We start from the raw sequence: 70,405 nt of genomic DNA on the forward strand, positions 1-70,405 counted from the left end.
CAGTGTCTGCTGCACATTTTGATGTTGGGTTATGTTTGTTGAAGTGTAGAACTGTCTCAGCTGGATGGCTGTTTATATGGAAATTGCTCCACATTTTGGTACTCCAGACTTGCTTAAAAGTCCTTTTTTTTTTGAAGTCTTTTTATTATTAAACCTCTCATGTTACTGTATGGGAAAAAATCTCAAAACTCTTAGTATTTAACTGCTTTAGATGAGACTCACATGCTATTCATGTGAAGGCTGCATTGAGTGTAAATGCTTATGTTAATTATCAGTACATGCACATGTCTTGGCTGTGCCTAATTTGTGTGAATGAGCATGTGTGCACAGACCCACTAAAGGGTGCTTGTATTTTATGTTTCCCTTCCTACAACTCTGGTCACATATCAAGCAAGGTGAAGTTTGCAGAGAGACAGTATTTTTTTTTTTTTTTAAGTAAACAATTGCAAAACAGTCTACTGGATATAAAACTTGCATGGGAAAGAGTTCTTGTACCCAACAACTGACTTAGTGAAAAGGTATTAACTATTCTACTGAGCTGTTTGCCCCACGTCCGTTCTGAGACCCTTGTGACCATGGCATCTTATTTCCCTGCTATCAGAGTTACTGCTGTAGCTGAAGATTATCACGTGATAACCCTGCCCTGTTACGACCCCACCAGCAGCCATGTGACCCAGTCCAAAGCAAGACCCTGATCTCCTTGAACCTGAATGATAGTTAAAGCAAAGCTACCCTCTCTTTGACAGGCTGTGGGATAAGGAGGCAGATGACCTCCTTTTCGGGAGTGGAGCGAATAGCTGGTGGGCAGCTTGCGCGGGATGGGGAATGGCCCTGGCAGGCCAGTATTCAGCTTGACGGGATTCATCGCTGTGGTGCGTCGGTGATCAGTAATACATGGCTTCTGACTGCAGCCCACTGCTTCAGAGGGTAAGTCGCTGGCACCTTTCTGGCCCTGCAGACTTTGGGACTGCTGAAGTGTAAGGCAGCTTGACTCTGCTTTTTTCCTTAGACAACATGTAGCATTTTGATGCTTGATAGGAAAGCTGAGCTCTTTTGGGAATCTTGTTTTGTATGCCTGTGTCTTAACCTCCAATCTCTTTCAGAGGAAAAGACCCTCGGAGGTGGACTGCCAGCTTTGGGACTCTGCTGAGACCTCCAAAACAGAAGAAATTTGTCCGAAACATTATCATTCATGAAGAATACAATGACCGTCTCCATAACCATGAATATGATGTGGCTGTTGTGGAGCTTGCCACCCCTATCAGGTTCACGAGTGATGTGCACAGCGTCTGTCTTCCAGAAGCATCTCATGTCTTCCCAGACAATACCACCTGTTTTGTCACAGGTTGGGGAGCTCTGAGGAATGACGGTGAGTGTCTCTCCTCTTCCTGTGCCTTCCACACATGTACTGGAGAAACCTCCTGTTAGTTTTTTCTTATTTGTTTATTTTGAGTTGATTACACCTTCTTTTTTGATAGGCGTATTTGATAATTTGATAATAATTCATTGACTTAGTTCACTGCTCTTTTGGGGACTTTTTGCTGGCAGCTGGAAAAAACTACAGGCTGGCTCTGCAGGAATAAGCACCTTTTTTGTTGCTGTTTATATCATAGTGCCAGACTGCATTCATTCATTCATTCTTCCTGGCCCTCATCCTCTAGCTTTGACTCTCATATAAGTTCTTTGCCCTCCAGCTTTGGTCATAGATATATCATAACTTCTTTTGGTCAGTTATTCTGTCTTCAGTGCTCATTCAGACATTCATCAAATGACTTGAGAATGATCTTCATTTCAAAATAGTTGGTATTAAAGATTTGAGACCAAGCTCAGAGCTAAAAGCATGCTTATGAGAGCAGCTTTACAATAACCTGTGTTTTGTTTTAGGCTCTTGCTGTGCCTAGTAATTGTCCAAAGCCACATTCCAGTTAACTCAGTGGCTTTTTTCACTGGCATCAAGGGTGTATCTTGAGGCATACAGTTGAGAATTGAGCACTGAAACATGTACAGAAAATCCCTTCACAGATATGCCCATTATGCATTTGGAGAGGATGGAAGATGGAGGAAGAGTTGTGTTTGGGACAAGTGAAGAACTTCAGGAGAAAATAAATTTCTTCTGAGACATTGTGTATCTCCCTTTATTGCCTGCATGGCAGAAAAGCTGTTAGGAAAATCTTGTTACTTGTCATTCCCATGCACTTTAGGTGGTAAACCCTGTGTGCAAGTCCTAAAGCTGCTTTTCCTTGTAGGCTATAGTGTTAATCAACTTCGACAAGCAGAAGTGAAAATTATAAGCACCAGAATTTGTAATTTGAGACAAGTGTACCACGGAATGATAACACCTGGAATGCTGTGTGCAGGATACTTAGAGGGGCAGGTGGATGCCTGCCAGGTAAGTCTCACTTTGCCAAATAGTAGAAATAAAATGGTAGACTGGGTGAGAGATGATGTTTCCTAATAAAGAAATCACAGAATCACAGAATGGCTGTGAATCACAGAGGTTGGAAGGCACCTCTGGAGATCATTTAGTCTGACCCCCTGCTCCAGCAGGGCCACATAGAGTAGGTTGCCCAGGCTCCTGTCCAGACACAAACATGTTTGGAAAACCTTGATTAAGTTATGGGGTTCAAGATCTTGACAGATGTAAATTAATGACTTAATTGCTTTTGGGCTGAGGTATGTGCTTCTGTGCATGATTTTTGCATATAATACATGTGAGAGAATGCAGATGTGAGGATGTGGAATGGGAGAGACTGAATTAGGCACAAGCTGTCACCCTGCCTTCTCCATAAACAATGTGGAGGTTGCATTATAGCTATAGTCTAGAGCCAGAAATATCTATCCCTTGTAACAGAGCATAATGGTTTGATGCTTGCTGCACCGTTTGCTCTGTTTGCCTGCTGATATTTCTCTCCTTAGGGTGACTCTGGTGGACCACTGGTGAACGCAAACTCCAGAGGAATTTGGTATCTTGTGGGAATAGTGAGCTGGGGAGATGAATGTGGCAAGGTGAATAAACCAGGAGTATACACACGAGTGACTTACTATCGAGACTGGATCGCCTCCAAAACGAACATCTGAAACCTGCAGTGGGCTAAGCTCTGTGGCCCATGTGTAAGGTTATTCCTCTGACACATTCTGCTCTGTGGTTACCCTCTACTTGGCTGCTGACTTGGTTTGTGGTGATGTATCAAGTGCCAGCAAGCTCAGGGTGGTCTAGGATTTGAAATTGCTTTGGCCTACAGCCGGAGAGGAGTGGACTTCATCTATATTATTAGGAGCTACTTGTTCAGGAAGTACTCTGCTGAAGAGGCAGCAACCTTGGCCTCTCTGCCCTGTGCTTCCCCCTTTCACTGTGACAACTGCCTTTGTACCTAGAGAACACCCTTCAGTGCAATGGTTGCTCACCAATGTCCTAGTTCCTATGGATTGCTCACCAATGTTCCTATAACTGAAGCATGGGGCATCTGTTTGCTGTGTGCTCTCAAGGCTCCATCTAGCTATGGGTGAGCTAGAATCAAGCCTCAGACTCAACTACTGGACTTGAGAAAAAAATGTACTTTCCTTTCACACCAGTCTATTGTCATGTGATAATATTTGAATTTCCATTTTAAAACTTTGTGTTGTATGGTTCTGAATAAAAGTCCTGTTGGCTTTTTGTGCAGTGTGGAGGATTGTAACAATCTCAGCTGTTGCAAAACAAACAAACAACCCAACCTGCTTAGCCTTTTGAATGGTGTTCCCAGGTTTTTATGAATTAATGTGTATCTTCAACTGCATCTTAAAAAGCTGGCCTTTGTGCTGTGGTGTAAATTCAGTAATGAGGGAACCTTCTCCCTTGAGACAGGGCAAAACTTCAGTCTGACCCAGGAATCAGTGTAAACAACTCTTCTTGCAGGAAGTAACTGCCTTTGTCCCATCGCCAGAGCATAGCTAGTTGGTCTGATCACAACCACACAAACATTCTCCTCTTTCTAACTCAGTGTTTTCAGGAGCCTGTGTTTCCACCAGCCATGGTGGAACTACCAGCATATCTTTACCCCCGCCTACACCGCAACAGCAGAATGCACTCATGCATGGTGAGGATGCTTTCCTTGGTGTGTACGCAGATCCTTTCCAATGCTTCATATGGACGCTGATCTTAACAACAGCAAGGATTGTGGTCTTTGAATCACTACCTACTAAAGCACATACTTTCTTTCCTTTGTGGTCAGAAGAGAAAGAAAACAGCAAAGGAGATGCCAGCCACACTGCCAAGGCCTGCAGCTGGTCCAGTGTGGTAAGCAGGCAGGTAACTTATGTTGGGCTAAATGAGGCCAAGAGCAGGTTCTCGGCATCCTTGTCAGAAAATCTGGAGGCAACAACCCTTCAGTGATCAGTCATGATGAAAGCAGATTAAATTGAGTAAGAGTCAACTAATATTGCAGGGTCAGTTCTAGCATGAAGGATAAGGATCTGAAGCCATTGTGTGTTCTACATTTGTGTGTATCAGGAAGACCTAGCACTTAAAATTTTCTGTCAGGCAGGTTCTATTGTGCAATGTTGTGAGCCCCAGTAACAAAGCCTTGGGGACTTGATTTTTATGTAGGGCATAAAGTACACTGGTTCTGTGGGTCTGTTCAGCCCAACAAATCTCACTTTTGTCTCTGAAACATTGTCTGTAGGGGATGTTTAGAAATGATGCATGACAGGCACATTTGAGGTTTTTGCCAGAAGCAATTGTCCTAGTGGGACAGAAAGTGGAGTCATGGGTCTTCATGACAAAAAGCCTCCTTGCAAGAGATCATGAATTTTCAGTTCCCAAAGTACTTCAAGCTTGATTTTTTCAAAGGGCATAATGGTTCCTGCTGAATTTGGTTGTAATTTGGGAACCCAATATTTTTAGACTTGTAAATCCTAGCTATATCATCAGTTCCCAGAAACAGGTAAGTAGATGTCTCAAGAATTTCTTTTGCATTTGTGAACTTTCCAGTTGTGCTTATCTTGGGTACAAAACCAGTAAGTCTTAAGCGTTTGCCTTGTGTAAAGGACTGTGTCCCCAGAGTAGCAGACGTAAGGCTGAAAAGGCGAACCCTGCCATTTGCTTAAGGAGTGACTATCTCCGAGTCCCAGGGAGACTGAGAACCTAATTTGCCTTCCTGCTGAGTGCCAGTGTGGTGCAGCCATGAGCTGTGGGGCTGTAGAGGACCTGGTATCTCGACTGTCTGTGTTTTATGGGTCTGTATTTTTGACTGTCTATAGTTTGGCCCTGTGGGCTTTGAGTTTGCCTGGTAGCAGCTGGAAAAGTCTGGTTCAGCTCCTTGTGGAAGGAATCTAGTTTATATGCTCAGAGGCCTCTTGGTGATGCCAAGCACAGGGCAAAGGGGGACTGGCAGGAGCAGTACTTTAAAGAGCATACCTTGTTCACAGTGAATCATGCTGGTCTCAGTACATCTGAGTTAATCTCCTTCTCGTGGCAAAAATTCCATTGAGGTCCTATCTGGCTTTTCTTGAGGGAGATTGTGACAACCTGAAGCAATGCAAGTGTCAAGACTTCTATTTGGTTAGGTGGCCTTGCAGACTAGTGTTGCATTTAAGCTGAAATCTTGCTTATTTATGAAGCCACAGGCTTTGTCTGCCCGGAAACATGTTTTCATAGGAATTAATGTCAGCACTCAAGGCAGAACAGGACAAATCTAATGATACAGTTGTGTGAGACATGGGAATGTATTCCATTTGTTAAGCTAATAAAATCACTTAAAATAATCTCTATTGTTCTGTATACTTATTTCCTGTTTCACAGTAAGCAACTGATGGGACCCCCATATTTTAGAACATGTTACATTCATCCTATATTATATATTTACTAGGTTTTATGTCATTTTCGTCTCTGGCCTCTGTTTTCATTTACTCCCAAAGGTGCATTTTTGAAGTGTCTGGTGCTGTTCAGGCATTACACTGTGCCATTGGCTCTTGATTTGGGTGCAGATGACTTGAGAAATGAGCTCTGATTTATTGACATTCCCAGGAGGGCAAAAACCTGCTGTAGTGTAAATGGGAGTCAGCAAGGTATCTCATCCTGCCTTATCATCATCCAAATCCAAATGTCCTTCACTTGCCTAGGCCAGGCTGCAGTAGTCCTAGTTTTACTGACTTGTCATTGGAGGAGTGTAGCTGGAGACCCTCATATGCAGCACCCAAACTTGGTCAAAGCTGCCTGAAGCTTATGCAGGTGTGCATGCAAGTGGGAGCTCTGGATGTACAGCAAGAACCAGCCACTAGAGGGTGAATGGCATTGTACAAGAGCTTTAAACCATTTCTCTGTTTCAGCTTGGTGGGAATGACCTAGAGAACAAGGTACAGTGTCTGTGTTGCCTTGAAGATAGAGATGTTGCTTGGTTATCTCACCAAGCTTGAGAAGACCATGGTTGTTGTGCTCCTAGTGTACTTCTCCAGAGCACTGAGTTAAGTTATGGTCTCTTTCCCCTTCAAAAAGTCTGAATCCACACATTGCCTTTGACATACGTCAGCTCAGTATGCCCTGGCTATGAGCAGATTTTGCTTGCTTCTTTCTCAGCCAAGGCCATAATGTTGTGGAAAAGTAGATTTGAAAGGTGCAATACTATCACTCTTTCCCATCGAGAAGTTATACAATATCTGAGCTAGAAAATTGAGCTCTTCGTGGACATGCTGGAGGCCATCAGTCCTGGTCCATAATACCTAACGGCTCAGGGATAGATCTCAGGATCTGAGACTAATGCTGGAGAGGGAAAAAGCAGTACAGCAGCTTTTGTCCAGTAATATGGGGCGTACAAAGTGTGTTGCTGATGAGAAGGTGGCTGGTCATTTGGAAGAATAGTAGCCCTTTTGTCACGTTTTAATGGGTCGAGTGCAATCAAGAGAGTCTTAAACCAGGGACAGTCTTAAGGGACATCCTACTGCTTTCTTATCACAAATTTGTTTGGATTTTTTTAATGCCTTAGGGAAAATTGCTTTTTGGTGAGTTCTGATGGAGCACATGCTATGTGCATGACACTTTTAATTAAAGCATTAATGAGCATATGGTAGTTGGTAACTGTGCCGTGACCCAAGGGTATGTTTGTCTGCTGTGGTTGTATCTGGCTGGGGGAGCTGTGTGGGTGGAGTTTCTGTCCAAGGGTTTGAACACAAGAACTGCATGGAGCTCTTGTTCTCCGGTATGTGTGGTTGAACCTGGATCCTTCCACAGAACGTAACTGTCAGGATTTCAGCTGACCTAGAGGCTTGGATCCATTGTTGCTTTAAAGAAAACCTTTCACTCAGCCAATCAGCATACTTGAGCAAACACCTCTAAAGGTTATTAATCTGCTTTACCTTAGAGTAATACTCTCTTTTTAATTGAATTGGTTCTCAGTAGCTTTGAAGAATATTTTGTTTGCAAACCACCATTCATTGCTAGTGGCTTTTTTTCTCAAAAGCAGATAAGCTGTTTCTCTAAAAACAGAGGAACAGCTTTTGTGAACTTGTTATTCAAAAATGCAATGTGTTTCTTTTCTGTAGGGTTGGATGGGTACAAGGAATGCAAAGCATGTCTCTGATTCGCTTGATTAGCTAATTAATTCCTTCCGGCTTCCAGTAAACCTGAAAGGTTGTGCTTGCTATGTCATTTTTGCCCCCTCAGCTCCCACGCTTTCCCTTCTGGTCGTGCCAAGGGGCAGTATGGACTTTGAGGAAGGCCTTGCTGTCAGCCTGGCACCCTGAGCACATTTTAACCTCCAACCCTTCTTTGTAGGTAAACAGCAACGGTAATCAGCTGCCTGCAGTTGCTGTCTAGCTCTGACCTTCCTCAGACTCTTTGGGTCCCCTGCAGTCTGCGACCCATTGAGCTGTGACCCAGAGAGCCTGGCCTTGGTCTCAGGGCCAGGATGGATGACCTACAAACCCAGAGGGGCTGTTACTGGGACTAGCCGTCCCAGCAGACAGACCATGGCCTGGGTGAAAGGACTGCTATGAGACAAGGCTCTCCTGTTCTTGGGGGACACACATCCCCGTGCTACAACAAGTGCCTAGCAGTGGTCAGGAAACGTGCACAGTCACGGAAAAGGGAGGCACTGTGCCTCAAGTGAGCAGACCGCACTGCACCAGCCCCCTGGCAGTTCCTGTGCCAGGCAGTCCTGTGGCAGATAACCTAAAGCAGACTAACACCAGACGGCCTTCATGCTGAGGGGCAGATGTTCCCTTAGATGCATTTCCTGAGAAATGCTATGTCCACAGTTTGTTTGGCTCTGTTACCACCTATTAAGTAACGAACATAGCAGGGCACAGAGAGGAGAAAAAAAAACCTTTCTGTGCTTGTTAGGCAGAGAGTAGGTGTTACCACATGGGGGTTCAGCCAGCAGGTCTTAACACAGAGGCAGCAAACCTGTACTCCTCAAAATGGGACCCTCACTGGGTACTGAGCAGACCTGCCCGAAGCACACTGCTTTTTTCCATCAGTGATTCAGCCTGACTGATGGCAGCAGGACTGAGGTCTTGGGCTTGATGCTCCTTGATTTGGTCTAGAAGTCTCAAAAGCCAACAGTGGGCAACACCTCAGGTGGTTGCTCAAGGGAACTGCACATAGAGTCTTTCATGCTGCTGCAGAGCAAGCCAGGGCAAGTGATGGCTTTTTACCTGTGACAGAAAGCATCTCAAAGACCCCAGGTTGGTTTGGCTTTCACTAGGAAATCAGCTGCTAAGAACTAATACGAAATCAAATCCAAAGCAACCAGCCACTTTCTGGAGACGTGGAGACAGGCAAAGACTTGTCCTGAGTGCAGTGTCTCCCTCAGCGTGGCTGGTGGCTCTGCATCAGTGCTYGCTCTAAATTGCCCTGGCATTTCTGCTGTGCAAAATGATACATTGTTCTTTTAAGTTGGGCAATACCTGTAAAGGATATGCTGGATTTATTTTTTTCTGGAAATGCCTTATTTGTTTGTAGACCTAACCCAGCCCATATGAAAACCTCATGCCCTTTCTGCGATGCTGCGTATCTGGCACTGAGCAGAGGATTTGCATGGTGGCTGGACAGAGCAACATGTAAGCCGGCTGGCTAAGCAACACCTGGAAGAAAATGTGGGCTGGCCTGTTTGGCTCTGCCAAGTAGCAGCTCTGGCTGAGCAGCTGCTGAGGATGGGTACCTGTGTGCTACCTTTTTGGCTTGAGTGGGGCGACAGGCTATGAATTCTTCTTTAATGACTCTGGCACTGGGGGATTTCTGTTGTTCAAGGGCGTTGTCGGTATTCTGGGCTGGCCCTTCTGGCTGCAGCTTAGATGGGTGTAGCAGTTTCTGTTATAAGGGCTTGGAAAGAGGGACTATTTGGAAGCCAATCAGGGCAGGATCTCACATACTTTAGAGCTTGAGGCCATTCCTAAAGTTTCTGGGAGCCTCAGCACATTTAGTGCCTTAAACCTGCAGGGGCACATCACAAAGTCTGGCCCCAAGTGACTTTTTCATGGCTCAGGTTGAAGAACCTGGCTCCTCCAGCAGCCCTGGCACTGTATCTGAAGAATCATTCTATYTTTCTAGTGGATTTTCTGGTTTTGTTTTCTTCCTTAGGAGTTATTAAAAGTTGTGACTGGGAATTACAGTAGCAAAGGAAAGGATGAGATAATAAACCGGTGACCTTTTCTTTTTTTTTAATCAGAAAAGGAAAGTTTTGTAGCATGTCCAGCAGATGAAGTTAGAAAGTATGAAGAAATGCAGCTCTTCTAGAGCTCCCTGAATTTTGAATGCCAACCTCAAGAAGCCCGTAATTCTTCAGATCAGGAACCTGGGGACACAACTAAGCTCTCAAGGTGAGCTAATGGAAGGCGAGTCAATGGGCCTTGAGAAAGATTTTGTGGTAGTCGACCCATTTGGTCTTATCAGAGGCTCTTAGACTTGCAGAATAATTTATGATGGAAGGGTTTTGCAGAGGTCATCCAACCCACCTCCATGCTCAAAGCAGGTCTAATTAGTTCAGGTTGCTCAGGGCCTTGGGCTTTAACACAAACTTTTGTCAGTTCTGCTTAATATCGCTGGCAAAACATTCACTTCTCAATTTAAGAGTAGAGATTGACCACTGTACTGGGTCTAAAATTCATGGCCCAGATTGAGTAACTGGTATACAATTACGTAAAGCATCTTTGCTCTTAAATTACAAAGATGTTATTGCTTTGGGGCTGGCCAATGGTCTTCTCTTAAGGCGTGCTCCGTCTGTGCAGCCATGCAGCCTGTGGAAGTATGCAAACATAAACCGCTGTAGCCTATTATTACCATTATTAAGCAAGTAATCTGTCTGACTGGCTTGGCGGACTTTGCAGGGTTAAATGAAGAGAATTGTTATTGCATCTTTTTACACTTTCATTCACAAAATCCTGTGCGCCCACATTCTCTGATTTCCACCCTGTGCTCAGTACTGCTTCCCTAGTATTAAATATTACTGTGTTTACTCCCTGAAATAACCGCTAATACCAAGCTCTTTGCAATTTACTATTTTATTGTAAACAAATTAGAAAATTATGCTCCTTAATGATTGACTTTTCTTGATCTGGCTGTGCCACTGTTCCTGCAGAATAGGTATGTGGAAATGGATTTTGTATGTTCTGATTCAAGCAAACGTATTATCTTATTTTCCAGTTTTTCAGGGCAGTTCCTTTTAACTCTCAATTTGAAAACTAAATGTCCTACTCATTTTTATGAGAGAGATCTTGAGAAAATCTTCATCCTAAAGGAATCAGCCTGTGCTTTTGGAACGTCCTCTGTTATTCATGCTCTGGAATAATGACGTGAGGGTCGTCCTACAGAGAGGAGCTTTGAAAGTTACCAAAAGTTCATTCATTTGTTGTCAAAGTCCTTCCCTTCCTCTTGTACAACCTTCTGAGAGCTTTGGCCACCTGCTGTTCTCCTAGTGACTGTTCCTTCTCTTCAAGCAATCTCACTGCAGAACCCAAGATCTTGGCCAACTTCTGTGTGGACCTCCAGCCACTTGCTAAAACCCATTTCTGCCAGGACAAAGATGATGATCTACCTGGTCCAGGTGGGCAGTGCTGCCCTCTGCACATCAGGGAAAGAAGTCCATAGCTCTTCAACTCTTAATACTTCAAGGGCTTTCCCAGTGTGGTTGGCTTACGTACACAGGACACATTATTAGTGGCCTCTAAATGTTAATGATGAAACTAATGTTAGTAACCCACTAGCAACACTACTAGTTTTTATTGGTGTGAACAGACCACTGCGCATAGCCTCAGCATGACCATTCTGGGAAGAAATTATTACGTGCTTCTTCGAGTAACATCCCATACTTAATTAATCCTTTTTTTTCTCCTAAGGATGTGTTTTGTAAGAATGACAGGTTTTGTGATTACAATATTAAAAGAAAAAAAAATTAAACCAAGAAGTTTCAAGGTACTTTCACGGCTTTTGGATTGACTTGGATTGAAAGAATGGAGCATGGGAATTTCTACAGTTGTTTGTCTGTTCCTGGGTGGAGCAGGGATTTCCTTTTACCCTGGTGCCTTTCTGCACCAAATTTTGGGGGTTTATCAATCTTGAGAAAGAAAATAACAGGGGGCAGGAGGAATGACACACAAAACCCCAGGAGTATTAGTATGTTACAGATGCTCTGTATTAGTCATTAAGGCCCCACATAAGGTAGGTAACTGCAGCCATGACCTTCTTACAAGAAGGTAGGAGAAGCCAAAAAAGCAATTGATTTGATCAAAGTCATGGAAGAAATCAGTACTGGAGAACTAGGAGATGCAGTGTTGAAGTGCTCGGCTTTTTCTACTGTCCTAGGGTTGGGCTGTCCAGACCCTCACTGCTCAAATTGCATTAAAGTCCTTGAAAATGGACATTTTGGTTGGGGAAGGAGGGAAAAGGGCTGGATATGGCCAGGTGCAAATTTCCAGCTATGTGTTTTCCTCCTGATTGTTGAGGTTCTTCCTGTAATAAAATGATTTCTCCCAAAAATGACAATGAGATTTGGATAATTCATTGGAAAAAAAAATAAAACGTTTTAAAGCTGAAGCATATCCAAGTCCACCTAAGGCTGGACACAAGGAGTTGCTTTCCAGCAATTCGATGGTTTATTTGTTTGGGGTTCTAGATGAAAGTGCAAAATTTTTCCCTCCAAAATATTCGTTTTCCCCCACCAGCTGACTCTGAAGACTCATGTTTGTGCTGGGAGAAGGGAATTCCAGGGAGACTGGTGGCCCTTTCCATAGAGTAAGCATTTTCCACAGGCGGGGTTATGCCAACCATTAAATGACTAACATATAATTAGGAGGCTGGATACTTATAGTAGTCATGTCCCTGATGCCAAGAGAGTCCAGGATGGCTGAGGAGGAGTAAGCACCGAGGGAGATCAGCCTTGGCTGACCAAGCCATTTATGTCTGTATTTACTTTTGTGCCAGGCCATTTTGGTGGCTACCTCTGGAGGCAAGTGACTTGACAGTGCAGTACCTCTCCCGCGTGGGTCTTACGGGGAGCTCCTGGTAGACAGTGCTACTGCTCTGGAGAAGGCCTGCTGGAGGGATACAATTTGGGCAGAAAGGGAGTGCTAGAAAGGGGAAATTTAAAGCACTTCCTGCTCTGCTGTGGTGAAGAACGAGTCTTCTTGCCTGGGCCGGTTTATCTGCTCTGCCCATCTCTGCCCTGGGAGCGCTTTGATGCTGAGCTGATCGGAAGGTTAGAGGCTCCTTATCGACTCCATGCTTACCTCTGTTTGTTTTTATTCAGAAGTTTGCTCCCTCGTTTTGCAATAACCCGCACAGCACTGGGTGTTGCACCAGCCAGGCCTCAATGAAGGATCTGCATTCAACACCTTTCTCTTCCCGTCACTCCAGTCCATGCGACTCCTGCGTCTTCCAGCAGCACCCACTATGCAATCCAGATTTTAGTCAAGCTGTGGTCGGAGGTCAAAAAGGCTATCAGACCTACCGGGACCTGCCATGGGATCTTCAAAAGTAGGTGGCACATTTTAACTCTGCAAGTCTGATTTGGAGGTGTGATGGTAGTAAAGGATTATTATGGGAGAGCTTTAGGACTTGGTGGCTGCATAGATCCCCAAAAGGATTTCCTGTTTGGTTTTTCTTTTTTTATTTCCTCTTTTCTGACCCAGACTTCACTACTTCATCTCTACTCTCTTCATTTTTGCACAAAGGTGCATCATGGGCCTTCCTGAAATACATAACYTGAAAAGGGGCAATAGATGGAGGGGAAGTTGTTTGGAGAGTTGCAGGCTCAAAGGGAGGTTTGGAGATTGTGATTTGACTGAATGGGATCACATATGGCTGGCGTGAGAAGGGCAGAGGGAAATCCTTTCCCAGCCAGCACCTGGCCAGCAACACAGAGACTTGATTTCTGCTTAGAATGCAATGGCTTATGTCAACAGTCATGTTTCCCTGCCCATAATTGTTTTGTCCTGCCCCCAGCAAGATATTATTGCATTGGTGCAGACTCTAAGAAGCTCTTTTGTGTCAAAATCTAATTTTAATAAGATAATTCTGGGAAAACATGGATTTTGGTGAGCCCTAGCTGCACTATGATTTCCCCCAAACCTGCCAATGGTCCCAGCTAAATCAGTGAAGTCAATACAGTTACATAATGAGAAGGTACCCACCAAATATTCATCATCCTATCATGACCCTCAAGCGTTAAGGAAAAAGCCATGATTTTTAAGGATAAAAAGGAGGTGTTTTGTCTTTGAAAGCAGTTTCTACAGACAGAGTTGCTGGATGTTCTTTAGTCGTGTTTTACTGTAACTTGATATTGAATGTAGTGCTGGAAAGTTCAGAGTATTTTCACAAAGATTAAGAGATTTTTACAGAGACTAAATGCCTGAGCTGCAATGCTTTGTTAGGCTTTCCTGGTTCAGAATGGTGTCTGCTTGTAAATGCACAGCATGCCTACTGAAATTTGCTGTTTTCTGTTTAATGTTCCRGCTCCTGGATTCACATGGCTATAGAAAATGCTCCATTGCCCTTGAAACTTCCTGTTGTCATTGCCTCAGTAGTTGCCGAAGCTTAAAATTGTGACTCCCCTACTCCCCAGAAACAAAATCCTAAAGCATGTGAAATGTTTTTTTCTTTAAATCTTTAAATCCCTCATAATTTATCTGGATGGCTGAATTTTGCTGTGTGAATGCTAAAGAGAGCAGTGTTACAGTCTTACCTATTCCCTGACATGAGGCAAATGGTTGTGGATGATCAGAAGATATTCCTTATTCCTCAATATTTTTGAAAATTTGTTGTTATTTTTAATAACTTTCAGACATGTTGAACTCGAAACCTCATTTCTGGATTGGCTAAATTTATTCTTGATGGCCAATTAAGTGTTTTTCCCTTTTTGTAGAATAGAGATTTAGTTAACACAATTTTGACTTCACTGGAGAAGACCGAGTTCAACTCTTGATGCTTATGCAACTTAGTGGCACCTGCTCAGTATTACAAAGAATTGTAATCCTGAAGAACACTCATGCCTTTAAATCTGCATTGCTCTGAATTTCGGTAAGGAAGAAATCCCCATCTCAGCCTCAAATACTAGTTTGTGCGTATTACCTAAAGAGGGAAAACTAAGCATGAGTTGTCTGAATAGGAGAATCGTAAGCCCATTTCTTTTCCTATTTACATGTGAATCTAGTTGCTATGTCTTGTGGATGTCAATAGTGGTGTAAATAATTTTAATAACAGCATGTGCTAGAAGGTAAACAACCCTTAAATCCAGCTCAGTTGCCTCCTGGTTAGGAAAATCAGCTGCTTTAAATCGTTGCTCGGGTTATTTTAAAGTTGAGCATATGTGGGAGAAATCTTTGTGTCAGATAGCCGAGTGCTTATGCTTTTGGGAAGGGATGGAGAGTCTTGATCACAGACCTCATCCAGAGATCCCCGCTGGGCAGGGAGCTCAATCTGCTTGTCTGCGCACATCCCCCCGCCGTGACTTGGTCCCTTGTAAAAGCTGCGCTTCAGGATTAGCTCTGTCCGGTTCCCGGATGCCTCCTTTCCCAGCATTTAACGCCAGGCTGAAACGTGAGCTCCTTCAGGAAGCAAAGTCGCTAAGGGAAACAGGGTGGAGCAGGCAACCTTGCAGGTCTTGTCCTTCCGCCATCACATCGTGTCCTCCGGTCTGGGGAGCAAATGCAGTGACGTACCCTGATACAAGATGGAAAGGATGACAGTATCAGAAAACAGTAATTTTCATTAGTAATGCTCAAAGCACCTTGATAAAAGAGAGAATTATTGTCCCTATTTAAAACAGAGATATAAATAGTGTCAAGAAAGTTTTGGGCTTTAGGGCTTTTGCTCTGATGCAGGAGACCGGCCTCTTAGACACAGTTTTAATTTTGCTTCTGCATGAGAGCAAGAAGCGAATGTAAAGTCCAATGTGCAGAAGAAACGCGTTATTTCTTTTGTAAACTATAGTTTCAGGCTACACGGAGACAAGTGCATGATTTATTTAACATGATCTTTAAAACATCCTTTATTAAAATGTCCTTTATTGAAGGACACCCTTCAAAATCAGATTAGGATATTGGATAAGAGTTCAAATTTTTGCTCGAGACTGATTGCTTTTCTCCCACATCCCTCTATTAAAAAAAACAATCAAACAAAAAAACCTCCCCCAAACAGATTTAATTGGCTGACTCAGCATCCCTCTTATATCTAGCTTGTAAATTCATAAGGAGAAGGACTCCCCCTCTGGCTCTGTATTTATTGGTGTGAGTCCTTTACCTAGGAAATGGGTTTCTGGCAGGACTTCTCTGTGCTTGTGATTGGAAGGGAATGCTCAAATACAGCTGTGAAACAAAGGGCTCCTCTCGCTGCTCAGGAAAAGTCTTGATGTCTCTGTGGCTATTTCTAAACAACTGGACTGGAGAGTCCTTTCTTAATTTCCAGGAGAAAGCATCTTATAAAACCTCCTCCTGGCACTTAACCATACTTTCATGTTGTTTAAGGGATTTGGATGTGTGTATGTTGGGGGTGGGAGAAGATGTTTAGGAAAAAAGGAAAAAAGACATCCCTGGTCCTCTGAAAATAGATTCCTGCTCTATTAAGTCTCTTAAGATCTACAAATGAGAAAGCTTTCCGCCTAAAGAAATTAAAATCAGAACTTGATGCTCTAGATCTTCTTATTGCTCCTCTGTGAAACGATGACCTCAAACAGGTTTCACAAATTAAGTGAAAGTCGTATGTGTGAGTAAAATTACACATGTGAGAAACTGTTTACTGAATGATAACGAGGAGCTTTAATGGGAAGAAACTAAGAACAAAGTTTTGTACATTTTTTCCTATGCACAAAAGAATACCAAAACAGGTTTCAGTATATTTAATCGCATCACTGCCCCGTTACTCCTGGTTTCAAGTTGCCCTTCCGCTGATATGCCAGGCTGTTATTTCTTCACACCCATCTACTGCGGTGGGGAGGTAGCACTCAGCCTTTCCATTGGTCTTCTCAAACCCAGCATTTTGGTTTGGGGCTATGCCAGGATCATTACAGCTGAAAGACCTTCTGAGGGCTTTCCCTTCTGTGCAGCTTAGAGAAGACAACTGCCTTTTAAATCTGTTAGCAGACTCTGTTAGCTTTGACCAGTTGCTTGAGTGGTGGGAAGAAGAAGAAGAAAAAACAAAGCCATTGCAAATTGAATTTGAACAAACTACGGCATGCATGGTTTCACACAAGATCTGCTGCCAAACCCATGGAGGCTTTGAGACCTCTCAGCTGAGAAGCTGAGTCTCGTTAGATCCTGAACATGTCACATCCATGAGGCTGGCCTCAATAAATCCTTAAATTTGCGCCCTGGAGAGTAATTTCCAAACCCTGCAGTGGTGAGAGAGAGTTATCTATCTTAGCTTTCATTAAGATGAAAGTAGACACGGATAGTGGACACAGCTCTCCTAAAGGTTTAGATGTGGGGATGTGGGTCTCCTAGAGTTTTTTTTTTTTTTTTTAATATATATGTAATCAAATTTCTGCCCCAATGTTCTTATGAAATCTCTTCTCTAACCACTTATTTTATCCTGTTTCCCCCATATACTTCAATAATCAAAGTCATGTTTGTTGGAAAAAAAGGGCCACTTTACAAAGAAATTAGGGAGAGTTAAGCATTTTCCTATTCCTGAGTCTGAATGCTTGTGAGCCTATTTGTTAGTCAGCTTAGAAATGTGAGGCTTAGAGGAATCTGGGACATAAGAAAAATTATGAGAGAGAGTCAGCAACCAAAACCTCTTCAATTATTGAAAACAGTTACTCTATTGAATTTGTGTCTTTAGGAAATATTCTTGCTTATGAGACTCTTCCCACCTCCACATGTGGCATTTCTGCAGTTAATATTTTAAGGGAGCTTCCAGGAGGCACAGAAATATCCTTAAAGCTGTTCATCAGCAATCTTCAACAGCACTGCTTAGTTTCAGTCGTGTTTTTTTTCCTGCTGCATAAGCATGGATGCATTAAAAAAAAAAAAAAAGAGAGAGAGAAGATGTGAGATTAAATAAAAACTCTTCCAGAGGATACAAGGAGTGAAGGGAACATCACATAGGAAAGAGATTTTTCAAGCCAGGGTGACTCAGAAAAGATATCAGTGACAAATAAGCATTCCCTTTTTCACTGAAGCATCATGGTTTTATATGCTAAATAAATTGTTTCCCAAGCCAAAAATATAAGGCAATAACTCTAAGGGCTTACAATGAAATTAGAACATAAATAAAAAGGACCAGCTTCAGAAATTTATATACAATGTGCGGTGTGGTGCCTGCTGACACATTCCTGTACACAGCTGTAAATGGGGCTTGCAGTGGATTGTGTTTTATTTTAGTGTACTTAAACTTGTGGCTCACGAGGTGTACAACCCATGGGTGCCTTGGTGTGAATGCAGGCACTTGCTGAGATCCCCTCCTGCCCTTGGGAGAGGATATCTGCTGCCTGCTTTCCTGAGGCTGGCCGTACCTCCATCCAAAGGGTGTGTGTGTTCGAGCAAGCAAGGCAGCTGGCTCTCGAATAAAAGTTTCTTTGCCAAAAATGCTGACTTCCCATTCTGCATTTTGTAATGGTTGATAACATCATAGACAATATGACCTGAAGGTTCTTAAGATATTTTCGAGTTCATAGCCTATGGCAGAATTTGCTCTCAGTAAGCTCCTCTGGACAGTTTTTTGTTCCAATGTCATACAGACCTACTGACTCTTGATTTCCCTAGAGTTAATTTGGATAATTATCCCAGCTTGGATAAAGGATAGATGCTACAAAAAACATGGGACACTTTTTACTATTTTTGTTGCACAAGGGATTTGGGGGAGCAAAAGTACCATAGTGTCAGTGGTAACTGATTAATTTATCCTGTGGAAAGCTGCTGACGTTGCTGTACCAGTTTTCTTCTGCCCTCAGATGTTGGAGTTGTGATTGTGAAAGATGTAAAAGGAAACAGTAAATTCCTACTCTTCATCCCAGCAGAATAAAATCTTAGAAATATGATCCTACAGACTGAAAGGCCAAAAAGTGTGTAAGACAAAACCAGTGTGGTTCAGTTTTAGAAACCTAGTGGTTTTAAGGCCATTCTCATGACTTTTGGGGTCCTGAGTTCTGGGCATTGCATGTTAGGAGCAGTGACAAAGCATGGGGTAGAGGACTTGCAGAAAGTCTAAAATTGATACGTTTGTATAAAGAGAGCATCTCTGATTAATATTCTTCCTCTCTTTTTAGAATTCACCAGCCTGCCATCAGAATCAGACATCTCGAGCCCTGGAAAATTGCTCTAATTGTTATTGGAGCAGCAGTAGCAGCAGCCATCACCATTGGACTCCTGGTTTATTTTCTGGCGTATGGTAAGTTTTACACAATTTCTTGTGGTTTTGGTCCTGCATTTAGTGCATCTCCATTGTGCTTGTGCTGCCACACAGTGCTGGGACTTCACCTTCCATCAGGCTCGTTAAAGCTTGTTTAGGGGAAATCCACTAGCTTCTTCAGAGCTCTTTCCTTCCTCCTTTAACATCTTTGAGATCTCTTCTCAGAAACCTTTCCTGCTATGCAGGGTGGTTAGGGCTGTGGTTTCTGCTGCTTTTCATTCGCTTTCACTCCTTTCACATCTTCCTCATGATCATTTTCTGCGATGAGGTCAACACATGAGCCTGCTCCATTCAGCAAGGAACAGACCAAGCCTTCTGCTCCACTCTGCCCATGGCATTCCCCAGCTGCCTTCCTGATTCCCTGACAGGCCACCAGGGCCCACCATTGGGTGGGCATGTGGACCAGGAGCAGGGGTAGCTCACCAGCAAGACACAACTCACATTCCTGCACTGAATGAGTTGAGTCCAAAGTGCTGCTTGACCATGAATGCGACTGGTGGTAAGCTGGACTTTTTACGGCCACTATGCTTAGGTCGCCCAACTGAACTGAGTTCTCCTTCCTAGGTTCATTTAAGCAGCTATATTTGCATGTTTTGGATACAGATGAAGGCTCACTGGTGACTTGGGCTTCCGGATATAGGTCAGCCCCAGGCCTCTTCYGAAACTGGTGGGTCTGGGTGTGTTGTGAGTGCTGCCTGTTCCTCTCCTCCCCCTTACAGATCAGAAACTCTTCTACTACAGTGGCAACATAAAAATCACCAGCATCCGGTACAGTAATGAGTTGTCCCGACAGTCTTCGGGAGGATTTAGAGACCTGAGTGAGAGGATTGAGAGACTGGTAAGTTGGGGACCTTTGTGCCCTTCCCTTATTAAAGACACAACTCAAGACTTGTTAAAGCAAYCAGCCCACCGTTAGACCACTGATATACCCTCTACACCTTTTAACTAGCTGCTCAACACTACTTACAGGTTTTTGTGCTGCCCCACTCTCTGTAAGGAAAGCATATATTTTTATTCCCAAACATTTATGAGGTGGAGAGCTTAACCTGACAGGCTGGGTACTGAGAGAGMAACTCACAAGCTGTTCTCTTGGCCCTTTGGTACATTTTGTTGGGGAACCTTCCTACAAATAGCAGGTGCCACAGAGAGGCTCTTGCTCATACAGCAGCTATGGAAATAAATAAGTGCATTGTATCTAAGAGAAAACAAGAAAGGAAATTGCACTTCCCTGCAGATGGTAATTATAGAGTTCAGCTCTTTATAGCAATAAGCATGTGACTGTGCTTGTATCTTTTTGTGTTTCATTCACCAGGGTCTGATAGGTATCTCTTGCCTCCTGTTTAGCAGCCCTGCACAGATACTCAGTTAATAGGACAATCAATGCTTCGCTCCCCACTGGCATTTAATTGAGGGCTGTGGTACTTATTCACATGAAATATGAGCCATGGCAAAGACTGTTCTGAAGCAGTGGGGTGCTACATGGGGACTTGGCACCACTAGCATCTCTTCCCAGCTCCACTGCTGAGGGCCATGGAGATCTTGATCAAGTTGTTGTCTTTTTACTACTTGTTTCCCTTCTGCCCTACTTGCCTATTTGGGACTGTACAGCATTTCACAAGAACTGCTCTTGGTGCTTGTCTTTATTTGTGGAGTCCTACATAAGCTGAGTTTTCTTAGGTGCCACCACTTTCCAACTATTAGCTCCTACTTGCAGCCTTTTAACCTTGTGATAGGTCTTTGGAGAGGGACTATTGTCTTGGAGCAAGGAGACAGTGTTTTGCTGAGGTGTAAGGAAGGATAGAATTGGGGGAGAGTCTTTGAGGAATAAGAGGTCATTGGGTCAAATTTAATCTCTTTGTCCCATTTCATTCCCTCTTTGTTTTTGCTTTTTTRATGTGGCTCCTTTGACAAGGAAGCACTTATTCTAGCTAAGAATTTTGTTCAGACAGTGTTCAAGGCAGTTAGCTTTCCTCTGAGCCTGGCTATTAATTTAGATACTAGAATTGGAAACCCTGTCTCCCTGTAGGTGTTGAGCATTTCTGACAATAGTGACAGTAAATACCAGTGTTGGTAGAGCAGCAAGAAACATTATTTTGGAGTGCATTAATTGTACCTGTAATGCCATTTGAAACACACAGAGAACAGTATTGCCTTTTCTTCATTGCTGTGATTTTTCTGAAGAGCCATCTTTGCTTCAGACATGAACTTTTACCCATCTCTGAAAGCTGGTCAGGTCTTTGTTGTTACTTATGTTATCTGATATAAATAATCCCTGCCAAAAACTTTGTTGTTTTGGCTCCAAATATTCCACCTAACAAGGATGGATGAGATTGAGAAATTGTCCATAATGTTTTTAAAGTGTCTCCATACACTAATGAACAAAAATATGCTCCCTAATAGGCTCTTTCTGTCCAAGCAAAACTCAATTCATAATGCTAAAAATCAAAACATTCTATCCAGAGGCCAAAATAGCCTCTTCATCTCTTAAGATAGCCATCTCAGAATATCTGCATTTTCATCCTAAGGGTTTTCACACCATCTTTTTTTCTAATAGAGGAGGAGAAGGTTGAGGATTCTTTTTTTCCATCACATTCCCAATTTGTGTGGTTTTACAAACATTCTTTGTATTCTTCCCCTGACTGGGGTCAGGTTTTGAACATCGAAGTCATTAGTAGGAATGATACTTTGTGCTCATGTTGTGAAACAGTGAGTCAATGCAGATAGAGGCGGTGTCTTTCACAATGCTTGATGCAAAGTGAACAGAAGTGAATCATCTCTGATAATCAGAAGCATTCACATTACCTGTCGTGCAAGTCCCTGTCGAGCGTTCCCTTCTCTGATCCCTCCCTGATGAAGCCTCCTTCATTTGGCCCCAGAACAACTCAGAAAGGAGCTGATTTTAGAGCTGATATTTCACTGGAGGAAAATGTTTTGGGTCCCCTAGAGTGGTCATCCTGTGCCTTCCTTAAGTCTAGCAACAAATGCCCCGGTGCTGGCTTCTACTTCCAGAGCTGGGCAGCAACACCCATGGTGTGAATGACATTCCCAACTCCCTTATCTCATTGAAGGCGGGAGGGAATGCAGAAGGATCATGCCAGAGAGCTGATGAAGCTGGTGCACCAGTCAACATCTCAGGGCTGACTGGAAAGTCTGGAAAACATTGTGGGGTGGAGTTGGTGGGGGGAGTGAAGAATGGATGATGAAAGGTCTCTGCTCCTTGCTGGGCTTTCTGTGAGCAGCCACGAGAGCTCCCTTTGCAATGTCTTGAAAGAGCAGGCCCCATCRAATGTCACGGTGGAAGGAGATGTGCTAGCTCACCAGAGCCTCCTTGTTTTTCCAGATGGACCAGTCGTCCTTCCTTTCCCACCCTAAAATTCACTGTGCCAGAGCCTTCCCTCCTGCACCAGGTCCATAGGGCACAGTCGCAGGGCTAAGRGCTCCTTCCTCAAGGAGCCTCTGTTTCACTGTGTGCTCCCTTACTGCTTGGCTGATTTGCATGTGCATCGTAAATGCCTCTGTTTCCTCCACTCCATGCATAACCCACTGGCTTTTCCTAGCTCCTGTAGCAGGCTTGTTTTTTATTCCCCCCTCTCCACTTCTCCTGCAAAATGCATTAATTTCCACTTTCCAAGAGTGTCTTTGAGGCTGTTGTGGGTAGAAGCATTCTGGTTGTGCTTCTCCAGCTGAAGAGCCCCATGGCACCCTGAAGTGTGAGAGGGGAGGAAACAGACAGCTCTGGACCTGAGTGACTAGGACGATCCTGATTGCCCAGCCTGCGTAGCAGCACCAACTGCCCTGTGTCTTGAACACAGGGGCAGGGGATGGAGGGGCGCTGTCTGTGCCCAGAGTAGGAGATCAGCTTTGAACAGAGAAGGAGGAGTTGTGTGTTCAGCTTGAAATGGACACCTCATTAAGCACCTCTTAATGAGAGCTGCTTCAGCTGAAGGCTGGCAAGTGTGGAGCTGTGAGACAGTAATGGAGACCAAACATGCCCACACCATGTGGTCCTTTCAGAGCATGGCTGGCTGCTCAGTAAAAATGGACGTAAGCTTTTATCCTGTCCACCACTAAGTTGCAAACATACTTGTCTGCTCTTCTTGCTGCTACAGTAACTTTCTGATACTTTCGCCTAGATGTTCTGTGAGAAAGCTTCCCTTCTTCCAGGACAGCTTACCACATCCTCTTCCTTCTTTCCCAGGCACCTAGGACCTCCCTGCCTCCTCCTCTGGCCAGAGCCATTCCCACCCAGCTGTTGGGCTGCTTCTCCCTGCTTTAGCCCCAGCATCTGACACACTTCATGCACTCTTGTGGCAGATGTGGTACCTTCCCTGCTTCTGGGGGCTCTGCTCTGCCACTTGTCCCATATGCTGGTTTGTGATGATAAGCCAGACTATGGGTTGGGTGGCCAGATGTTCCTCAGGTAGGAGTGTAGCACAGCCCCCTGCTTGGCTAATTGTGAGGCTAGGGGAGAGATGAGCCTTGTTTTGTCTCCATAAGTGCCTAAAGTGCTACAGGGCTGACGTGGATTTCCCCCATCTTCCTTCTCATGTGCTGCAAGGCACCTGGGCTGTCCTCATCCCCTCCATCATTCAAAACCAATCTCAGGGACTGGGCAGTCACCGGCTGTCCCCCTCCCCTGCCCTGTTGTGGCATTGCATCTAGAAATTCCTGCCTCGGGACTCTATGTTTTGGGTTAGGACATCTCTTTTGGAAAAAGACATCTTCATGAAATGATTTCAAGTGATAAGAGAATCTTCTATGTCCTTAAGTGCAGAATTTTTTACTAAATACAGCTCTTGAAACATGACTTGCTGGGTAGAATTGAATTATGAGTTTTCAGTAGAGAGCTCTCCAGCAGGCATTGCACAGGCACTTAGGAGACCACCAGCAAATGCTGTGGTTTTGAGGGCTGTGCCCATTTTCCATTGTTATAAAGACTCGCTGATGAATCCCTGTAATGATGGTGGTAAGGAAGGGAAGCAGCTTTGTCCCCTGAGGGGACAGTTTTGCCTCCCCCCCCCCCCAGTTGATGTCTTTAGAGGCTGTTAATGCATTTCTCTGAAGACCAAGAGGGGAGAAGTAATTGGGCAGGTTCGCAGCAGGGCTTGCAAGGTGAAAAGATGCTGGTGCTGAGCCCCTTGGGCACCCTGCAGGGGGAAGTGAAGCTCATGCTCTGTGACCTTGGTGTCTCAGCAGGACAGTGCAGATTTTTTTGGCTGTTTTGGCGCAGTTCTGGCATAGCTGTGTGATGCCACAGTTTGCCGGTCCCAGGGCACTGGCATCTTTGAGGTATAGGCAGTAATCTGTCTTAGAGAGACTTAAAGGGCCAAATGTGTGAAACTTCAGCACCCAAGAGAAGATCCCCAGAAATAAAGGGAAGTGTCTGTGTGCACGCAGGTGAGAAGGAAAGGACCCACCTCGCTYTTTAGTCACCTTCTGGTTTTGCTCACCCTCAACCCAGCACTCAAGGATCTCCAACTCCTATGCAGATGCTTGTGCTCCCACAGAAAGAAGGGCTTTGGACCTGATACCTTGTTTTGTTGAAGGCTAACCCAACTGCCCAGACATGACTCATAACTGGAAGGCTAGCTTTCTGCATTGTACTTAGTGATAAACTTGCCATCATCCTGCTATCAGGAAGAACCTTGTATCACTTGAGTTATGAATCCCAATCACTTAAAGATCCACAGGGTCAAAGTGAAGAGTGCTGGCCCAAATTTTCATTTGAGCCAAATTCAGAGAAAGCCTACCTGAAAAAAAGAGCAGCAGGGAGCGAGTAGATGAAGTTGCTGTTTTATGATGCTTGCCAGTTTTGGAGCCAGACATTGCACCAGTCTTCCCACAGCTGAAATGTGTATATTTGCGAGATAGAGGAAGGCAGAAGAGAGTTCGCTTCAGAGTCAAGACGTATGCAAGGTGTGTTGGCCACGCATGGATTGCAGCAAAGCTCAAAAGCAGGTGGGTTGCTTGGTTGGTGCTGTATAGGGGCTAAGCCAGTGTGTATCCATGCTAGCAGATTTTGAGATTTTGGAAATGATGCTAAAGACTGTAATTGCTGCAGGAGACTGGGCAGTGAGGGCTAATGCAGCCATGGTACCAAATGTCTTCTGAGAAGGAGGATGTGCTGAAGTCCCAAGAGGTCTAACTTGATTTTTTCTTTTTTTACTGCAAGTTGAAGCAAGAGTTGCTAGAAGTATCAAGTAGCTTCATTTTCTGCACAGCTGCTGTTTCTGACCCTCCTGGTAAATCCCATCTTCTCCCCTCTCAGACCGTGAATCATACAAGGATATTGCAGATAAATCAGTCAAATTACAGAGCTGCAGCAGCCAAATCTTTCCAAAGATTTCTCAGGCCCTGCAGCACCCAAACTAAACTGAATTAAGAAAGTTCCTATTTGCAGTAAGTCTCAGGAAGAGATTTGGCCGTGTTTTCAGATATGGAACCCAAAGTTTAAACCCTAAATCCTTATTTAAGACCAAGCATGTATAAACATTCAGCATGTGCTTGTTCAAGTATTTGCCTAGTACCCATGTGAACTGAGAAGGTCATACAGGCTATCGACATTTTCTTATTTTTCATTGAAGGCGTTTTTAGTTACAAGTATGCCTATAGTATAAACGCCTCAGAAGTGAAGCTTCTTAAATGAAGCTCTTCAGAGATTGTGGKTTTTTTTTACTACCAATACTCTCCTTTTTTTTATTTTCTCTGGAAAATAACTAATGTGAYGGGAAAAGAAATCATGTTGGTTTAAGCATGTATGAGATCATTAAGATTAAGGAATACCTTGAAGAGAAATAAATCAACCAGGTATTTTGATGACCTCTGCTTAAAAGTTTTATTTTAAGGGTCCAGTTCCTACAGTTGGAAGTGCTGCCTTTGGACAAGCACAGTACAGTGAGGGTGCCATTTATGGGTGCCCAGGACTAGGAGCAAAGCCAAAAGCACTGTTCCCTGCAGTTCAGCCCACTGGGAAACCTGGCAAGGCAACAGAGGATGAGATAGATGATGGTTGGACCTGTTTATTTAGCTCTGGAATTATTTACAACACCTGCAGTTTTCAGTACTGGCTATGGTGAGAGCTACAGGTGTGGTCTTAAAGACCTACAATGTGGCATGCTATATGCTAAGATGGGAAATAACTAACATAATGGCTAACTTTCCCTAACTTAAAATTCCCTAATTCTCTAATTTCTTAATACAAAATAATAGGTCCATAAAATGCTTTTTCCCCCTCCAGTTCATCAACCAGAAGATCTAATAAGCATCTACCAAGCCTGCCAAGTCATAACAGAAAGAATATCAAATTCTACCCCTTCCCTCCAACAAAATAATTCAAGTKTGGTTATGATGTATGACCCAAGTATGGCCAGGAAAGCTCTAAAACATGCACAAGAAAAATTGATAGAAACATCAGCTGGAAAAGGGAACTCAGAATGAAATAAAGGGCAGTTATTGATAGTGTGTGTGATTAAGGGTAGAATCTTACCTTAATTATAGCTCTGTGGATCCAGAATTGCTTCATTGTTTGCAGGTAATTAAATCAATGAAGTGATTCAAGACGTGAAGGAGTGGAGTGTCAGTGAGACTGAAAACGGGCTGGCAGGCTGGCCAAGAGAGTGCTTGTTTAGAGCATGCTGTTGTCAAGAGGGAGAGTCCAAACTCAATACTGCTGTCATGTGACTGAGAGCATGTCTTGGTGCTTGTAACGTGACTATGTTGAAATGGATTTTTCTTAGATTTCCTAAAATCACTCTTTCCTTAAGAACTTTTCCTTCCCGGGTTTCAACTCCTTACCTTTTCACACYGCTTAAAAAACAAAGGCCAGAGTGTCACTTCTATTGGAAAAGCACAGTGTCTGAACAAACAAAAGCCCTTCCATAGATTTTTGACCCACATTTGCTCCAGATTTTGGCAAGAGCTCCTCCCCAAGCTGACAAAATTTCCCTTGCAGTGTGAAAGTCTTAGGAAGCTAATTATGGACAATTGAAAGTGGGGAGTAGGAATGGGAATACTTAGGTGACCTTAATTCCAGCTGTTGCCATTACAGTGGCTATAATGAAGCTAATGCCAGGACATGCCTCTCAAATGGGTTGCACTAGGGATGCGCATGGTACTTTAAATCCTGATGTTATCCCACATATCGGTATGCTTAAAATATCTCCTATCCAAGAGACCAATCTCTTTTAGGAATGGTTCTGTGAGATCAGTTATTTCTCTTTGGCAGCTGTGACACCTCACCCATCCAGCTGTGCTCCTTGTTTTAGTGCAAGATCACACAGGGCTTCTTCACCTCCTAGCTTTAGCAGTCCAGCCAGTTTAAACACTGGGGAGTTTGTGCTGGCTTTCTCGACCATGTGGGACGGCACTGCTCTTGCCCACCGTGCTGGGTATGACACACACTGTCTTTGTGCATGTGGTTTCTGATGGATTTTTCTGGTTGCCTGAGGCCCACATGTTTTTACACTCACTCTCCTTCAGGCCCATTTTCCTTGCCTGGAGCAAAGCAGAGTAGCTCTGGGATCACCAGTGCTCAGAATAATCAGTGTTTCTGATAAGAAAGGGAGCATGGCATTGTCTGTACCCTCATCCTGGACAGTGCCAGGCTTGGCTTTCCTGTCCCTCCCTTCCTTCATCCTCCCTCCTTCTCTCCTCTAATCTCTGACACATCTCAGGCTCCCAAGGCTGCTTCTGAACTGGGATTGTGTCCAGCTGGCACTTTTGGCTGCTTATGRGGGGTATCAACATTTTGTGTTACAAAATTGGGTGCAAATTGGTCAGCAAGTTTGGCAGTAAATATGGAATTAATGTGACTGATGGATAGTAATTCATATTGTATTACCACTACAAAATGCTGGAGAAAGCCACTGAACCAGCCAATATGGTCCATTTAGTATTTAACGTGGAGAAATCAAAAAATCACTGCTAATGGACTTTCTATCCATAAGAAGCAAAAGGGAGGACTGTAGTACGACAGGAGCTGGTCAACTAAATTGGTAGTTGGCAAAAAAGTAGCAGGATTGAGCAGTGACAAGATTTGTGCTCCCAAACCCATCAGACAACATGGATGGATAATCCACTGCATGCTATTAAATGGGCTCAGCAAATATCCTGGAGAATAGTTCTGTCAAACTGGATTTACGATGACCCTCCGTTGATCTTGCTACACAGCACAGCACGCAGCAGCAGAGCGGTGCACAATGGAAGCAAGCAAGGGCTGCTTTAACACCTCCTCCTCCCCCATGCTGGGTCATTTCCAAAGCCAGCTACGCAGCGGGGCCAGCACAGCCCAGGTGCCACAGAGGCACAATGTGATCCCAGCTGCGCACAATCCATAGTTTCCATAGTTTGCTTTTTCCCTGGGTCTTAGGAGGCAGGTCATTTCGCCTGGCTCTGGTAGGTGGTTCTGAGGGCCAAGAAGTTTGGCTCTGGTGGCATAGTATGACACCAGAAAAAAACCGTTAATGACAAGATCCTGAGTTATTCAAGATAGCACAGAAAAATATGTCTTGTGCTTCAGGACATAAGACAATTTCAGTCTGCAGGGAGCAAGGAAGAGTTTCTTTTGGGGTTGGGCTTCCATGGTTTGGGCTTTCCTGTCCTTCTCTTGCATATTTGGTACTAGCCACAATTAGCTACTGTATTGGCATAGAGGGACTGGTGTTCATGAGTAAAGCCAGGCTTCTTTTGGAAAAATGTACTGAATTAAGAGAAAGTCTATAAAAGGATAGAGGATCTGAAACTGAATTAAGAAAATGCCAGATTAGCATTAGGCAACTAGCCAGAAAACATTAACTCAAAGAAAAACTTGTCTGGAAGAATGCTAAAATGAAGGCTGTCAGGAAAATGCTTTTCATATGAAATGAGCAGGAATTAGCATGCTTGTCAGGAGTGGTGGTTTGCCTGCAGCAGCAACTGCCACCATTCAGCAGTTGCTAGACAAATACCAGAAAAATAAGTGAGATGTGCTTAATCAGTGGTGAAGTTAAGGGAACTATTCATGGCAGCATCTCTTTTGAATGACTGCAACCAAAACAGGGTGGTTGAAGGGAGTTTAGATGCTTCACCAAGGCAGGACTGAGTCTAACCTACTTACCAAATGGAGTTGTGGTTGCTTTTGCTCCCAGGGTTGTGACTCAAGCTGAAAACAAAGCTATGACCAGAGAGAAATGTTTTGTAGGTTATAGGTGCGCAAACTTTTATTGGAAGTCTTATCACAAGCAGCACGAGATGGCCCTTCACCATGAATGCTTGCAAACCATTAGCAAAAGGCATTTTCATAAAATGTTTCCTCCTATGTAAGCTTGAAATATGAAGGCTACTGCTGAGAATTCAGAGTACCAAGCTCATGGCTGAAGGAAAAAGTAGATTTGGGACAAGATTGTGTCTGTCAGAAATGGATTTTTCAGCAGGTGAGCGCTGAGGGGGGCATAGTGGAGAAGCACAGCTAGCATGTCTCTCCTAATAACATAAGGCAGGTTATGGAAGGAAAGACACCAAGCCAGGTCTGATGCTACTGAAGACTTTGCAAAGATGGCTAGAAACAGAAACATTCTCCTATCAGTGTTTTTCACCTACTGATGATCTAGCAGTGCAGTGGTTTCTAAAGAGGGGAGGGAAGTAACTCCTTCTCATTCAGATGTGGAAATGGGCAATGAAAGCAACACAAATCCAGTAATAGCAGTATCATTTGGAATCATATATTAATGATCTTACCATAGAAATAACTCTAACTTCCCTTTCACCCTGAATTTTCTGAAAACAGCATCTGTTGCTGATAATTCAGTCACRTGTAGGATCCTCAGGTTATTTTTATACACAGCGTTGCATGTCATGGAGTTTTGTCATGTGCCCCTGGCAGTGCTCGTCTCTGTCGTGGCACAAGGTGTTTGGGATCAGCCTGCATAGAGCATGTAGGAGATGATCTAAGGCTTATGGAGGTTTGTTCTCCAATAGGAAAGACAAAGAAACAAAGCACTTGATGACTGATACTTAACCTTCTGCCTCATAAATTGCAGTGGTAGCAGCTGGCAACCTGCCGTATGCCAGGATAAATAGCACTGTGTGTGTGCAGTGGTTTGTCTCAGATCATATACCCACTTTTTTTTTTTTTTGTCTGTTGTTCCAAACTACCAGGTAATTCCCAGTAGCTACCACTAACAAAACAAACATCAGCTAAATGCATGCCCGTGAAGAACTTTTGTTTTTTCCTCACTAATGCATGTTGTTCAACTTAAAATTCACTCCAAATTGTGCAGTTTTCATCTTGAAATTATTCTGGTTTCGTATCATTGTGCAGCAACGTCAGGCCTAATGTTATAACAGACAAGGCTGGAAAAGAGGGGCTTTTTTATTCTCTGGAAGCACTCACCTGCAGTTTTCATGTTTATGTGCCCATTTCTGGGCATTTCTGCATTACACCAGAAGTTTGAGATTCATTCACTTTTTTTCCTCTTTCCCTTAAAAGGCTGAAAATCCACAGATTTGTTCTAGGTGGACCAGTCTTTAAGGGCTAAAGACTGCAAAATCTTGTGATTTTTGTAAAGCGTTCCTCAGTAGTTCTTCTGTAATACATCTGATGTTTACAGCACATACGCACTTGATTTTTTGGGTATTGCTGATACAAGGAACTGCATAACTCCCTGGTGACTTTGCTGTTTCTCAATCTTCCAGTGATCTCGAGCTGTTCCTAGCAGAATTTCATGCCATGTTATATCATGCTACGTTATCCCTGAGATGGATTGTGCAATCTTGAGAGACAACATTTAGTCTACAGCAGGATGTGGTTAAGCAGGCACCAGCAAAGAGGCTATTTGRGGATTAATTCCAAAAAAAATATAAAATGGGGCCTGGACTTCCCTGTTTCTGATGGGAATTGCTTGAAAAGTCCCCTAGCATGTGGCAAACCATGTAGGAGTGGAAGGGACAGTAGTATAGTAGGATACTGACATATTCATAGGGTATTTAGAAAGACAAGTTAGATCTTTATGATGTGCCTTAGGCCGAATGGGAAGCAATTTGGGAAAATCTGTGGCAAATGTTTCTCTGAGGCTGGGCAAGGTGATGTTTCTTGGCTCTGTAATCCATGAGTTTCATAGAATCATAAGGTTGGAAGCGACCTCTGGAGATCATCTAGCCCAACCCTCAGCATAGCCCGTACGGGGATTGAACCTGTGACCTTGGCATTAGCAGCACCACACTCTAACCAACTGAGCTAATTTTAACTGAATACCATGCTCAGAATGCCCCTTCCAGTAGACATCCACCTTGCTTTTATTTTTCTGTTGTTGTTAACTTCAATTTTTCTTTTTTCAACAGATGGACAAGACATTTCACAATTCCATTTTAAGAAAAAAATACATCCGCTCACGCTTAATCAGAGTGAGGTAGGTGAGATTATAATAAGCACACATAGCTGAGATGCAATGAATTGCTCATCAAGCCCAGCAGGAGAGCCACCTGATCTGACTGAGTACGGTGTGTCTTGTGTGTGTCCAGAGCATGATACCTAACTGAGTGTGACCTTCTTCTGAACCGTATCCTCCTCTGAGTCTTGATGCAGAAGATAAACAGTCCAAATAGAATATGTGTTTGTACTCAGATCTTCAGCAAGCTCAAGCTTTAGCTAATAAAGCAAATATAAGTTTAGTTATCTTAAAATTCAAAAGCATTTCCAAACCTGTATTTCTTTCACTGTAATGCAGATGGCATTTTACATTTAGTGCTCACTGCTGTGTTGGGCTTGTTGATGAAGACCCAGGTACCACTGTACATATTCAGATAAAGGTCACTCTAGTCTGGTACTGCATCTCAAAAGACAACATTTAGGGAATAGTAGGAGCAAAACAGACTTGTATGATATTTATCCCTATGTACTCTTTCTGTCTCCAAYTATCTGCTGCTTGAGATTTCTTGAAGTAGCTGTAGTTTGTCTGGTTAGTAACCCCCAGCAGAGCTCTACCCCAAAGAGTTATCCAATCTCCCATTGGGCTTGTGAACTTTCTGTGCCTCCACCCTTTAGAAAGGAGTTCCTTGTGAAAAAATTGCCTCTTTTGGCTTGTTACTTTGATTGATGCCCTCTAGTTCTTGGACTGCAAGAGGCAGTGAAGATACCCAGCCCTCCTCTCCTAACAGTTAATGGTATTGGACACTCCAATCATATCCCTTTTCTCTCCTGTACTCTGCAAGCTCCTCTCTTTTCAGTCCCAGACTGGTCAGTCATTCCTTGCAGGAGCTGTTTCTTGCCATCTTGTTGCCCTGCTCTGAATCTTGTATTTGATTTTCATTTTTGACCACTGCTGAGGTCTTGTTTCTGAGAGGCAATGGTCAGCTCAGAGCCTCATCACCTTATAGATGAACCTAGGATGGGTTTTTCCCATCTTAGTTTTCGTAATCACACTCTAAACCTACMAGACTGAAAGCAGCCTGAAGATCTTACTGCTGTAAACGTGTTTCTCCTTCAACAATTCACAAAATCCTTTCCTCCTGCTCTAATTTTAGCATAACCTCCAGTAAGGCAAGTCATTACTTAAATGTAACCTTAAAACTGTTTTTAGATGCTTTTTAGAGTAATACAAATGTAGACATGGTAGAACTGAGAGGCAAACGTGTAGGAAGAAATAAAATCTTTCATTATTGTTATTCCTGAGGACAGACTGATGTACTTGCTATAATGTATGATGTATGGCTTGTCTGTGCCAGAGCTTGTTCATTTTTCCAAATATATCATTTGGCCTGATAAGAGATATCATCTCTTCCTACAAGCTTTTGAGCATTCAGACTGCCAGCTCCTCCAAGCAGGGCCATTGTTATGAATTTGCTTGGAAAGTGCAATGCATAATTTTGGTTCAGCACGAACAATGCATTGGTGATAATGCCCACAGCTGACTACGAAAGACAAAACATATCTTGACTAGGTGCCTTTAGCTGTGGCCCTTGACTGCGCAGTGAGTGATTCAAGGCTGCCTGAACTTACCTGAGGGTTTGCAGAGGTGTGGTGTGCTTGTAAGAGCTGGTATAGTAATTCCAGTGTGGCACTGTACAGGAAGAGGAGTGGGGGGATTGGTGAGGGAACACCTCAGAAATGCCGAGCAACACCCACAGCTGGAGCAGATAAGATCTGGAAAATAAATGGAGTGGCAATCACGCCGAAATTGGCACTGCGGGGAAAAAAACAGCCTGCTGTAAAGTTCATGTATAGCTACTCAGTCTCAATTATGGGATCCTTGAGGCAAGGGATGTGTCTTTCTGCTCAACTATGAGACACTTGGCATACCTTGGGTGTGCTAGTAACACATGGCCTCTTTCTTGCCCTTCTCTAAGGCAGGGGTAGCAGGAAGATTTATCTTGTTTTGGTATATGTCCTTTCCCAAGCTCATGGGCTGATCACAACTGGCGTACGAGCTACTTGCTTACAGTTTATTTTATTTTATTTTATTATTTTTCCTTCATATAATTCCAAATTTCCCAGATATTGATAACAAACTAGATGACTTCTTTTTCCTTTCCTGTCTGAATGATGCTTAAGACCCACTTTTATCTCACTCTCTGTATGCAACATGAGATAACTGTACTTCCTCCTGCTGTGCGTTATGTCCTTGCTTCTTGGCTCTGGTGAAAAGAAGAGGCAAAGGAAAGGAGAAGTAAGCTCTTAGTATGCACTTTAACCTTGCCAGTGTGATGACCAGGCATGAGGCATCTGCAAAGACAGGGCAAGATTTAGTATGCCAGATTAGACACTTTGGTGTTTGCAGTCTAGCATTCAATCTCTTGCAGAGGCTGGTGTCTGATGCTCTGTCTAGGGAGAAAGACCTATTACCATTGGATGCRTTCAGACTTTCATATGATTCTTTTTTTTCTTTCCTCTGATCTTATGTGGGCTTTGCAGTAACCACTTCAATTTGTGGAACTGTGTGTCTCAGCATGGGTCCTGCTCATACTTCCCAGTAAGATTTGTTAAAAGCTCCTTTTCTGTCCATCTTCCAGACTGTGATAAGTAGACTGTGAATGTGCTGCTGAGTTCCATTTGTCTCTGCATAATGTGATGTTATCAGTCATATTCTCCAAAAATGTCCAACCGGATACCTGACTTCACATAAAGTTGTAGTGATGGTGTTGTGTAGCCTTTTGCTAGTCACTTGACTACCCTTTTGATGGTGATAGGAGTTTTAAATTCTGTGCATGTCCAGGGCCCTGCAAGGGTCTGTTTAGACACCGCTGTTGCCTGATGTTTTTGAATTCCTGCGTATCTAGCTTTTCACTGCTATCAAATCGGTTCCTTCCCTGCTGTTCTTATGTCCCAGTGATACAGTCATAAATGGGTTTTTTAACTCCAGGATTATAACACTGGTCTGGCCAATCATTCACAGAGCACCTCATGCCTTCTCCTAGCCTAAATATGTGAGCATTTGACCATTCAGGACTTGCTTGGATTGTATTTTTTTTAAGAACTACCTCTCTCTTTGTAAAATGTCTGAAAATATATTTAATCCTTTATGTTAAATTGTCATCATTGGAAGAACTAAGATAAAACCAAGAAATGTAGAAATGAGCTGAAGGTAATAAGACATTGTTTTCATTGGTTTGTAGCCCCGATACCGGTGGTGTGGTGGCAGAGGCTCTACTCACGTTCTGGTTCTCCTCTACGGACTGCAGAGAAGCACTGCGAGAAAGAGTTGAATGGATATTACGGAGGGGCCTGAAAAAGTACAATGGCCCCTTGCGAATAGATGTCAAATATTCTACTGTCTCGGGTAAGTATATTTTATCTCCCTTAAACTTTTTTTTTCTGAATAATGGGACTGGATTTTGTTTCTTTCCCTTCTGACAGGGGCTGATACTGAGTCTGAGGGGCAGTCATTCCTGCTCTTCGAGTTAGAACAAAATCTGTGGTAATGTGTAAACCTTGCTCAAGCCTTTTAAATACACTTTAAATAAGGATTAACAGGAGCAGTTGCTTTGTGGCTTTTCTGTACAGGCTTACTCCCTGCTCCAGACTGCAGGACAAACCTCATATTTCTATCAGGAGAGAGAGCAGGATCCTCATCGTAGTGCTTCAGTATGTGGTAGCACAGATAAACATACTCTGTGTTTTTCCTAGGTCCTTACTTTTCTGAGGAACCTGAAAGGGTAGGAGCAATGCTTGTATGAAGTCTTTGGTGGGGGGAACAGCAAATTATTTGAAAAAAAAATTTAGTGGGAGGATCGAATTTCTTTGCAAATTCCCCAATTTTGTTTCACGAAACTGAGAAAGGGAGAATGTTCTTGTCAATATACCGTTTTTCAGATGAGGATGAGGATCTAGCCCTTTCTTTGTAAGGCAGGCCTGCATTTGAAGGATAAGAAGAGAAACGGCACTGTCTTTCTGATGTAATGAATTTCACTGAGAGACCTGATTCCTTCCTCTTTGATATTTCTGATCTCTTGGAGAATTTTGGGGCAGGGCTGGACTCTGTGTTTTGCACATGGCTCAGCTTCAATTACATTTGGTTGGCATTTCTTCTGAGAGTCTGACTTCTCCAGGATGAGTTGCTAGTGAGAAGGAAGGGGTAGATACTTGCTCCGTTTGGTATTGCAGATGTCCTGCTTGCTGCCATCACTAGACTACTGAAATCAATGGAGATGCACACAGGCCAGACAGTTGTGTTGCAAGAGCAAGCATGGTGGGTCAGCTTCCATGCTGGTCAGAGCCAGGCTTCTTCCTTGGAAATGATTGGGAGCAACCTCTTTTTCCAGCCCTTGACACTTCAAATGAAGAAGTTGCGTTTTTGCAATGCAGTGAAACTCTTGTTTCTTGATGGCCCACTCGTCCTCAGCCCTGGGATGGCTCAGGATGATAGGTGACATTCCTCTGGGTGAAGAAGCACTGCTTCTCTGCAGTATTGTTCATTGTCCAGTTGTTCCTGTTTGGCAGTTGTTGGCTCAAAGTGCACATCTAGTTTTCCATATGGAAATAGCACGTTCCCATCAAAAGAGAGAGATCAAAAGTGTTTAAAAGAAGCCTGGGTCATGATCCAGTGAATTTTGAAGCTTTAGTTTCATCTGATGCATTGCATAAAGGGTAAACTTGGATGGAGTACAAAAATGCTTGTGAGAAAATGACTGTGATCGTCTCATCGAGTTATCTGATTAGCTGCTTATATTCAGTCTGGTAAATGAGAGAAGTGATTCAAAACTCTTCTTTTAGTTGACCTTGAGCTGCACTCAGGGATATTGCTGTAATTCATTAGTTGCTATTTAGAAAATTAGCTGATTTAATTGAATCATAATGTTTTCATTAAATACACAGTTTCAGTAGAAGATTGCATCTCCATGTCACTTTGATAAAGCTGTGTGATAAACATAGTGTTGCTTTTCTTGGCTCTCCCAGCCTTGCCATAAAACACAGATGACTGCATGGGTCTGCTACTCACTACAGGACTGGTGTTGTGCAATTGTTAGGCATCATGCAAACATAACAAGACTTTGTTATTTCTAGGAGACAATGATAAAAGGCTCCATTTGGATCTTTCTTTGGTAATAGGATTTCAACAGTGCTGTGAAGCTTAGGCAATCTCTGGTTTGTGGTGCTATTTAAGAATAGCAGGTTGACTCAAGTGAACTGCATGGAGGAGAGCACTCCTGGGCTTTCTGAGGAGATGCAGGTCTTGGCTTACAAAGTTGGTCCTTCCTCCTCGTGCCTGGAAGCAGATCCTGGAAGTCCAGAGAGGGATCTGGGGTTTGCATTTCCAACTTCTCTCTCCTTAGAATAGTCCACAGCATAAAGCGTCCAGTCCAACTCTATTATTTAAGCCAAGGAAAGTTGAGAAGCCCAAGATTTTCTTCATGCTCTGCTGCACCTTTGTGACTTTGCTTCATAGTAACTTGAAGGGTTTTGCCAGCTGGAGTCCCTCTTTGTCTTGAGGCAATACCAGAATGTTTTCATAATGGCTTAAAAAAATCATTAACCTGTTCATTGTAATTGCCTGATCAAAATATTCTAATTTGGAGGCCGTGATATAGGCAAGCACAGCTAACCTGCTGAACAAATCCAGGTCAGGTGCTGATTTACATGGCATACTAGGAGGGTCTGATAAGGAGAACGAGTAAGTCTTCCTCCCAGCATCTAATCACCTTGTTCAACACCGTGTCTTAACCTGCATGGTACTCAAGAGTGTTTGCTTTGGGAAGCAGCCACAAACAGCTGCCTGCAAGTTGGATGCAATGCTTGAGAACTTCAGCTGCTGTCCAGGGCAGCTGTGCCAAACTAAGAAATTTGCTGGCCCAGGGATAAAACTTGTTTTGCCTCTTCATTCCTGAGGACTGGAAATGAAGAGCTTTGAGGGCATAAACTCTAAACTGCCAGTTAGCTCATTTGTGCTCAAAGAGAGAAGCAGATGGCACAGGTGTGAAAAAATAGGAAGTGTGCAAAGCTAGAAGAAAAAGAACAGCAAAAAAGAAATACTACTTTTTATAGCATCACTAGTTAGTAGACATTATTTATGTAAGGCTGCAAAATACATCGATATCTTGGTATTTTCAGATGTGTTGTTGTTACTGCAGTCCCTGCTTTCCTATCTACATATACTTCACAGTCTCTTACAGCAAAAGACAGTGACATCTCTAGGCATCCAATGTAGCTTTGGCTCAAAAATAGATAAGTAACTAGAGGAGGAGATAGAGGTCTTTGCACTTGCATACAAGTCCCACTAGAAGCYCAAATATCTTCAGTGGAAGAGCAAGCAAATTTAAATCCTATCTTCTCCAGACGACAAAGGAAGTACCAGCAGAGTGAGATGTCAAAGTCAGCGGTGACTTAGCAACACCCAAGTTAAGGCCCACTCTCCTACTGACATGGAAAGAAGAACGCACCCCAGTTTGTCCTCTGCATAGTCCTGGCATCAAAGAGATCTCCTGCAAGGCTGAGTTTCTTCCCTGGGGTTTCCTAGTTAGACATGGAGCCAACTCACAGCCTGGCACCCTAGTCAGCTGAGCATGGAGCAGCTGCCAGCCTATTACCCCTTCTCAGGTAGGTTCAAAGTCTCTCAAAACATGCATCCTGGAGCATGCTCTTGATGTCAGAAAGAAACCGGTTGCAAGATCACTGGCACTGTTTGAAGTGAATAGGAAGTATTCCTGTCTGTCGCACCGCCAAGGGTTTTGACCATGAACAATGAGTCATGAATTGATGTTGATCAACAAGTCAACTGTTATTATTTCTGTTTATCTGGCATCCAGGACTTGAAAAACTCCTTACAAATACAAAGTAAAGAATCTAGGGGACAGGTTCTCACTTCTCTTTATCGAGTCTTCCCTGGAAGGCATGCAGACAAGTGTCCAACCTGGATTAGCAAGGAACGTTTCATCGGGTTGTAGCTCAAACAATGTGTGTGGTGGGGCTGTGCTTTTTGTACCATACAAGCTGTAACAGCAACCTTGGGCAAGTAAATCACAGAAGAATTGGCAGCTGGAAGGTACCTCTGGAGATCTCTTAGTCCAAACCCCTGCTCAAGTAGGGTAATCTAGAGCAGGTTGCCCATGACTATGTCCTGTTGGGTTTGAGTATCTCCAAGGATGGAGACTTCACAGCCTCTCTGAACAACCTTTTCCAATGTGTAACTGCCCTCACAGTGAAGCAGGATATGCCATCTGCACCTTGGGAAATACAGGGGATATCTGACATTCCCACTCTTTGATGCCATGCTAATTCTTCAATGGATGTCTGACAATGTATTGACATGTTTTTCTCATGTCAAAAATCTATAAATATACTGACAATTCATACGCTTTTCTGTCAGGACTGACAAACTTGAGCTAAAGACAAGGACTGCTCTCTTAAACAGGAAATTAAGATGTAGTTGGCAGGGGGGAAAAGCCGGTGATGTGAGGTCAGCTCCCGTGGACATGAATAGCAAAGGAAGGGCAGGGTGACAGGGGCAATTAGAGGTGCAAAGCCTTTGTCTTGTCTCCACCAGGTCACTCTCCCCCGCTCAAGGAATGACAATTGCATCACCCACGCCCAAACCTCATTCTGCTGCTTCCACAAGGGTGTTTCACTCCAGGGAGGCAATTCCTCTTCTAAGAGTGGGGAGAGTAGCAGAAGACTGGTGGGGAGGTGTTTCACACTATGGCATGTTGCACATGACAGACCTTTTCTCTTGTTTGAAAGAAAGAAAGAACGAYGAGGTTCTAATATCTTTGCTTCCAATGCATGTCTAAAAAAAAAAAAAAGTGGTATCAGTTTTGGGGTGTTATTAAAGAGTTTTTACATTTACAATCCAATCTTTCTTCCGTACCCTATTTAAGATAATCTCTGCCTTGCTTCTGTGGGAGAAAACTTCCACAAGATATGGGAACTTGATACAATTGAGCATGGACCACTCTTTTTGCCTTTGAAACTAGCAGTGCCCTTATGGCGTATAGAAACTACAAGTGGGATCCTTTAAAGAAAATAAAGCTTTTCTTGGGAATTGGCATAAGTGAAAAACAATGCTATTGTTTGGGCAAAGCTCTGTTGGATTTTTGAAACAGCTTTCTTGTCTTTAATTTTGCAGCCATCACTGTCCGTTTCTGCACTGAAATACATAATGCACCCTAATAATGGGTTTGGCCACTGTATACCTTAGAAATTCTGGCCTTAAGAGTATCGCATATAAACAATAGCAAGATAAAGATGCTTTCTGACTCTTTTCTTTCCATGTTTGCTCAAGCCTACATATTCAGGAATAAAAAAAAAAAAAGAAGAAGAAGATATCGACTGCATCTTTAATAGTAACTGTACAAGTCATTACTGTCACTTATAGGCAGTGGAGATCAGTGATTTAAGAAGTGTGTCTTAAAGTCATTTAGTTTATTAAATGTGCAAAGTAACTGTATTAACCGAACTGATTGTGCAACTGGAGAATGAATCCCTCTTCTAAAAGACAGAATCCCTAAGCTACAATTCAGCAGACTGTTGTTGTTTTTAATTTAAATATTTGTTTTCTCTTAACTTAGGCAAGCTTTAACTTCACAGCCCATTCTCTTTTATGGATCGGCAACTTGTTCTTTTTTACAGTAGAAGCCCGAATGCTCTTTTCCTAAATGCAGCACAAACAACTATATTTGCAGCTCTGTGTGGCTGGGCAAAATAAGACATTTTGATTGTGACTAAGTGATACTTTTTCTTGATAGTGCAAACAACTAGTGTAACTGGTAAATGAGCAGGGCAGCAAAATTGCTTCTCAAGCCTTAGAAGTGATTGCTTCAAGGCAAGGCTTGCCACACAAAAATAAAACACATGAACAAAATAGAAATAGAAATAGAAAATAAAACCAGAGTTGTACTATTTAAGACCCGTGATGTGTGTGTCTGGAGAAGCTCTTTCTCTGAAGATGTGTAAGAGACTCCAGCTGGAGACAGTGGATATATCTCAGAGCTCCAGAATTTGGCCCGCATGGGGTTTGTACATTATTCAAGGTAGCTGGCAAGACAACGAATAGAGCTGTGGAGAGATGCCTCGCAGCCCAGCTGGGTGACTCATGGCAAGAGCCGGTGCAGTGAGAACATGCCGATTGAATTGCTTCCGGCAGTGCACTTGAACAGGCTGCTCGCTTCTTTTGTCGTCTTGATTAGTTTTGCAACGCTGTGTAAGTGTTAATAATTGACTGCAGGCTTTATAATTAGGTATTATGAGGTAAAGGTCTCTCCACCCAGAGAGGAGCTGAAAAAATATTGTGATCGATATTGCACTTGAAGGCCAAAGGTGCTGATTGCATTGGTTGATTTCTTACCAGTTTCCAGCTATGCAATATTAGAACGACCCAAATACTGAGTTAGTTCTCAATGTAGTTTGAATTCCTAGCGTATCTTGGATGGTTATTATATCTGAAATAAATAGCCAGGTCCAGATTTTTCAAAGCTCTTCTTGCTAATATAAACATACTGGTGAAACTGCTAAAACTTAGCAGAGCTCAGCACCTGGTTTTTTGCACTTTGTACTTAACAAGTGCTGATGTTTACAGCAGTGCTGACTCCTCCTGCTGGCCTAGCTTTTACTGTCCGATATTACTGCGCATCAGCCTAGGGCATCTTGGTGACAAGCACCCATGTTATTGGTGAAAATTCATGGAATATAGCCCACATTTGTGAAGCCTGCAGTAGGGTTTTCTCCATCCTGTTTCACAGGCATTGAGAAAGTACAAGCAAACACTTTTACTGGAAGCGAAGCTCATGAGTTTTCACTTGGCCACCTGTAAACCTCCTCTGTCTTTATTATGTCAACAGTTCCTGTTTCTAGTGAATAAGCTTGAATCACTATGTTTTCAATTAACAACTCATCTCCTGTTCTTCCAAAATGAAGTAGCAAGCAGCCTGCTCATGCTGCTTTCATTCTGCCTTGCCTCTGTAATGTTCCCTGCAAGCTGTGCATGCCCTGGACTTCTGTTTGCCTCCTTTCTGCGTCTGCTTAAGGTGATACTAGTACACGTCTAACAATGGTGGATTGCAGACCTGCAATTCACTCTGCATACCAAAAGGAGTGTCAAGACCCTAAGAAAAACACAAGTGATGCAGCTGCAGCAAGTGTGGTTCAAAACCCTGTGTGTTCAAAAGGATGGCTCCTACCAACTTGGGTATTTTCGGGATCAAAACAAGGATTGGTCTGGGTACCTGCAACAAGAAAGTGGAAATGAAGAAAGCGGGCAAGCCCAGGGATCTGCTAAGAAAGGCTATGCAGCCATGAAGCAGGAAGTCACAGGCACTGTACGGGAATTACTGGGTAATTTAAAAATTATATTGGATGTGTGATCTCTCTTCTTGACTGCTGGCAACTAGAAGGGTGGCTCTAGCAAAAATAACGTAGTGGAAGAAAGGGACAGGCTGATACCTTGAGCCAGTGCTCCTTACTGTCAGTGGAAGTGTAGGTATTGTCCATGAACACATATGCGCATGTTGAAGGAGGGGGAATTATTGCAATAAATTGCTCTTACTTATCTCTCTCAGTATTCACAGAGTGCCAGGCACCCTGCTCCTCAATCACATGGGAGGAGAGACAGCTGCTGCAGTTGTAAATGGCCATTCACTCCAGCGAAGTCAGTGACTTCTGATCTGCAAGGCTGCACCATTGGGCACCAGGTCTCCTTTGGGCTTGGTGTAAAACATGGCTGGCTGTTTGTGTGCAAGAAGGAGCTTCAAAATTTTCCACTGCTAAAACTTTCCCCTAGAGAAATTGCAGATCTTAAGGAGTAGAGAGCTTGTTCTGGGTCTGCTCCTTGGGCACTGGTCATCAGAAGATGCTGGCCAGCTGGAAAACATCAGATCACACCACAGAGAGGAGCATGATAGCAAATGCAGGAGCATGACTGTGTAGGAGCTTCAGGAACACCTGTAGCAGCCTTTGTCCCACCTCTTGCTGCTCTCCTGCTCAAAAGCTGAAAGGTGGGGTGAGCATGCAGTGAAAAAGCCTTGTCCATCTGTCCTGGTCTTACTCACCTCTTTCTTTATTTCAGATATGGAGAAGAAAAGAGCAGAAGCCCTCTTCAATGACAGTAAGTGGCAGCTGTTTAAGCCTGGCAGCTCTCCCATTGCTTTAATTAGCATTAAGAGTCTCCAAGCATTTTTTCTGGCCCTTTTCTCTTCATCCTGGCTAATGAACATGACTTCACACTTCATGCAGATGCACGGTGCACTTGGAAGCCCTGCTCAGGCATGCCGAAGCCTGCTGTCGGTGCCTCCCGGGCTCCTTATGGAGGCACCCAGCCCTGACTCGGAAATAGCGTAACTAGGGGTGAAGGTCCGTTCTCAGATGGTCTGTATCCACCCTAGAACTCCCCTGGAGGTTTTCCACTTAGTGGCATCTGCCTTTGCATGCGCTGAACCTTGGCCATGTTTCTACATGAAAATGAAGATATTTTGAACACCTTCTAGGCATATGTAGGAAACCAAGCAAGTGCTGGGGCTTTCTAATAAATTAGAAGGACTTTTCTGGGGCTGGTTGATTGCTTTAACACTAGGCTGCACTATAAATAGTGTGCTCATGGCAGCCAGGCCCCTATCAGGAATTTAAGTGCGTTTTCTATTTCAGCAAGTTAAAGTTAGAAGCAATCACTACTAAAAATAGCTTAAAACGTGGACTTAAATAGAGCACATAGTCAAGTCTAATCCTGCCTTCATGGTGCTGATACCTAATCCCTCTCCCTGGTGCAAAGTATTGAAACTGTGCAACAGTGGCACAGGCTGGTTAATCTGTGCACATGTTGGACACTGGTGTAACGATTTATTTCTGTGCATAAAAACTGTCAGCCCAGCTGAGTCCTCGAACATAGCCCACAAAAGCTAAATGCCCCGAAAGTTGGCAGGATTGGGCATGTGCAGAGCAGTTTAGAATAATGGCTTTCAGGGTGCTACTGAAAACTGGGAATTTATCATTTTCTTTTGTGCGTAGTGTGTACGAGCATGAGGAAATGTATAGAACTGACATGACATCAGTCTGTGATTATAATGAAAATGTTCTGGATTTTGGCATGCTTGTGAGCACAGAAGGTTTTCTTAAATATAAGGCAATATGAACTGCCAGTCTTCTCAAGGTATTACTAAAGGAGTGCAGTTGAGGTAGCTGGTTGTAAGGACATTTTTGAGCCTTTAGGGAAGGAGGGCAACTTGTTTGCAGATCTAATAGTCCTAAAAAGCCATATCACCCAGAACTTGCAGGAAGGAAATGTGTCAGGCAGGCAGTCTTGTCAATTATGGCATATTCTCCCATTTTCCTTTTACATAGCAAATTTTGGAAAAGTAACTGTATCTTTAGATTTCACTGCTTTCCTTCAGTGCATAGTTTGAAATCTCAGTACCAGGCAAAGGCTGGTACTTCTCAATGCTGTAGGACTTTTTTCTTTTTTTTTTTTCTTTTTTTTTTCCTCCCCAAATTTATGAACAGCTCTCAATCTGCTGAGCTCTTACTGCTGCTTTTGGATATGAGGTGTTGTTAACATCACCTTGTGCAGATCCTAGCAGGAAAGGGCAGAGGTTATGCTCTGCAGGGCTCCAGTCTTTCCCCACTGAGGACTTCAAGGGGCCTGGGGCTTGCAGCTCTCCAGTGAGGTACTACAGATTTCCACTATACCCCCTCTACAGAACACTGGCCACAGGAGATGGACAGCGTGATGGTTTGGACTGTCTTATCTCTATGTGAATGATTCTTAGCTCTGTCTCTTCTTCAGTGGATTGGGACAGTCCTGTCTGTCAGTTTTCCTACTGTCTAGCTGAAAGCAGGTTCTGGATGAAGGCCAGTCGGTCTTCGTCCAGGTAAATGGATCTGATCCTGGCTGGATGGGAGAAGACAGCAGAAGCAGCTCCACTGATGTAGAAAGTTTCTCAACTTTGTCCCTCCTTAGGAGCTTCAGCTGCTCCTGCATGTTTGCTCAGTAGCTGAAACCACAGATATTTTTATTCCTCTGCGGTTTGGAGAGTTACACTTTTCCTCATGGATGCACAGCTTGCTGGAGGGATCCATACCTTTATCCATCACTGGCTTAATGTGACTGGCTCTTTGCCTGAAGTGGCTCTCAGGGACCACATGGAAACTCCCATTTGTGCAATACACAGTTGCCAACTTCCAAGTGACACCTTGCTAAGGGAATCCGCATTGCATAAACTCTAAAAACACGTGGCTTGGAACATTCCCATCTCAGAGACTGCCTTTGCTTATGTTTTCTTCTAATGATGAATGACTCGGGACATTCAGGTGGGCAATCCCTATATTTGGGATGGTGAAAGGTTTTGATTCCTGACTGGCTGCCCAGGCAGCTAATCCTGAATTAGTTGACCGTATTATGGCTTACCATAATATTCACTTCCTCATTCAGGCTTTTATCCAAATGGGTTGTGCATGAAGATCCTTGACTCAGGGGGCTGGTGGATGGTATGTTTTCTCATTGATGTTATACCATTAGAGAACCTGGGTGTCCTGTGATTTTATATATTTTCCATAATACCTGCAACCCTTGGTAGGCAGGTTTACTAAGTGGAAGAATAACTAATATACTCTTTCTCCTTTCCAACAGTCTGTGGCTTACGGCAGAATAGATCAGTCAAGTCAATAGCAAAATTGTCATCATTGAGAATAGTCGGTGGATTGTCTTCGGCAGAGACGGGGGACTGGCCGTGGCAAGCTAGTTTACAGTACAATAACATCCATCGCTGTGGCGCAACACTCATCAGTAACACGTGGCTTGTATCTGCAGCTCACTGCTTCAGAGAGTAAGTTCCCAGCTTAGAGAGACTTAGAGCACAATGTGCTCTGCATGCATCGAGTTGTGTTACTATCCAAATCTGCACCACCCTCCTGAGTGTTCCTGGCAGAAGAATTTTCTGCCTTAGAGAAGTCAGGGTTGAGTGGACCTATCACTTTCATGTTTCAATGAGGTATTAAAGACTGACTCCTCCTGAGCAAAATTGACAGTGATACCGGTGGAAATAAATGGTCATTTGGCATATTTGGCAAAAAACGCTTCAAAGGTAATGTGGCTGAAATGGCAGAGGGCTTGTTTCCTATTATGCAAAGAGCTTCCAAAGGCACACCTTCGTGTTACAAAGATGCTGCAGCTGCAAGCTGCTACCTGAAGTGATAGTCCCACACTATGACCCCTCCATTCAGCCAGGTATTCCCAGCATTTTTTTCTTCCAGATCTGACAACCGTGAAGCTGCAGGGCACTTTAAGATTAAATAGCTGGTTGGCAGACTATTAACATGCAAAAAGAATAAAGGAGATGAGGCATCTTCTAGCAGAAGAGCACTTGCTCTGATGCAACCTGTAGCCACATGTTGGCTACATCAGGGGCCAGAAAAGGGAGGGAATATGAGACCACGGTTGAGGAGGGAAGGCAGCACCATGTTATGAAAAGTCACATAGGCCTTAAGAATCGAGTGAAGAGCAGCAATGAAGGAGTTTTAGGGTGAAGGCACTTGACTAAATCTAAAGACCTAAATATTTATACTTGCATGTTATTTTACAGCTAAATATTTACAGTACTCTTTACTATTTTAGCATGAGTCACCCTCACAAGTGGACTGCTACTTTTGGAGCTCTTTTGAAGCCACCAAGCGTGAAGCGATCAGTCAAGACTATTATTATTCATGAAAAGTATCGCTACCCAGAACACGATTATGACATTGCGCTTGTGAAGCTCTCTAAACAAGTTGAGTTTACAAGCAACATACACCGCGTTTGTCTGCCTGAGCCATCTCAGACTTTTCCATATAATATTTATGCTGTCATCACAGGCTGGGGAGCACTTACCAATGACGGTGAGTCTGAAGTCTAGCAGGCAACCAAGACATTACACGAACAATGGTTCTAATCTAATGCTGTATTGATATCATTTGAGTAGCCACATGGTGTATGGCAATGAGGCTAATTCTTGGTGTATAAGTAATAATTTGTTTAATCATGAGCAGCAACTTCTTCCTCCAAAATTAGACTGGAAAAAGACAGAGTTATAACACTAAAGCAGGAAATAGGAAGAAGACAGTCCTCTCCTTCCAGCTTTACCATTTCATAATGTGAATTCTTAAGATGGGTAGTCTAGCCATGTATGTGTTTATGTAATGCCTAAGAAAATTACCAGACCTGGCCAGGAGCTATAGGTAATTCTCTGGGGTTTCAAGAAAATATGCACAGTGAGATACTGATGGCAGCTTCCTGAAGCTCCTACTCTTATGAGGCCAAGCCAGGAGCAGATTTAGCCATGGAACCAAGATCTTGAATCATCTGTCCAAATCTCTTAGTAATTTGTGTCCCATACCATTATATAAATATATTATATATACCATTATACCATTATATACCATTATATATATATACCATTATATAAAATTCAACAGAATATGTGATGTTATACTTCAGGCTTTGTGTGCATCCATGTGATTGTTAGTGCTATCTTAGTTGTACAATTTCTGAGTGAGAAGATGAGCATATACCTTTTCAGTGAGAGGCTAACTTACAGGCAGCAAGAGGCAAAACCACTGTGTTAAGCTAAGACAAGCTGGTCATCCATAAGAGAACATTAAATGCTCTTTGTATATCTTAATTACTGCAAAATAATTACTTTGATAAATACCTAAACCAGTCTTTCCTCTCAGGTCCAACTCCTAATGTTCTTCAGGAAGCAACAGTGAAACTTATAGACTCAAACACTTGCAACCGAAAAGAAGTGTATGATGGTGACATAACACCTAGGATGCTGTGTGCTGGATACTTGGAAGGAGGAGTAGATGCTTGTCAGGTAACTGTGGCTGAAAATTAGAAAGGAAAATCCTTTTAATGCTGGTTCTGTATTTGGTCTATCAACTCTTAATTGACATTGTATTCATGCTTTAAGTAGGTTCTATTCAAACAGGAATTACAACCTGAAATGAAGTAACATTTATAGCACATCAGTTAGCGCAAAAAAACTTAGAGAGTTAAATTACTAAGTATAATAATCAGAATTTAAAATTTGCATGGCATGAAATGAAATTCTCATTTTGTAACTCAAAATAGCTGATACAAGCCCATTTACTTCTCATAATATCTTGTGGGAAATCCAGCTAACAATTTGTTTCCACAAGTATAACTAGCTATCTCATATTGATGCATCACTCCTAATTCAGTGCTTCCACTCCACACCAGCCCCTTGTACACTGCACAGTTTTCCCTTAGTGGCTTTTCTTTTTTTTACTGGAGGCTGCTCTGCCAGTGCATATGTGTTTTCATCTCAGCAAATTACTCTGCAAGGGCTGATCATGACAACTACTTAAAAATAAAACGTGTATAGAGGTGATACTGAAGTGAGCTGGCCCAGATGAAATGAATTACTTTGCGTTATACCTTTGTCATATTTGAGCATGACTGGTCCTTGACCTCCCTTTTTCAAATTAGCATGACATGATGTTATCAGAGATACTAAATGCTAAAATATTAAATGTGAGGAAAAAGTTAAATGTCTCAAGCAGCCAAGACCAGACAGTACCCAGCTAGGAGGGAAGAAGTTTAAGAATGTAGCAATTGAGATGCTAGCAAACTTGTACAACCATGCATTGAAATAAAATTCTGGATTGATCATCTCCTAATAGAGATCTTTGGAAATAAATCCACTTCAGCACAAGCAAAACTGCCTGAAACAACGAATAAAGATAAGACAATTTGGTGTAAATTGAATGGTAGGGATATTTGTGTGATGCAGATTTGCAAATGTTGCAAGGAAATTTTTGCAAACAAAAATTATCTCCTAACAACAATTTTAAAAGATTGTAAAGTACATATTCATAAATGCTTGCTGAAACAGATCCTTTTCAGAATCTCAGTCCCATAGATTCACATGCAAAGCGAAATTCTTTGCAGAACTTGTCCGGGAGATTTCACACCCCCTCACTCCTCACCCCCAAAATAAGCTTTTCTGTTGGCTTAGATTGCTGTATATATTTGTGTTTTCCTACATTCATTTGTATGAGGAGAAGGAAGAGGCAGGTGCAGAAGGGAAGGTATATATATATATTTTTTTTTTTAATTGAGAAATGATATTGTAAAACCACAGGAACACATCAGGAGACTCCATGGCAAATAGGAAACAGCCACTGGCTTCTGACTTAGATTTCAGAAACAGTCTGAATTCTACATGGATGGCAGCTCTTGAAATACTGCTTGCTTTTGTCTCTTACAAGGCACAGCCTCTGGTCTGTGGAGAGAATTATATTTTGCCTTCCGATTAATGAAACTTTTCTTTCCTCCTCATTCTGTAGGGGGACTCTGGGGGACCGCTGGTTACTCCAGATTCTAGACTGATGTGGTACCTCGTGGGAATAGTGAGCTGGGGAGATGAATGTGCCAAAGCAAATAAACCTGGAGTTTACACACGAGTGACTTACTTCCGTGACTGGATTACCTCAAAAACTGGCATCTGATTCCAAAGTCAAAAATGGATTTAACTACATAGGCTATGTGTAACTTATACTCATCCACAGTTCTGAAAAGCTATTTTCTAAATATATATAAAAGTTCCTATGTATTTTTGGTCAAAACAACCTTTGTCCACAGCAAGTGCTAACTTTGCTGTCAGACAACGCAATCCCTTGTGAATTTATACTAAACATCAGATTACCCRCCTCATCTCTGAGCTCTGAAACATTCTAAGTTATCAGAAATGATGAACGGGTGCTGTCGGACATCAAATATTTAAAAGCCAGCAATCTACCTGCTCTCTACGTACAACCATTATCCAAGAAAAAAAAAATCTCTTCAGCCATAGTCGAGGTCTGAAGATGCCCAGACTCTTTAGGCCTACTAGAAGCCAAACCTCCTTCCTCCAGTGAAGCAACTGTTTTCACGATTTTATTTCTAGCCAAGTGAACCCTTGATTATTCTTCTTGTTAGAGTCCATCACCTGCACTGCAGCCAAGACCCTGGGCGTGTTTCRCCAACCACCGGGAGCCTTGTCACCTACTCTGCTCAGACTAAGATGGCTAAGAGCCAGTCAGCCAGGACTGAGGGTAGACACTGGCTAAGAAAAAGGATGATTGCCATGCTTGCCATAAGTTGGAATGGAAGAGAGAAAAGCTTGATGCTCTAGTTATGAAGCACACTTTTACAGAACTTGGTGGATTTTATGAAGTTTAAATTACTTGCAAATCCTTCTGTAGAAGTACAACATTATACTGCTACCTCTATACCAATGCCCCTTCCAGACTGATTTTGTCCAGTTTACAATTTGCTTAAGATGCAGAAACACAAGCTTTACCCAGGGTTGGTTGTGATAAGAATGTGTCCCTGCAAATAACCTCACCGGAAGGAAGCTGTAAGAAAAGAAAACCCTGAAGCCAGCATTTAAATTTGTGCTAAGGGAAAAATAAGTATTTATGACAAATAAACTAGGAGCTATCTTTCTTTTCAAATCAAGAAATAATGTGCATTTCTGAGGGTATGCCAGCCAACAGAAACCATTTCACTGCAAAGAAATTAAATAGTGATAAACATTCATGCTTCACTGAGGGACTCATCTCTGCCACGAATGAATATGATACTGTCTTACGAGACTGAACAGTAATTTCATGATAAAGAATAATCCAGATGAGAACTTCAGAATAAATGCTGTCCTTACATGTGGACTAAGCACTTTTCTTCCTACCTCTGTGCATGACGTCTCATAGGCTGCTGGTGGGAGGAGGTTCCAGTGACGTGAATATTACTGTCCCCAAGAACCGAGGCCTTCAATATGAGGAACCAAAATGTCAATCCCAGAAGCAGCCGCTTCTGCTGTCTTTGGCCACCAGACTGCTTAGGCTGCAAACACAGGACTCACAAGAATCCATATGAGACATGAGCGGAGCTGCAAGCCCCCACTATTTGAATCTACTAGAACTGAAAGTCTCTCCGAAGCACCTTGCCTCCCCTTCTATTCAGAATCGGACCCCTCCTCATCCTTTCCATGGTGCAAGCTCTGCAGGAGTCAGAATCTGTGGGAATGAGATGCTCAGAATTTTTTGTAACCTCAAGTCTTGAATTACAAGTCTACCTATGGATGGAAAAGCTGAAGTTTAAGACTCTGGTGGGGGAGGAGGTCTGTCTTATTTTCAGGCCTTTCCAGTCTTTTTTCATAGTGAAAAGTGTTTCTTATCTTTTGAATTTCAGAAAATAAGATGCCTTGCCTCAGAAAGAAATTACTGAAGGTTGAGTTTACTTTTGCTTTCCAAATAGTTGTATCTTTATTCTGACTTTCCCACGTSCATTTAAAAAAAGGAAAGGATCTCAGGACAGTTAGGAGAATAAGCAGATGCAGCAAATCTGTTTCCTTCATTTATTGAAGAAGTTTGTGATTTATGCAYTTTTGAGTTGCTGCTATTTTTCAACTAAGAATTTACTGTGGGCCAAGTTCAGTTATACATTAGGTCACCTGGGAACACTGTTTTCTTCCAGTGTTTGGGAGTATTTGAAGGCATCCTTTGAAAAAAAATTACACGTAGGTTTTTTGTGCCTCTTATACTTCAAAGATGAAAATCATGACAAATGCACTTACAATCAACTGAAAGTGAATTGCAACTGAAAGTTGTTCACTTTCACAAATGGCAAAGTCTTTGTTTTACACTTAAAACCTGTCTTTTGCTTATGAAACGGAGAAGCAGCTAAGGGGGCCAGGCCCAGATAATATCCTATCCCAGATAATAATCCCTATAAACTGGTTCCTACCTCACCCTGAAAGAGACACGTGTATGTRATACCCTTTTTAAAATGAGAAAGGCAGCCTTTATTTCAGATTGTCTTGTGAGAGGCCGAACAGCCACAAGGCATGTGRGAGAACGTCTATCTTACTCAGGGAGTCCTGAGCCAGCCAGATGCACTTTTCTTCACAAACTTTTAGTAGACTGTCTGGTCTGGTTTTGTCTTTACTCCATGTCAGTGTTTTATTTATGAAGACTCTGTGTTCTGTGCTAGAATAAAACATAATATTGTGTGATTAAAGAAAAGTTTTTAAAAACCTTTTATTATTATTCATGTTAAGATTTAGCAAGGATTTAAATGATATAAAGGTGATATATTTCATAACATTAAATGTATTTAAAAACAATTATTCCTTTTTTGTCCTTTTCTGTTTAATGATAACAAAACTAAGATATTTATTTGATTCAAAATAGACTAATCTTGTTTCTTTTGCTATAAACTTGTTCTAAAACCACAGCTCTTTCTGTCCATCTCCATCCCAAGAATTGTCTGTTTTTCACACTGGCTTGAGCTTTAAAGATGTTTCTACAAAGCGAGTCATCTGCTTATCTAAAATGCTCTAAGGTGAATTTCAGTAAAGCAAGTGATTTATAGATTTAAGAATGAATCTGAACCTTTGTTCAAGAATCAACTACCTTGCCTCTGACCTTGCAAAAACCTGTCCTTACAACATGAAATTCCTGGCACTCTGCTGTTGGGAGTTCGATACAGCTGATGCAGCAGTTCTCGTGAGATTTCCCAGGCAGATTTACAGCTTCAAGAGAGAAGTTCCAAACTTCTGGTTAATCAAATAAAGTTCTTTGAGGCTTGCCCGATGCTAATTTTCAGCCTGGAGCATAAATGGGAAAGAAATATGAGCCTGGTTGCGCAACTCGCACGAGGAGCTCTGGCTGAATTACATCAAGCAGTCACCGGGGTTCCTTCCATAAGTAAAGCTTGTGGAAACCGCAATTCCAAATCTGCTGCGCCTCTTAACAAATTAGAAGAGCTGAGAGCCAAAAGTGATTATTTAACCCAATGAATATTTACCTGGTAACTCGCAGCCTGCGATAGAGATGCATGTGCATGGGAAAGCTGGCTCTTGCTCTTGGAAAGGCACCATACGCATGTCAGAGTGGATTCAYCTTAGGTAATCGGTGCCTTTGGTTATCTGGATCTGGATTTTAAGAACATTGTTAACATGGTTTCTCAGAAGATGTCACCAGCTAGTGAAGCGCTAGGTGCCAAGATACTTTGGCTCACCCTGTCRGGAAGCTGGAGTCCTTTAAGTGTGCCAGCAAAGTCCTCTTATGCTGCACATCCTGCCAAAGAGACGAAGCCTGACCAGGCAGCACCCTGCTGCTACAAGAGGCAAGCCACAGTATATGGTGGGATGTTTGGAAACCCACCAGAAGAGTACTGTGGATGCGCATTTATGGTCGGTTCTGAACCGGCCTGTGTGCTAAACTGTAGCAGTCACAGCACTTTCAAATAACACTTTTTTAGGGAGAAAATTACATAGAGTTTTGTCAGCTATTTACTTATTAGCTCAAAAGCTGCATGCAGAATGGATCCACAGCAGTGTTCATAAGCTGTAGTCACTATGGGGCTTTGGGCATGAGCAGGCTTGAACGCAGAGCTGTTGCAATGCTGCTGAACACAGGTGTGTGCCTGAGGCCACTGACTGGCTTTGGGAAGTCAGTACCCTGACAGCCTTGCTTAGCAGATCTTTGCTGCTTTGCAGATCTTAAAAGTTACAGATCACTTTTGCATGGTGCAAATATGGATTTGTGATTTTTTTAATGCTAAATTTACTAATATTTTAGGGCTATATATATGTTTGTAAAAAAAGGAAGCAACAGGAAAAAGAAGGAAGTCAAACAACTCCAGAAGTTTTAAATTTTGCTGTCTGGGAAAACAAGATGGAAACCTATAAACTCTTCATGATTTGGTACCATCATCCTAGAAGGCTCTTGAATATACTATTATCCAATGYATTTGGTAGCCAGTTTCTTTGGCTTCTGGGGTAAACAAAATCTGTCCATTTTGATTTGGCAACCTGCCTTAGAACGTCCTATGTTTACAGTTTCAGTGATGGTCCGCCTTGGCATAATTATGGATAAACTGCTAGGCAGCAACTAATTGGATGTTGCTATTTYTCCATTTAAGCACAGGGTTTTTCAGTATTCACTGTTATTATGCAAAATTTGTTTCCTGTAAGATGACTGCATAGCAGAGTGACTGSTATCTTAAAAATGCAATAACCGGGATGGAAAGATGGTAAGATTGCATTTTCCATACCACATTTGATTGGCAGGTTCTTAAAAATAAGATTTGTTATTTTAGCCTCAAGAAGGTGCTATTTCTGAGGAATGAAAATGTAAAATTAAAGGTAAAATTGCTCAGAAAACTAATAATTAGCCAAGTGGAAAAAAATGAAAAACTGAAAAAAAGATGAAAATATCCTTCATTTTGTATCCTTTTGTAACTGGCACCCTCTAATTCTGCCYAGCAGCTGGGTGCCCTGCTCTGCGAGACTCAGTGAAATCACAGAATTTTATTCTTGTATTTTCTGATTTCGTGTACCACGTTAAAAAGTTAAGACGCAAAGCAGCGGGCTATCAGCCGCGTTATCAGCGAAGGATGGCATTCTTCATGTGGAAGAACCGTATTGCTTTCTCGTTTTACTCCATCACCCGGCCCAGCATTGTGGACTTCTACTGGCCTCTAGCGGTTCTGTGAAACTTCCTCCCATCTTTAACATTTTTCCTTTTTCCTTCCTCCTCCCGCCGCCGCCGCCGCCATGTCGCCGAAGGGGCGGAGGGGGAGGCGGGAAGCGCCGCGTCATGGCGGGCGGGCTCAGCGCGGCCCCTCGCGTCGGCGCAGGCGGGGAGGCGTCGCGGCAGCGGTTGCCGCTTTGCCGGCCCCTTCCTGCCTCGTCCGCGCTGCTGCTGCCGGCAGCGCCTAGGCCTCGTCGCGGCGCGGGGAGGTGAGGGCGGCGCGTTACGCTGCGCGAGAGGGCGGTTGGGCGGCCGTTGGGCGGCGGTTCGCGGCCCGCGAGCGGGGCTCCAGCGTTAGCCTGTGCGGAGCTGCGGGCCCTCGCTGCCGCGTGCTCGCCGGCCTGCGGCAGGTGGTGTCCACCTGTGAAGCAGCTCAGCTGGCGGCGCTCGGGGCCTGCTTTCCCATCTGCCTCCATCTCCTGCAGCATCCTCCTGGCCGCCGGAAAACCGGGGAGCTGGGGCGTTTGGGCCTGCAGTTTGGTCCGAGCGGTTACGGGCTAAAGGAGGTGYGCTGTATCCATCTGAACACCAGCGCGTGCACACACACACACGCACAGGCGAAAAAAAGTTAACCTTCGGGCAGTGTTGCCTTGGAAGCTGTTGCTGGGTATGTCTGCGCATCTGTGATCTCAGCAGGAAAAGCTGTGTAGCGTTTCTCACCCTTGTTCCCGAATCTCCTGGTTTCCAAGGCTCTTGGTAGGGAGTTGTAAGAGGATGCACTGGCTGAGACGTGTGTGTGTGTGTGTGTGTGTGTGTGTGTGTGTGTGTGTGTGTGTGTGTGCGCGCGCGCGTGGGGGGGGGGTCGTGTTTGCCCTCCTGTGTGGTGGCAGGCTATTCCCTTAAAATCTTATTTAACTCTTCAACTTAACGACTAGATTAAATGTTGCATTAATTCAGGGCCTACAGTATGACTTAAATAAATTTTACTACTTTTTGGGTAGTTTCCGCTAACTTATACATCACGTTATTTTCAAAAAGTGCTTCTGGGTATTGACTCTTGAGTTAGGCATAACGGTAGCCGATTTTGTAAGTATTTTCAGTTAACATAGAAATAAAGCAGCATGCTGTGCCTAGCTGTTCTGAGAGCCTCTGTCTTCTCTTCTAAATAAGCAGCAATCAAGCAGATACAAGTTGAACAACTTGCAGTTGCTAATGTAAAGAGAAATTTTAGGYTTACTAAATGCAACTGTGGCAAACRCAAGAATTAAATCTTGGGACTTCTSAGTGGTGTGATTAATCTTTCTCTTTGTATTCTGAAATCATTAGCTGAAAGTTTGTGAGTTCTTGTCTCTTGCATTTATGCACATCCTGTGCATTTTAATTGCCGCAGTGCTATGTTGACCTGTAGGTTTCTTAGCGTTCGAAAAGACTATTATGTAACACTGCTTTTTGCATTTCCCAATTCTTCTGTTGAAGAACTTGGGGATGAAGGGGTACAATCTGTGAAATTGCTTGCAGGATAACCGTATGCTTTCTTTTTGTGATCCTTCTAGTGCAAACAAATTACATTGCATCATGGCGACAGATTCTATGGAAATTGATGATGCTTTATATAGGTAAGAGTATCYGATTTACATGTGCTGTTGAATTCTCAGAGATGTATGTGTTGACATGCATTAAAGCTAAAACCTGATAACAGTATCAGCTGCCTGTTAGGTAAAGGTGTGAGTGCTCATGCTGCTCTGTCCTTGCTTTTGAAAGGGAAAAAATAAAATGTCCAGCATGTGAGACTGAMTCCATTTCCCCCAAAGTTTCTGAAACTGGTTGACTGTGAGAACTGGTTGAATTGCAGATGTAAGCAATCTTCCCATAATTCCTTTACTGATATTTTGACAGGTATTTTTTGACAATTGGGGTTGGCTAGTAAAAAGCCCAATTATATACTACAGAGTTGAATAAAGCATGGAAAATATYGGTAATGCATGCTTTTTTTGAAAAGGAGGACTGCTTTCTTTCTGACTTTAGCCTGGTTCTGCTTTGGCAGTTTTGTCAAAGCAGAGATAGTAGATATTCTTCTCTTTACTTGCTCCTAATGTTCTCTCACTACGTTCTTTCTTCTCTAACCTTTCTATCTTGTGTAATTTATTTCCTCTGTCATAGCTTTCGTTTATTCCTCAATCTTTGCTATACTTCTTTGTCCTCGTGAACATCATCATCATCTMTGCTATCCTCTGAGACAGTTCATAACAGATAGATAAAAGTAGAAGTTTCAGAGTAGTGTGAAAGATCTGGATAAGAGAACAACCTGCAGATGAGCTGCATCTGTTTTAGTCAAGATTGTGAAGAGCTCTCTTGAGACTCTGCTAAGAAATTGCACTGGGCTGGCAGGTGGTAGATAAACTTGGAGACTAGATCCGTGGAAGCTGTGCAAGTCCTTTAATTTTTTCCTGATTCTTTCRATGGGGTTGTAAATGCCCCTTTTGGAAAGCTGAAATTCTGTGGATCTATGTTGTCCTCTTAAGGGTGTGATCCTCAGAAGATGTCTGTGCCTTTGAATGCTAATGTCCCCAGAAATCTGGCTGATTTRCTTCATTTTTTTCTGGTAATTTCTTCAGTCACTCCTCTGTAACAGTAATTGAGACATGTGGGTTGTAAGAGGAGAGCAGACCTGTCACTTTACCCACAGAAGCTAATCCTCTCACTTTATATAGCCTGTAGCAAATAAATGTAATGGTTAGTTTCAATAGCCTAATCCATTTATTATCTTAGTATTTGATGGTGATAATATTGTTTGATGTAAGTGTATTTCCTAAACTACTATATAGTGCAACTGTAAGCATGTTATGTCTTCAATTACTTGTTCAATGGAATACATACATATAAATGTGCATATGCCACTAATGACACAAAATCATCATCAGAACTTGGTATTGCTGATTTGAAACTGACTGGGATGGGGGAAGAAAAGCAAGARCAACTTATATTTGAGAATATGTTAACTTTCTTAAAATCTCTGCAAATTCTTGACTTGTTGTGTTCTTGACTTCATTTGTATCTTGTTCTGATTTGACTTTATCTTGGGTGTAGTCGCCAGAGATAYGTTCTTGGAGACACAGCAATGCAGAAGATGGCTCAGTCCCATGTATTCCTGAGTGGTATAGGTGGTCTTGGTGTGGAGATTGGTAAGTTCAGATAACGTTTACTTAAGCAGACTCAAGTGCATACTGGCCCAGCATATTTCTGAAGCTTACTTTAGACATCATAAACTTGTCTTAAATACTTGAATGAATGTTTATGTTGCTTATGTGTACCATAGCAGATACARGAAAATACAGTAAGATCCTGAATTTTCTCTAATAAACTTTTTCATAGAAAAACATTTTAAATCTCATTTCTTACCTGGGGTATTGCCTCTTCTGTTGGCTTAAGAGGACTGGGTGCCAGATGCCAGAATGGAGCTGTGAGTTCCATTCAGCTGTGAAGTTCTTAAGAATGGCATGTTGTTATTGTCCACCTATAAATGATAAGTTACATAACTTTACCAGAATTCTGCAACAGTCTCTCTCCCTCTCTCTCTCTCTTTTTTTTTCTTTCTTTCTTCCAGCCAAAAATATAATACTAGCTGGGGTAAAGGTATGTAAAACAGCTTTGTTGTATGGGAATTCTTGGGGGTGGGAGAGGGATAGAAAGTTAGAGCCTTTTTAGCTACCTGAACTACTTAATGTTCTGAAAATGCCTTCCTGTAGAGGAGTTGCAAATGATTTGAGGACTTGATAGTGAAAATTATTAACAATCTATGTCATCTAGAGGTACAGTTTGATTCTCATGGTAGTGTGAATGTGAGTTTTCATATGTTTTGAGATGCTGAATAAAAGCATTCTGAGATACTTCATGTAATATTTAAGCCAACTGCTCATCAGRCATTGAATGTTTTTGTTCAAATTCTGGTAAACCTAGTAGTGTAGATTTAAAAGCCAACATATGTCATATTATTTGACCCAGCAGACTCTGTTTATACCTGGAGATTTTAATCCAATAACTGCTTTTGTCCTTATGGGATTAATTTTATTAGACATATGCCTTTCAAACCTTTTTTTTTTCTCAATTAACTTGTTTGAATTTTTGAATTTTGGAAGTCCTTTCAGTTGCAGCCTGGAGTTGCACTATAACTGCAGTATAACAAAAGTCACCCTAAATTTTTAGATGCTCACATCACTGCAACCTGGGAGGAAATGYTTAATGAAATGCATCTTCCAGATATGTCGTTATCTCTTAAACACTAAGAGCTTTCTTGGCAAAKAAATTGGTGAAGTTAGTGCTTATCCATGGTACAACCAGGCCTGCTGCAATTCTAGTCCTCCGGCATTTTACGTGGGGCTGTGGCTCTATCCTCTTTGGTAATATGACTGTGTACGCTTCTTCCAGTAAATGCTTTTGCCTAACTTTCTTAGGCTCTTACAGTTCATGACACCAAGCAGTGTACGAAACGGGATTTAGGGATCAACTTCTTCATCCGTGAAGATGATATTACCAGTCAAAAGAACAGGTTGGTGAAATCTGTGAGGGGAAGGAGGGCAGAACTTGACTAGTTTGATCAGTGGCAAAAATAACAGCTCACTGTTCACAAACTGTTAACACACATCAAATGCTCGTTAAACCCCACCTTTGAAGGTACTGGCTTTGAGTACAGTGCCCAGGTAGACTTCATGGGAAGTCTAGGTTGGGACAGGAGCCTTGTCCAAGTCATGCATCTCGCATCTTGTGGTTAGGAGATTATAGACAGCAAATACTCTCATGTAAATGTAGTAAGGAGGGAAGGGGATATATTTCTTTCTTTGGCTTCCTCAGCTAGCTGCACAAGACTAGAAAACAGCTGTGACACTAGAACATCAATGAGTCTAGCTGTGTGTTGGACAGAGCTGTTTTCCTCAGACCCACTAGGAACAAAAATGTGACTAAATGAGTTGAAGTCATCATCACTGAGAGACTTCCTAAGGGACTGTTGTAGGTCATGCGTGATATGGAATTGTCTTGAAAATATAATTGATAAATGGATACAAATTTGAAAGTTACCTTTCTTTCAGGGCTGAGGCCACACTTCATCATATTGCAGAACTCAATCCATATGTCCATGTTGCAGCATCAACTATGCCACTAGACGATAGCACAGATCTGTCTTTCCTAAAGCAATACCAGGTATATAACTCTACTTAAAGGAGCTGTGCAGGGTGCTTTCCTCRGAACAACAACAAAAAAATTTTGATTCCTTTTTGTTTTGTTATACTTTGGGTCAAGAAAATGAAAACAGACACAGATATTTTGAGRTGATAGCAAGAAGGCAGATAGTTCTTATTCTTTGACAAGAGAAATTGTCTTTTTTGTTTTTTGCTTGGATTTTTTGTTTTTTAAGGCTGAAAGTGTGATTTTATGTTCCTGATACTGACATTTATTACAAGAATAACTAACTGAATAGGATTGCCATGCAGTTTTTGTGGCTATTGTTTTTATTTCCAAGATAACACAGTAACATTTTTATTTTTTTTACAGTCTCACTGCATGGGTGTTTGATGTGTATTTTGTGCTTTGTATTCCAGAGAGCAGGAACACAAGCTAAGGTTGTGTATGTCTGTGTGTGTGGGTCTAATGAAATGTAAGTAACTGTGTGGGGGAATGAGGAGCTGTTCTGTTGTTCAGCCATCTGTGGTGTGTGTGCATGGCTCAGTGCAAGCTGGGAACTTTCACCGTGTGGCAGTTGGTTATTTTATCTAAGCTAACCAAGTTTCTGAATATTCCAGCTGTAATAAGCCATGTGTAACAAAATAAGACACAGATCTTATGCTTTGTAGCCACAAGCTATAACTTTAACTTTATAACTTTAAAGGAATGCTTGCGAAAAAATAAGTGAGAATTTCCTGTTCCTGCTGTTGATCATCTTGCTTACAGAATTAGTGGAGCAGTAACCYGTGTGTTCTAATCTGTAATGGAAAAACTGGCTCACGAGTACTTTTCCTGTTACCTATAAGGAAAGGAAATTTAGGGATTCAGGGCACCCAAGTATCTGGCTGTTGCTACTACGTTTTGCATGACCTGAAGACATTGATTGCTTCCAGTGTCTGACCTTATCTGTGTTCTTGTTGACAGTGTGTCATTTTGACTGAAGTAAGCCTGTTGCTGCAGAAGAAGATTAATGACTTTTGTCATGCTCAGCAGCCACCTATTAAGGTAATACAAAAATGAAATGTGTSATTAATCCATAAAGTGAGCATTTTGGACCTCCCTCATGTTCTATATAGAAATGGAGAAAGCAGCCTGTGGGGAATATAGTCATATGCAGATATTCATTTGATGGAGCGTTGTGGGTTTTGGGACCATACTGCTTTCAGTGACACTGTTTTCTGCCCTGTTTCTGAATTCTATGTGTATGATGCTATCTGGTACCTGCCCTTCCTCCCCTCCCCCGCCCCCCCGATTAACCCATGATGACTACTTTTGTTCTGAGAGAACAGGCTAAGACTGAATTTAACAGTAGTAAACTGTAACAGTAGGACTGCATGTTGCTGCAACTCATGTTTTGAGTGGTCCTGAATGAAACACTAACRCAGGTTCTAAGTATCTCATTAATGCTCAACCATTTAGTCAGTGGCCTGTGTGCATGTGACAAGTTTGCACCAGAGTGGAACTTGTACCTTGTACCTTGTAGCCCTGGACAAAGTTAAATGTGAGAGGTCACTCCTTTGGCTTCTGCTCTGTGAGGAATACTGATKTTTTTTACTTTCTGTTGTAGTTCATCAGTGCAGATGTCTATGGAATATGTTCACGTTTRTTTTGTGACTTTGGTGATGAATTTGAAGTGCTGGATACAACAGGAGAGGAACCAAAGGAAATCTTCATTTCAAACATCACACAAGTAAGGGAAAGAACTTGTTAAGCTGCTATAACTTTACATTGTTATCACTTATTACTGGCTGCATAATTAAGTAGAATGTTTCACYTTAGCAGCCTGCTAGGCATCTGAAATAAAATCCCATTAGTGCCTCCACCAAAAAGCAGTATATGGTAAGTGCTAACACCACAGAGCATAGTGATGCCTCCTGTTCATTACTTAATATGTAACATGGTAATGCTGAGGTTCTCTTCTTTTGAGAGAGAGAGAAATAAGGAGATTTGGAGAGAAGAGGGCATACCCCTTGTTATGYGACTGGGTTAAAGCTTCTAGGGAAACCCTGAAGTAGGCATGAAAATGGCCTTTTTTGATGAACATAGACTACTGCAGGTATAGGGGAGGACTATTAGAATGATGAAGGGGACAGAGAACCTATTTTGAGAAGAAATTTGAGAGCTTGGTTGTTTTACACTATGAAAGCAAAGACTGCAAAAAGAATATTATTGCTAATACTGCTGCTGTAAAATGTTGAGAAGGATATCTGTTCAGTCTTGTGTTAGTGTTCTTATAAAAAGGAAACAACTTTAGCTCTGTCTCTTAACTCTATCTGTTCATACCAGAAGCTTACTCATCTAATAGCAAGTTGTTTATCTTATCTCCAGTCTAGACATAATAATCAAACTAGAAGCAGTTGTATAACAAGTTAGATTTGATCTGAATTAAAGCTTGTGACATAATGATTTGCATGGCCTATTCTTTGGTCTCTCCAAAAAAGAATGGAACACTCGATTGTTACTCAACTTGTAAACCATACATAGCTGTGTTTCATGGCTTGTGCTGATTGCCTGTCAAGGCAAAAAAATTTTTTTTCCTTCTGATTCACAATCTGATAATTGGGTTAAGTTCCTGAGAATCTAGGATCCTGGTGATGTCCTTGTCTTCCTTGTTCTCTTGTAATATATTTCTCTCTGGAGAGCAGTGCATATTCTGAGCCCTCTGGATTAACCATTTCTTAGGGTTATGATAACATAGTCTTTAGAGGGCTGGCATCAATCAAGGTAGCTTCTTCTAGTCCTGAGGGTTCTACCTGCTAAACTGAAATGAAAAATAATTAAATCAAACTCTCTGCAAAAAAACCCTGGCAATCTTTGCTGTCAAACAACTAAAAGTGATATATGTAACTGTGCAGTAAAAAACATGCAACCCTGTTGTCGTCTTGAAGCTTGTATTGATACCAAAGATGRATACTTCTCTGATTCTTTATGGCACTTGGGCCCTTTAAAGAGAAGCTTACTGGTACATTGGTTTTAATGGACTAACAACCAATTATAGGAAGATCTGTATTTCTAGTTTAAATTTGYTTTTAAATATTTAAGTTTTATACTACTTGATAGAACTCTTTCTAGTACTAGGAGTCCAGGAAGAGGTGTGTCTACAGGCCAGGCTTGCTTGCAAATCCACCGTCTTTTCTGTGTCGCACCACAAGGCCTTCCTAAAGAAGTTTCCCCGATACTGCAGAGGGGTTTCTGTGTGCTTGAGAGGTTGGGCATGTCATCCTGTGGCATGACGTGATGTTGTCTGAGACTCCTGCAAGCATAAGTTTGTTTGCCTGTGATCTCCTTGAGGTTGTGGCTTTCCTATAATTAAGGATGTCCAGCTTCATTGGCTTTGGAAGCTTGTGGTGTCCTCTTTAAAAAGATCAGATGGAAAGGAAGCATGGAATAATAAGGACCATTCATAAGACTAATAAGCTAATGTCTATGAAAATTACTTCGTAAGTATAGTCTATTTTGGGGTTAGAAAAAGGAGGCCAATTTGCTGCTTCTACGGAACAAAACAATGGCTAGTTAGAACCGACGGCGATTTAGTTTACTARTATGCTGACAACTGTAAAAAATGAGTAGGTTTGTGTTGGGAAAGCACTGTGCAACTGAAAATAATTTAAGTGAAAAATATATTATCATTTTAAGTAGGGAGTAGTAACTCCCTACTTGGGACAGAACATAGATAGTAAAAGTGTTAGTGGATGTAGTTTCAGCAGATAAAGGTGTGTGTCTAGGATAAAGTACAACCCCTTCACACAAGACTCTCTCTCTTTGCTAACTTTCCCATTTTTACTTTCAGTCAAATCCTGGTATTGTCACTTGCCTTGAAAATCATCCACACAGGCTTGAAACAGGACAGTTTTTAACCTTTCGGGAAGTTAATGGAATGTCATGTTTAAATGGATCGACMCACCAAATAACAGGTAAACTGTTACTGACTTTTTTGTATATGTATTTATTTGCAGCCTTCTTAACTCACTGCACTGATAGTTATTGCAGCCAGAAGAGTATCGGGTCCAGAGTGAATTTGCACACACACAAATTCTTTTTGATGTGGAGGTCATTCTAGTGTTATCTTTATTCCATTTCTGTCTAATAAAGCCTTTTCAACTTCATTTACTGCTTAGCAAGCAAGTGTGAAGAGCTGGAAACTAGCTGGCAACCTTCATGGTTACTGTCCTCAATCTGCTGAGTGAATTATATTGTTATTTGGAGGCCTCTATTTTGTTGTTTGGGATCTGCTTTTCAGTGCTCTCTCTCTCTCTCTTCTTTCTTTCTTTCTTTTTTTTTAATTACTTTGTAGTCTAAAGTTAAAACAGGACCCTTGAAATATGTGGCTGAGTCTGCTTTTTCTGAGCTATTTTGTTTTGTTTTACTAGTGCTGATGCCATGTTCTGTTCCTTTCTCTTAATCAAAGCCCAGTGTTAGGTTYCGGTTTGCATGTCCAGTGATTTGGCAAACAAAACATTTGTTTTTTGTGTCCTGTTCCTTTAACTGAATGACACTCCAGATGATATGGGAGGAAGCATTTGACTTAAATGGTCTAGTTGCAGAGCTGCTTTATCCTTTGAAGTTCTAATCCCTGGGCTAAAATCTTACTCTGAGCAATATACTGGGTGCTGCTGTGCGCAGTCCTAAGAAAACCAATGATGATTTTGTGTTTGTTACAGAGCTGTGGTCATCAGAATTGTTGTTAAATCTGCTGCCCCTTTAAAAAGCGTATTTTGTAACAGATCATGTGAAACTAATGCTTTAGCCCAGAACACGGCAGGGAGGGACATTCCTGTTAAAATTAGCGGGATCAACTGTGCATGTGATTTCAAAGAAAGATTGTGCACTAGCATTGGCAAAAAACACTCACTTTCTTATATATAGAATTGTAGTATGTACTGAAACTTTTTCTCATCTGTCGCTGTCACCGTGCTTATTCTCTTCTCTCTTCAGTGGTGTCACCTTACTCCTTCAGCATTGGTGATACGACAGATATGGAGCCTTACTTACATGGAGGCATAGCTATCCAAGTGAAGACACCCAAGATGTTTTACTTTGTAAGTGTTTGTTGGACGGAACCAGGTTCTTGGGGTGAAACTTGGCTAAGGAATGGGAGCAGTGGTCAGCTATGATTTGGGTACCCATGGTTTGGGTTTATACTGTTTACGAAAAGGATAGTGATGCTGATTAATAAATGGCTTAGAATATGGAATACTTCAAYTTCAAAGTTACCCACTAGTGTAGAAATCGGTATTTTATGGGCAACCTGTGCCTATACTGCTGAGGAGTTCCATAAATGCCCCAAAATTTGTGATTTCTTGGCAGCCTTTGTGAAGAAGAGTCAGTTGGATGAGTTTGTATGAGAGAAATAGCAAACTGCATTGTGCGGCCTCCCCTTTTTTACCCACACAAAGCAGATCCTGGCTGCTCCAGGACATCCTGCTAAAGACCTGGAAGTGAGGATCAGCCTCTTCTACTGTGAGAACGCACTGCCCAGCTCATGGGCTGTATCTTGTGTCCGCAAAGTGGAGCTTCCTGTTCTTGTGCAATTGGGATGTTCTGCAAGCACACAAGCAAGTGCACGTAAAATCGCTGGTAGCTGACTTCAGAGCAGTTCCAGACATAGGTCTTGCCACTAGGATATGGCATGCACGTGACGTTTGTTCTAGGGATAGTTTCTGTTACTGAAGAGAGAAGTTAAAAACAATTAAATCAGGAGACAAAAAAGGAAGTAAGATGCAGCTCTCTGATGCTGCCTATCTAAACAAGACTTTACATTCCTTGTAGTTCCAAAATAGTTCTGAAATCATCTTTCCCTCCAAGAAACTACACAGCACCTCACTTTGGAGGGCATGGAAGACATCCCTGTGCTCATGAGAGAAGTCTCCCAGTAAAGCCCTCGTCAGCAAAGAGCAGTGGCACCGTGAAACTCGACAGAGCCTTCGCTTAAACCATTTCCCAGTGAACATTGTTACATCCACTGTCATGTATAGCTGTATGTTATTCAGGGTGGCAATGTTACCATATTTAAGAGCAAGACCAGTGAGACTGCCACCCTCCTACCTTGCATATAGGCTCACAGCAACTTTTGTCTTCAGTAACTTCCTCTTGTGGTCTGGAAAAGCTGGGTTTTGGGGCAATAAGGTGTGCCTTCAGCTCTTTTGCCAGGAGGTAAACAGCCTATTATTACTACTTCTCTCTCTGCTTTGCAGGTACTGACTGCCTGTTTCAGAGGTGGTCTAGCTGTTCTGAGCTGAAGTTGAGAACTTCAGTTATCTCAGACCTGAGACCTGATATCTTAGTCTGATATGCCTGGAAGTTGGTTGTCTTTTTCCAGCTGTACTGATTACTCTGATAGGAAACTTTACTAGAAAGTTTGCGGTAGCTTACTATTTTAAGCATCTTTTATGACATTAATAATGGAGAGAGTAATAGCAATGAAAAGCTAGAAAGAAAGGATRTTTAATTCTTGGTCTCTTCAAGATGAGTGTTGTTTTGTCATGTAGCGGTGACTGCCATGCTCTTAAGTGGGTGTACTGTTATTCTGATTTTTCTTTTTTTTTCAGGAACGGTTAGAGAAGCAGCTAACAAATCCAGTATGCCTTGTTGCAGATTTTAGCAAGCCTGAGGTAATTAGCGTGTGGGGATTTGGGTGTGAGTRCTTTAATATTGTAACTATATAGAATATAATTGCAGCTTTGTATGTATAAAAATATGCGTCTGTAACTCTTTTTTCTGTAATAGCTACATGTGAGTTTAAAGTAAAAAGTAAGAGTGGGGTATCAGTTTATATCTAGTCACCCAGAACATGCATCTGAGTTGCAATCCCAGTGGAAGCTTGTTATCTGTGAATTGCACTGAGGACATTGCAGGTGCTAAGTTCAGCCATTTCTCTGTAAGTGTGCTGTTTAAAATCTCAGGTTTTGATAACTCCTTAATTCATGGGGATACAAATTTTGCAAGTGACACAATGCCTTTTCCTGTGTTTAGTGATGTTTGGTTGATAAAAATCACACAGCAATCGAAGCAGGGATGAARGGAAAAAGTCAATCACAGACTGGTTGGAAACGGGATTAGCAGTGTGAGAATAACTTTTCTTTTTTCTTTGAAAAAAGATATTAAGAGSTATTTTTAAAATTCAACAGGAATTTGGTAGTATTTTCCTTTAGCACATTTTTAGTAATGTATTATGGACATGCAAGACCTGTAAATCTCTGGCCCATTCATATATTAAACTATGTTGATCTAGTGATTTTTCTTTTTTAAAAATATTTTCTGGATAATGAATCTGATTTGTCTCTTCAGTTTTTCTACTTCTGATCCTTAATGCTTGGCTTTGGTATTAAAGTTTGTCAAAAAGCAATGCATTCTAATATCTAATTTTAAAAGGTTACCTAGTTTTCCAATTTCGACGCAAAATTTTTTTAGGGACACCTTATCTGGACTTAGTGGATGCTGAGTGTGTGAAAGGTGTTATGTTACTACTGGGCAATATTTTATATTTTCAGTTTTTAAAACCACTAGTGGGAGGTATTTCAAATTCACTTTTTAATATGCTTTAAATACAAACTCTATTGGAGYTATACATTTAAGAAACAAGGTACAAAATGGTAGCAACAGTTCAAATAAACAATTGCTTTTGTTCCCTATTGACTTAACAGGCCCCTCTACAGATCCACATTGCCATGCTTGCCTTGAACCACTTCCAGGAGAGCTTTGGTCGCATCCCAAACATTGGGTAATGTAGCAGTCTTATGCTCACTAGCTGTGATAGCCTTTAATTGGACAGATCTCTTTTTATTGTAGTTACTGAATGGATGTGTGACATGGTGCCTGGTCCATCTAATAATAGATGACACAGAACTGAAAAGCTACATCTAGATGGAAAATGTCACCTGATGCCAGTCTGGGTTTGAAACAGGGCTTTCCCAATATAGCAGTGACACCTCCTGAGCCTTTGTTGACAGAAAAAGACAACGAGACTCTTGTTCTTGACCTAACCTTAATGTTTAGAAGTATATATTCAATGCTTTTAATCATCTTAATGTTAAAACCAATATAAATTTCTAAACTCTTCCTACTGTTTATAAACAAATGCTTTGTTCTTGGTTGATCGTGTTTCTAGAAGGAATCTGGAGTGTTTAAATGATCATTATTGTTTCCACTCTTGTCTAGATGCCTTCAGGATGCTGAGGAAATGCTGAAAATAGCCATGTCTATAAGTGAAACACTGGAAAACAAGGTGAGTAGTGAATAAGCAGCATTAGAATGTGCTCATTTACCTGTCTAAATGCCGTGCTTCAGTTGTTGGCGCTTGCTCTAGGCTTTGTATCTGTCTTTAGATGGTTTAGGTGTTTGTTTTAAATGCTGTGCAGGGTGGTATAATACAAGCACTGACTTTCTTGGTTGGAAGGATAAAGCTGTTGTTACTGTGTCTTATTTTTCAGCCTCAGGTGAATGGAGATGTGGTGAAGTGGCTCTCTAGGACTGCTCAGGGATTTCTAGCTCCTCTGGCTGCAGCAGTGGGTGGTGTTGCTAGCCAGGAAGTCTTGAAGGCAGTAACAGGAAAATTTTCTCCATTGCAACAATGGGTAAAGCTGTTTTTGCTTCTGTACCTTTAGTTTGATGGTGATGTTATGAATGGATGACAGAGGCTGCGTATGAGTGCTGTCTGAGCAAAACAGCCTAAGCAACTTCTTTAACAAAAAGAAGAAAATTAGAGACTCAATGTGGGTGAAAATACTGCAGTTTTGTGCATGAAGCACGCAGTGAAAGTGCAGCTGGTTTAGATAAAGCATTCATCTAGGGGATTCAGGCATTGCATTCAGTTTGCTGTAAGTCAGGCGAGCATCGGCTTGGCTGTGAATGACTGCAAGGTATGATCCGTTCCAAATCCCAGCTAAAGCCACTACACACACCAGCAGTGCTTTCAGCACCCCAGAACTAGTGGCAAGAGTAAAGTTATCTTAAAACTGTGCAGCCCTTTTGAGGGGATTTGGAGTAATAATATGCTGGTCACAATATACTGAGTTTGTGGCTCAAATCTCAGTGAGCTTTTTCCTCTGTGGGCCAGATGCTTTTTCCTGTCTTCTAAAAGTAACTGAATACCGTATAGTCTTCCAYTGGCAGTACAGACCTTGTTCTTTAAATTTCTAGATTTTGTTTTATACAGAAAATACTTGTTTTGTTTTTTTTAAGCTTAAGTAACATAAATGTTTTTGTGATATTTTTTTTCCCCTCCTACAGCTATATATAGATATGTTAGACATTGTTACACCACTAGAAAAGACAAGCTGTGAAGAATTTCTCCCACGGTAAATATAAATACAATCTGCTCTTTTATATACTGCTCACATCTGATTCTCAGACAGGCTTGCTTTTTTTAAGTTAGTTCAGTGTAATCTGCTGGAGGTACAGTTTCTGAGGTGAGAATGTGTGTCTGTGTGTCTTATTTCAGAGCATGGGAGGAATAAGAGTTATAGGGGACTCAGTCTGATTCTGTCAGTTTACATCCAAGTACAGGTTGGCATCAGTGATACTAACATGAACATGATAAATGACAACTTGCTACTCTTCTGTTTTTATCCCCAATGCTTGCAAAGGGGAGATAGGTATGATGCCTTGAGGGCTTGTATTGGAGACTCTCTGTGCCAGAAGCTGCATGATTTGAATGTTTTCTTGGTGAGTATGACTGACGTTGTTAGGCTTTTTGCAAATACTCTTTGCTAACACAGCTAATGCCAACTGTCTTCCAGTCAGTGTGAGTGGCCCTGATTATGTGTGTCATTGCAGAGTTAATGGTCCAGAATTGTCATAGGACTTGTCTAAGTTGCATTGGGCACAGAGTCTCCTGCACAGTRCTTAGATTCTGGAGATAGCTTTGTAGCTTGGAATTCAGTTGGGTCTTGAAAACATCCAAAGGACAGAGCTTGCATGACATCTTTGGACAACCTCTTCCAATGCTGTTTACTTGCACGGTGGAAAAATGTTTCTTCATGTCAAATTAGAACCTTCCTTATTTCATTTTTTTGAGCGTTGTCTCTTTTCCTTCTGTTGTGCACCTCTAAAGCACCTGTTTTTGTCTTTGCAATAACCTTCTCTTGGGTTTTAGGAAGCAGCTATTAGGTCTCCACCCCCTTCCCCAAGCCTTTTCTTTTCCAGGTTAAAGAAGCCTAGTTCCCTCAGTTCCCTCAGCCCCTCTTCATAGGGCAAGTGCTCCAGTCCCTTGACCATGTAAATGGACGTACCTAAACTTATGAACAGCTTTTTTTTTTTTTTTTTTAAAATTGGTGGGCCGAAAACTGGATGCCATTTTCTAGATACGGTCTAACAAGTGCTTCCCTTGATCTGCTGAATGTGCCTCTGCTAATACTGCCCAGTGTGCCCTTCGTCTTTGTTGCTGCCAGGGCAGTGTCTGATGTTTAGTTTGCTGTTTGCCAGGAAACCATCTAGCAGCACCACTGCCTACCCGGGCTGTGCCATAGCAAAGGGTTGCTCTACCTCTGCTGCAGGAGTCTGTGTTTGTCCTTACTGAATTTCAGGGGATTCCTCTTGCCTGCTTTGGTCCCTCTGAATGGCAGCTCTGTTCTCAAGTAACTTCTCTCCCAAGATAAGGAACTTTTTCATTGCTGAACTTGATGAAGACATGTTCAATCCCCTCCAGGACATGGATTAAAATTATTRAACAGGGTAGGTCCCAGTACAAACTGCTGAGAAACTTCGCTTCTAACCAGCTTACAGGCAGAGCATCAGTCATAAACCACTACCCTTTGAGTTAGCTAGTTTTTCACCCATCTTTTAGCCCACTAATCTCAACCATAACATCCCAGCTTGGATACAAGGATACTAGAGGAGTCTCTGTTGAAAGCCTTGCCAAAATCAAGATGAACAACGTAGCACTCTTTTCCCTTGTCCAAACATTTTGTAATTTTATCATAGAAGGCAATCAGCTTGACAAGTATGATTCAGCATTCATGAATCCATGCTGGCTATTCCCAGTCACATCTCCTCCAATATTTGTTCAGAAACARCTTCCAAGAGGGCTTGCTCCATGATTGAGGGACCAAAGTAAGACTGACAAGGCTGTAGTTCCTGAAATTGTCCTTCTTGAAGATGGCTGTAAGATTTGTCTTTCTCCAGTCACTGGGGAGTGTTCTTGACCGTCACAACTTTTCAAAGATGATGGAGAGCAGCCTGCAATGGTGTCAGCCAGCATTCAGCACCCTTGGATGCATCCTGTCAAGTCCTATGCTTTTGTGTGGGTTGATCTCTCCAGGGGTCCCTTACTTGATTCTTCTCAGATGCTGGTAGTTCTCTCCTTCTTGACTACTTCCTTGGTAGTTATCTTTCTCCTCCTAGTTTCTAAGCAGTTCTCCTTTATTAGTAAGCAGCAGATCCGGAAGTGTCACCTCTGGTTGGTTCATCTTAGGCCTGTGTTAAGCTATCCTTAACACGCTCTGGAAACTCCTGGATTGCTTTCATCATTTTCA

At 42.3% G+C, this 70,405-nt stretch overlaps 3 protein-coding genes across 9 annotated transcripts in view; all 3 read left to right on the forward strand.

Moving 5' to 3' along the window:
• LOC146601235 (transmembrane protease serine 11E-like) overlaps positions 1 to 3,411 on the forward strand; it is a 42,558-nt gene extending 39,147 nt beyond the window's left edge. For all 5 annotated transcript variants that reach the window (XM_085310073.1, XM_085310063.1, XM_085310082.1 and 2 more), the window contains 4 exons: positions 747 to 927; positions 1,104 to 1,369; positions 2,247 to 2,389; positions 2,917 to 3,411. In XM_085310073.1, coding sequence (XP_085166199.1) covers positions 747 to 927; positions 1,104 to 1,369; positions 2,247 to 2,389; positions 2,917 to 3,078 — 752 coding nt within the window. In that variant the 3' untranslated portion in view covers positions 3,079 to 3,411. The remainder of the gene's footprint in view (positions 1 to 746; positions 928 to 1,103; positions 1,370 to 2,246; positions 2,390 to 2,916) is intronic.
• An 8,737-nt stretch (positions 3,412 to 12,148) lies between these two features.
• Positions 12,149 to 48,707, forward strand: LOC146601236 (transmembrane protease serine 11E-like). Its single transcript, XM_085309647.1, has 11 exons — positions 12,149 to 12,203; positions 12,751 to 12,943; positions 18,672 to 18,793; positions 19,534 to 19,652; positions 31,130 to 31,197; positions 34,400 to 34,563; positions 42,277 to 42,315; positions 44,830 to 45,025; positions 45,814 to 46,073; positions 46,908 to 47,050; positions 48,546 to 48,707. Exons 1-11 carry the CDS (start codon positions 12,149 to 12,151, stop codon positions 48,705 to 48,707), a joined length of 1,521 nt encoding a protein of 506 aa, XP_085165773.1.
• Positions 48,708 to 53,886: 5,179 nt separating this feature from the next.
• Positions 53,887 to 70,405, forward strand: part of UBA6 (ubiquitin like modifier activating enzyme 6) — a 32,619-nt gene continuing 16,100 nt past the window's right edge. The window contains exons 1-16 of one of the 3 annotated variants that reach the window (XM_085310107.1): positions 53,887 to 53,986; positions 55,271 to 55,333; positions 56,805 to 56,899; positions 57,322 to 57,350; positions 58,169 to 58,263; positions 58,802 to 58,913; positions 59,859 to 59,939; positions 60,502 to 60,624; positions 62,725 to 62,848; positions 63,870 to 63,973; positions 65,483 to 65,545; positions 66,578 to 66,654; positions 67,092 to 67,158; positions 67,364 to 67,507; positions 68,163 to 68,230; positions 68,519 to 68,597. In XM_085310107.1, the coding sequence (XP_085166233.1) occupies positions 55,293 to 55,333; positions 56,805 to 56,899; positions 57,322 to 57,350; positions 58,169 to 58,263; positions 58,802 to 58,913; positions 59,859 to 59,939; positions 60,502 to 60,624; positions 62,725 to 62,848; positions 63,870 to 63,973; positions 65,483 to 65,545; positions 66,578 to 66,654; positions 67,092 to 67,158; positions 67,364 to 67,507; positions 68,163 to 68,230; positions 68,519 to 68,597 (1,302 nt within the window). In that variant the 5' untranslated portion in view covers positions 53,887 to 53,986; positions 55,271 to 55,292. Of the gene's footprint in view, positions 53,987 to 54,206; positions 54,385 to 55,270; positions 55,334 to 56,804; positions 56,900 to 57,321; positions 57,351 to 58,168; positions 58,264 to 58,801; positions 58,914 to 59,858; positions 59,940 to 60,501; positions 60,625 to 62,724; positions 62,849 to 63,869; positions 63,974 to 65,482; positions 65,546 to 66,577; positions 66,655 to 67,091; positions 67,159 to 67,363; positions 67,508 to 68,162; positions 68,231 to 68,518; positions 68,598 to 70,405 lie in introns of those variants that run through there. The other 2 variants (XM_085310114.1, XM_085310123.1) reach the window with 2 other exon arrangements.

The sequence above is a fragment of the Rhea americana genome, unplaced genomic scaffold (assembly GCF_003343005.1).
Source record: "Rhea americana isolate MKP2758 unplaced genomic scaffold, rheAme1 scaffold_107, whole genome shotgun sequence".
Classification (NCBI taxonomy): Eukaryota; Metazoa; Chordata; class Aves; order Rheiformes; family Rheidae; genus Rhea; species Rhea americana.

Coding starts and splice junctions, on each gene's coding strand:
- LOC146601236 (XM_085309647.1), top strand. CDS start 12,149: ATGTTTGTGCTGGGAGAAGGGAATTCCAGGGAGACTGGTGGCCCTTTC. Junction 12,204..12,750: donor TGGTGGCCCTTTCCATAGAG/TAAGCATTTTCC, acceptor ATAACCCGCACA/GCACTGGGTGTTGCACCAGC. Junction 42,316..44,829: donor AGAAGCCCTCTTCAATGACA/GTAAGTGGCAGC, acceptor CCTTTCCAACAG/TCTGTGGCTTACGGCAGAAT.